Below are 72,089 nucleotides of genomic sequence, written 5' to 3'. Positions count from 1 at the left end.
ATCATGTTGACCACTTCTGGTGTCAATCTCATGAATATTCTAGAAGGAGTATTTAAAAGAACATAGGCGTCAACTGAAAGGCTTAAATATGCCTTTAAAATGAAAGTAAAATCTGACGCGTTGCCATGGGAACAGCGTTCGAGATATCAAAAATCCCTTCGCAATTTATCATCTACAATGTCTCGGCATCTGTTGACCACTTCTTGTGTCAATCGCATGAAAATCCTAGAAGGAGTATTTAAAAGAACATCGCATGGAACTGTCAAAAAAATCCAGCTTTGTGACTGACACACTTCCTGGCGCCTGGTGGTGGCGCTATACCCGGCAGTCACAATAGGCACATCGATGCGATCGGAATCTTCAGACGAACAAACACCCTGCATGGCATCACAATAAGATATTTTTTGCCTTAGATATTAGACACTTCCTGTTTCTCTGAATTCGCCATAAATTCGTTGCCTCGCCATGGCAGAACCGTTCGAGATATCAAAAATCCCTTCGCAATTTATCATCTACAATGTCTCGGCATCATGTTGACCACTTTTGGTGTCAATCTCATGAATATTCTAGAAGGAGTATTTAAAAGAACATCGGCGTCAACTAAAAGGCTTAAATATGCCTTTAAAATGAAAGTAAAGTTTGACGCGTTGCCATCGGAACAGCGTTTGAGATATCAAAAATCCCTTCACAATTTATCATCTACAATGTCTCAGCATCATGTTGACAACTTCTGGTGTGAATCACATTATTTCCTCAGGAGGAGTATTTAAAAGTTTACTGCATGCAGATGTAAGGTTTAAATATGCCTTTAAAATGAAAGTAAAGTTTGACAGGTTGCCATGGGAACAGCGTTCGAGATATCAAAAATCCCTTCGCAATTTATCATCTACAATGTCTCAGCATCATGTTGACAACTTCTGGTGTGAATCGCATTATTTCCCTAGAAGGAGTATTTAAAAGAACATTGCATGCGACTGTCAGGCTAAAATAAGCCTTTAAAATGAAAGTAAAAAGTTTGACGCGTTGCCATGGGAACAGCGTTTGACATATCAAAAATCCCTTCGCAATTTATCATCTACAATGTCTCGGCATCATGTAGACCACTTCTGGAGTCAATCGCATGAATATTCTAGAAGGAGTATTTAAAAGAACATCGGCGTCAACTAAAAGGCTTAAATATGCCTTTAAAATGAAAGTAAAGTTTGACGCGTTGCCATCGGAACAGCGTTTGAGATATCAAAAATCCCTTCGCAATTTATCATCTACAATCTCTCGGCTTCATGTTGACCACTTTTGGTGTCAATTGCATGATTTTTCTAGAAGGAGTATTTAAAAGAACATAGCATGGAACTGTCAAAAAAAATCCAGCTTTGTGACTGACGCACTTCCTGGCGCCTGGTGGTGGCGCTATACCCGGGAGTCACAATAGGCACATCGATGCGATCGGAATCTTCAGACGAACAAACACACCGCGTGTCATCACAATAAGACATTTTTTGCCTTTGATATTAGACACTTCCTGTTTCTCTGATGTCGCCATAAATTTGTCGCCTCGCCATGGCAACACCGTTCGAGATATCAAAAATCCCTTCGCAATTTAGCAAGTCCAATGTCTCGACATGATGTTCACCACGTTTGGTGTCAATCGCATGCATCCTCTAGGAGGAGTATTTAAAAGTTCAACGCATGCATTTTTTAAACAATCCAAAATAGCCGACTTCCTGTTGGGCGGAGCTTAAATGTTAGAGGGCGAAAGTTGTTCGGGTCGATGAGATCTATATGCGTACCAACTCTCGTACATGTGCGCACATTTTTGCCCGATCTGTGCATCAATGTTTTTTTTTGCATTACAGGGGGCGCTATAGAGCCCCCGTGCCACGCCCGTGTTCCAGCCTTTGGATTTCTGCGATGAAGGACGACTCTGACGTCTGTGCCAAATTACAAGAGTTTTCGAGTATGTTAAGGCCCCCAAAAAGTCCAAAAGTGTTAAAAAAAAAAAAAAAATAATAATAATAATAATGATAAAAAATATAGCTGCAAGCAGCGATGGCGGGCCCTCGCACGTTTGTTTACCGCTACCCGGTGCCTCCGAGAAAACGATGCACGGTGGGCATGTGCATCAAGTGGGTATATATCAGTGTACTATTACATGTTGCTACTGACCCATTTAGGTACAGTAGGTTAAAGAAACCCCATATTTTAGACAAACGGGGGCGCTAGTCAGTCACTAAATAGACACGCCTTTATCTGACGTTTTTGTCAACACTTAACAGCCGACAAATCAGATGTGTGTGCCAAATTAAACTTAATCTACGCTGCCAAGAGCCTGAAATATGCCTGAAATAAAAGTAAGTTTGACGCGTTGCCATGGGAACAGCGTTCGATGTGTCAAAAATTCCTTTGCAATTTAACATCTTCAATGTCTCAGCATCATGTTGACCACTTCTGTGGTCAATCGCATGAATCCCATACGAGGAGTATTCAAAAGTTCACAGCATGTAACTGTCAGCCTTAAATATGCTGGAAAATGAAAGCAAAGTTTGACTCGTTGCCATGGGAACAACGTTTGAGATATCAAAAATCCCTTCGCAATTTATCATCTACAATGTCTCAGCATCATGTTGACAACTTCTGGAGTCAATCGCATGAAAATCCTAGAAGGAGTATTTAAAAGAGCATCGCATGGAACTGTAAGGCTTAAATATGCCTTTAAAATGAAAGTAAAGTTTGACAGGTTGCCATGGGAACAGCGTTCGAGATGTCAAAAATCCCTTCGCAATTTATCATCTACAATGTCTCGGCATCATGTTGACCACTTCTTGTGTCAATCGCATGAAAATCCTAGAAGGAGTATTTAAAAGAACATAGCATGGAACTGTCAAAAAAATCCACCTTTGTGATTGACACACTTCCTGGCGCCTGGTGGTGGCGCTATACCCGGGAGTCACAATAGGCACATCGATGCGATCGGAATCTTCAGACGAACAAACACCCCGCGTGGCATCACAATAAGAAATTTTTTGCCTTAGATATTAGACACTTCCTGTTTCTCTGATTTCGCCATAAATTCGTCGCCTCGCCATGGCAGAACCGTTCGAGATATCAAAAATCCCTTCGCAATTTAACAAGTACAATGTCTCGACATCATGTTTACCACGTTTGGTGTCAATCCCATGAATCCACTAGGAGGAGTATTTAAAAGTTCAACGCATTCATTTTTTAAACAATCCAAAATAGCCGACTTCCTGTTGGGCGGAGCTTAATGTTTAGAGTGCGAAAGTTGTTCGGGTCGATGAGATCTATATGCGTACCAACTCTTGTACATGTGCGTACATTTTTGCCCGATCTGTGCATCAAATTTTTTTTTTGCATTACAGGGGGCGCTATAGAGCCCCCTTGGCACGCCCGTGTTCCAGCCTTTGGATTTCTGCGATGACGGACGACTCTGACGTCTGTGCCAATTTTCAAGAGTTTTCGAGTATGTTAAGGCACCCAAAAAGTCCAAAAGTGTTAAAAAAAATAATAAAATAAAAAAAAAAAATAAAAATAATAATCCGAGCAAAAACAATAGGGCTTCGCACCTTTCGGTGCAGGCCATTCTGGCCTGCTCCTCGGTGCTCGGGCCCTAATAATAATCCGAGCAAAAACAATAGGGCTTCGCACCTTTCGGTGCAGGCCATTCTGGCCTGCTCCTCGGTGCTCGAGCCCTAAATATAGCTGCAAGCAGCAATGGCGGGCCCTCGCACGTTTTTTTACCGCTACACGGTGCGTCCGAGAAATCGATGCACGGTGGGCAAGGGCATCAAGTGGGTAAATATCAGTGCGCTATTTAATGTTGTTACTGAGCCATTTGGGGACTGTAGGTAAAAGAAACCCCACATTTTAGACAAACAGGGGCGCTAGTGAGCCACTTAAGAGACACGCCTATATCTGACCTTTTTGTGCACACTTAACAGCCGACAACTCTGATGTGTGTGCCAACTTTAAGGTTAATCTAAGCATGCCAAAGACTTAAATATGCCTGAAATAAAAGTAAAGTTTGCGGCGTTGCCATGGGAACAGCGTTCGAGATATCAAAAATCCCTTCGCAATTCATCATCTACAATGTCTCCGCATCATGTTGACCACTTCTGGTGTCAATCTCATGAATATTCTAGAAGGAGTATTTAAAAGAACATCGGCGTCAACTGAAAGGCTTAAATATGCCTTTAATATGAAAGTAAAGTTTGACGCGTTGCCATGGGAACAGCGTTTGAGATATCAAAAATCCCTTCGCAATTTATCATCTACTATGCCTCAGCATCATGTTGACCACTTTTGGTGTCAATCGCATGAATATATTAGAAGGAGTATTTAAAGGAACATCGGCGTCAACTGAAAGGCTTAAATGTGCCTTTAAAATGAAAGTAAACTTTGACGCGTTGCCATGAAAACAGCGTTTGAGATATCAAAAATCCCTTCGCAATTTATCATCTACAATGTCTCGGCATCATGTTGACCACTTTTGGTGTCAATCGCATGAATATCCTAGAAGGAGTATTTAAAGGAACATTGGCGTCAACTGAAAGGCTTAAAAATGCCTTTAAAATGAAAGTAAAGTTTGACGCGTTGCCATGGGAACAGCGTTCGAGATATCAAAAATCCCTTCGCAATTTATCATCTACAATCTCTCGGCTTCATGTTCACCACTTTTGGTGTCAATTGCATGATTTTTCTAGAAGGAGTATTTAAAAGAACATAACATGGAACTGTCAAAAAAAATCCAACTTTGTGACTGACACACTTCCTGGCGCCTGGTGGTGGCGCTATACCCAGGAGTCACAATAGGCACATCGATGCGATCGGAATCTTCAGACGAACAAACACCCCGCTTGGCATCACAATAAGATATTTTTTGCCTTAGAAATTAGACACTTCCTGTTTCTCTAAATTCGCCATAAATTTGTCGCCTCGCCATGGCAAAACCGTTCTAGATATCAAAAATCCCTTCACAATTTAGCAAGTACAATGTCTCGACTTCATGATCACCACGTTTGGTGTCAATCCCATGAATCCACTAGGAGGAGTATTTAAAAGTTCAACGAATGCATTTTTTAAACAATCCAAAATAGCCGACTTCCTGTTGGGCGGAGCTTAAATGTTAGAGGGCGAAAGTTGTTCGGGTCGATGAGATCTATATGCGTACCAACTCTCATACATGTGCGTACATTTTTGCCCGATCTGTGCATCAATGTTTTTTTTGCATTATAGGGGGCGCTATAGAGCCCCCGTGCCACGCCCGTGTTCCAGCCTTTGAATTTCTGCGATGACGGACGACTCTGACGTCTGTGCCAATTTTCAAGAGTTTTCGAGTATGTTAAGGCACCCAAAACGTCCAAAAGTGTTAAAAAAAAAAAAAAAAAAAAAAAAAAAAAAATAATAAAAATAATAATCCGAGCAAAAACAATAGGGCTTCGCACCTACGGTGCAGGCCATTCTGGCCTGCTCCTCGGTGCTCGGGCCCTAATAATAATCCGAGCAAAAACAATAGGGCTTCGCACCTACGGTGCAGGCCATTCTGGCCTGCTCCTCGGTGCTCGGGCCCTAAATATAGCTGCAAGCAGCAATGGCGGGCCCTCGCACGTTTTTTTACCGCTACACGGTGCGTCCGAGAAATCGATGCACGGTGGGCAAGGGCATCAAGTGGGTAAATATCAGTGCGCTATTTAATGTTGTTACTGAGCCATTTGGGGACTGTAGGTAAAAGAAACCCCACATTTTAGACAAACAGGGGCGCTAGTGAGCCACTTAAGAGACACGCCTATATCTGACCTTTTTGTGCACACTTAACAGCCGACAACTCTGATGTGTGTGCCAACTTTAAGGTTAATCTAAGCATGCCAAAGACTTAAATATGCCTGAAATAAAAGTAAAGTTTGCGGCGTTGCCATGGGAACAGCGTTCGAGATATCAAAAATCCCTTCGCAATTCATCATCTACAATGTCTCCGCATCATGTTGACCACTTCTGGTGTCAATCTCATGAATATTCTAGAAGGAGTATTTAAAAGAACATCGGCGTCAACTGAAAGGCTTAAATATGCCTTTAATATGAAAGTAAAGTTTGACGCGTTGCCATGGGAACAGCGTTTGAGATATCAAAAACCCCTTCGCAATTTATCATCTACTATGCCTCAGCATCATGTTGACCACTTTTGGTGTCAATCGCATGAATATATTAGAAGGAGTATTTAAAGGAACATCGGCGTCAACTGAAAGGCTTAAATGTGCCTTTAAAATGAAAGTAAACTTTGACGCGTTGCCATGAAAACAGCGTTTGAGATATCAAAAATCCCTTCGCAATTTATCATCTACAATGTCTCGGCATCATGTTGACCACTTTTGGTGTCAATCGCATGAATATCCTAGAAGGAGTATTTAAAGGAACATTGGCGTCAACTGAAAGGCTTAAAAATGCCTTTAAAATGAAAGTAAAGTTTGACGCGTTGCCATGGGAACAGCGTTCGAGATATCAAAAATCCCTTCGCAATTTATCATCTACAATCTCTCGGCTTCATGTTCACCACTTTTGGTGTCAATTGCATGATTTTTCTAGAAGGAGTATTTAAAAGAACATAACATGGAACTGTCAAAAAAAATCCAACTTTGTGACTGACACACTTCCTGGCGCCTGGTGGTGGCGCTATACCCAGGAGTCACAATAGGCACATCGATGCGATCGGAATCTTCAGACGAACAAACACCCCGCTTGGCATCACAATAAGATATTTTTTGCCTTAGAAATTAGACACTTCCTGTTTCTCTAAATTCGCCATAAATTTGTCGCCTCGCCATGGCAAAACCGTTCTAGATATCAAAAATCCCTTCGCAATTTAGCAAGTACAATGTCTCGACTTCATGATCACCACGTTTGGTGTCAATCCCATGAATCCACTAGGAGGAGTATTTAAAAGTTCAACGAATGCATTTTTTAAACAATCCAAAATAGCCGACTTCCTGTTGGGCGGAGCTTAAATGTTAGAGGGCGAAAGTTGTTCGGGTCGATGAGATCTATATGCGTACCAACTCTCATACATGTGCGTACATTTTTGCCCGATCTGTGCATCAATGTTTTTTTGCATTACAGGGGGCGCTATAGAGCCCCCGTGCCACGCCCGTGTTCCAGCCTTTGAATTTCTGCGATGACGGACGACTCTGACGTCTGTGCCAATTTTCAAGAGTTTTCGAGTATGTTAAGGCACCCAAAACGTCCAAAAGTGTTAAAAAAAAAAATAAAAAAAAATAAAATAAAATAATAAAAATAATAATCCGAGCAAAAACAATAGGGCTTCGCACCTACGGTGCAGGCCATTCTGGCCTGCTCCTCGGTGCTCGGGCCCTAATAATAATCCGAGCAAAAACAATAGGGCTTCGCACCTACGGTGCAGGCCATTCTGGCCTGCTCCTCGGTGCTCGGGCCCTAAATATAGCTGCAAGCAGCAATGGCGGGCCCTCGCACGTTTTTTTACCGCTACACAGTGCGTCCGAGAAAACGATGCACGGTGGGCAAGGGCATCAAGTGGGTAAATATTAGTGGGCTATTTAATGTTGTTACTGAGACATTTGGGGACTGTAGGTAAAAGAAACCCCACATTTTAGACAAACGGGGGCACTAGTGAGCCACTTAAGAGACACGCCTATGTCTGATCTTTTTGTGCACACTTAAAAGCCGACAACTCTGATGTTTGTGCCAACTTTAAGGTTAATCTAAGCACGTCAAGAGCCTTAAATATGCCTGAAATAAAAGTAAAGTTTGCGGCGTTGCCATGGGAACAGCGTTCGAGATATCAAAAATCCCTTTGCAATTTATCATCTACTATGCCTCAGCATCATGGTGACCACTTTTGGTGTCAATTGCATGAATATTCTAGAAGGAGTATTTAAAAGAACATCGGCGTCAACTTAAAGGCTTAAATAAGCCTTTAAAATGAAAGTAAAATCTGACGCGTTGCCATGGGAACAGCGTTTGAGATATCAAAAATCCCTTCGCAATTTATCATCTACAATGTCTCAGCATTATGTTGACCACTTCTGGAGTCAATCACATTATTTCCCCAGGAGGAGTATTTAAAAGTTTACCGCATGCAGCTGTAAGGTTTAAATATGCCTTAAAAATGAAAGTAAAGTTTGACAGGTTGCCATGGGAACAGCGTTCGAGATATCAAAAATCCCTTCGCAATTTATCATCTACAATGTCTCGGCATCATGTTGACCGCTTTTGGTGTCAATCGCATGAATATTCTAGAAGGAGTATTTAAAAGAACATCGGATGGAACTGTCAAAAAAATCCCCCTTTGTGACTGACACACTTCCTGGCGCCTGGTGGTGGCGCTATACCCGGGAGTCACAATAGGCACATCGATGCGATCGGAATCTTCAGACGAACAAACACCCCGCGTGTCATCACAATAAGACATTTTTTGCCTTAGATATTAGACACTTCCTGTTTCTCTGATTTCGCCATAAATTTGTCGGCTCGCCATGGCAGAACCGTTCGAGATATCAAAAATCCCTTCGCAATTTAGCAAGTCCAATGTCTCGACATCATGTTCACCACGTTTGGTGTCAATCGCATGCATCCTCTAGGAGGAGTATTTAAAAGTTCAACGCATGCATTTTTTAAACAATCCAAAATAGCCGACTTCCTGTTGGGCGGAGCTTAAATGTTAGAGGGCGAAAGTTGTTTGGGTCGATGAGATCTATATGCGTACCAACTCCCGTATATGTGCGTAAATTTTTGTCGAATCTGTGCCCCAATGTTTGTTTTTGCATTACAGGGGGCGCTACAGAGCCCCCGTGCCACGCCCGTGTTCCAGCCTTTGGATTTCTGCGATGACGGACGACTCTGACGTCTGTGCCAATTTTCAAGAGTTTTCGAGTATGTTAAGGCACCCAAAAAGTCCAAAAGTGTTAAAAAAAAAAAAAAAAAATATAGCTGCAAGCAGCAATGGCGGGCCCTCGCACGTTTTTTTACCGCTACACGGTGCGTCCGAGAAATCGATGCACGGTGGGCAAGGGCATCAAGTGGGTAAATATCAGTGGGTTATTTAATGTTGTTACTGAGCCATTTGGGGACTGTAGGTAAAAGAAAAACCCCACATTTTAGACAAATGGGGGCGCTAGTGAGCCACTAAAGAGACACGCCTTTGCCTGACCTATTTGTCCACTCTGAACATCCGACAACTCTGATGTGTGTGCCAACGTTTAGGTTAATCTAAGCACGCCAAGAGTCCTAAATATGCCTGAAATAAAAAGTAAAGTTTGTGGCGTTGCCATGGGAACAGCGTTCAAGATATCAAAAATCCCTTAGCAATTTATCATCTACAATGTCTCGGCATCATGTTGACCACTTCTGGTGTTAATCGCATGAATATTCTAGAAGGAGTATTTAAAGGAACATCGGCGTCAACTGAAAGGCTTAAATATGCCTTTAAAATGAAAGTAAACTTTGACGCGTTGCCATGGGAACAGCGTTTGAGATATCAAAAATCCCTTCGCAATTTATCATCTACAATGTCTCGGCATCATGTTGACCACTTCTGGTGTTAATCGCATGAATATCCTAGAAGGAGTATTTAAAGGAACATCGGCGTCAACTGAAAGGCTTAAATATGGCTTCAAAATGAAAGTAAAAAGTTTGACACGTTGTCATGGGAACAGCGTTTGAGATATCAAAAATCCCTTCGCAATTTATCATCTACAATATCTCGGCTTCATGTTGACCACTTTTGGTGTCAATTGCATGATTATTCTAGAAGGAGTATTTAAAGGAACATCGGCGTCAACTGAAAGGCTTAAATAAGCCTTTAAAATGAAAGTAAAGTTTGACACGTTGCCATGGGAACAGTGTTTGAGATATCAAAAATCCCTTCACAATTTATCATCTACTATGCCTCAGCATCATGTTGACCACTTTTGGTGTTAATCGCATGAATATCCTAGAAGGAGTATTTAAAGGAACATCGGCATCAACTGAAAGGCTTAAAAATGCCTTTAAAATGAAAGTAAAGTTTGACGCGTTGCCATGGGAACAGCGTTTGAGATATCAAAAATCCCTTCGCAATTTATCATCTACAATGTCTTGGCATCATAATCACCACGTTTGGTGTCAATCGCATGAATATCCTAGAAGGAGTATTTTAAAGAACATCGGCATCAACTGAAAGGCTTAAATATGGCTTCAAAATGAAAGTAAAAAGTTTGACACGTTGTCATGGGAACAGCGTTTAAGATATCAAAAATCCCTTCGCAATTTATCATCTACAATGTCTTGGCATCATGTTAACCATTTCTTGTGTCAATCGCATGAAAATCCTAGAAGGAGTATTTAAAAGTTAACTGCATGAAACGGAAAGGCATAAATATGCCTTTAAAATGAAAGTAAAGCTTGACAGGTTGCCATGGGAACAGCGTTCGAGATATCAAAAATCCCTTCGCAATTTATCATCTACAAGGTCTCGGCATCATGTTGACCACTTCTTGTGTCAATCGCATGAAAATCCTAGAAGGAGTATTTAAAAGAACATCGCATGGAACTGTCAAAAAAATCCAGCTTTGTGACTGACACACTTCCTGGCGCCTGGTGGTGGCGCTATACCCGGGAGTCACAATAGGCACATCGATGCGATCGGAATCTTCAGACGAACAAACACCCTGCATGGCATCACAATAAGATATTTTTTGCCTTAGATATTAGACACTTCCTGTTTCTCTGAATTCGCCATAAATTCGTCGCCTCGCCATGGCAGAACCGTTCGAGATATCAAAAATCCCTTCGCAATTTAGCAAGTACAATGTCTCAGCATCATGTTTACCACGTTTGGTGTCAATCGCATGCATCCTCTAGGAGGAGTATTTAAAAGTTCAATGCATGCATTTTTTAAACAATCCAAAATAGCCGACTTCCTGTTGGGCGGAGCTTAAATGTTAGAGGGTGAAAGTTGTTCGGATCGATGAGATCTATATGCGTACCAACTCTCGTACATGTGCGTAAATTTTTGCCCGATCTGTGCCCCAATGTTTGTTTTTGCATTACAGGGGGCGCTACAGAGCTCCCTTACCACGCCCGAATTCCAGCCTTTGCCGGGTCCTAATGGCCGACGACTCTGACATCTCTGCCAATTTTCAAGAGTTTTTGAGTATGTTAAGGCCCCCAAATTGCCCTGAAACGTAAAAAAAAAATAATAAAAAAAAAAAAATAATAATAAATCCGAGCAAAAACAATAGGGCTTCGCACCTTTCGGTGCAGGCCATTCTGGCCTGCTCCTCGGTGCTCGGGCCCTAATAATAATAATAACGGTGGGCAAGGGCATCAAGTGGGTTATATCATTGGGCTATTTAATGTTGTTACTGACCCATTTGGGGACTGTAGGTAAAAGAAACCCCACATGTTAGACAAACGGGGGCGCTAGTGAGCCACTTAAGAGACACGCCTATGTGTGACCTGTTTGTGCACAATTAACAGCCGACAACTCTGATGTGTGTGCCGACTTTTAGGTTAATCTAAGCACGCCAAGAGTCCTAAATATGCCTGAAATAAATGTAAAGTTTGGGGCGTTGCCATGGGAACAGCGTTCGAGATATCAAAAATCCCTTCGCAATTTATCATCTACTATGTCTCGGCATCATGTTGACCACTTCTGGTGTCAATCTCAGGAATATTCTAGAAAGAGTATTTAATAGAACATCGGTGTGAACTTAAAGGCTTAAATAAGCCTTTAAAATGAAAGTAAAGTTTGACACGTTGCCATGGGAACAGCGTTTGACATATCAAAAATCCCTTCGCAATATATCATCTACTATGTCTCGGCATCATGTTGACCACTTCTGGCATCAATCGCATAATTATTCTAGAAGGAGTATTTAAAAGAACATCGGCGTCCACTGAAAGGCTTAAATAAGCCTTTAAAATGAAAGTAAAGTTTGGGGCGTTGCCATGGGAACAGCGTTCGAGATATCAAAAATCCCTTCGCAATTTATCATCTACTATGTCTCTGCATCATGTTGACCACTTATGGTGTCAATCTCATGAATATTCTAGAAGGAGTATTTTAAAGAACATCGGTGTGAACTTAAAGGCTTAAATAAGCCTTTAAAATGAAATTAAAGTTTGACACGTTGCCATGGGAACAGCGTTTGACATATCAAAAATCCCTTCGCAATTTATCATCTACAATGTCTCGGCATCATGTAGACCACTTCTGGAGTCAATCGCATGAATATTCTAGAAGGAGTATTTAAAAGAACATCGGCGTCAACTAAAAGGCTTAAATATGCCTTTAAAATGAAAGTAAAGTTTGATGCGTTGCCATGGGAACAGCGTTTGAGATATCAAAAATCCCTTCGCAATTTATCATCTGCAATCTCTCGGCTTCATGTTGACCACTTTTGGTGTCAATTGCATGATTTTTCTAGAAGGAGTATTTAAAAGAACATAGCATAGAACTGTCAAAAAAAATCCAGCTTTGTGACTGACGCACTTCCTGGCGCCTGGTGGTGGCGCTATACCCGGGAGTCACAATAGGCACATCGATGCGATCGGAATCTTCAGACGAACAAACACCCCGCGTGTCATCACAATAAGATATTTTTTGCCTTAGATATTAGACACTTCCTGTTTCTCTAAATTCGCCATAAATTCGTCGCCTCGCCATGGCAGAACCGTTCGAGATATCAAAAATCCCTTCGCAATTTAGCAAGTACAATGTCTCGACATCATGATCACCACGTTTGGTGTCAATCCCATGAATCCACTAGGAGGAGTATTTAAAAGTTCAACGAATGCATTTTTTAAACAATCCAAAATAGCCGACTTCCTGTTGGGCGGAGCCTAAATGTTAGAGGGCGAAAGTTGTTCGGGTCGATGAGATCTATATGCGTACCAACTCTCGTACATGTGCGTACATTTTTGCCCGATCTGTGCATCAATGTTTTTTTTTGCATTACAGGGGGCGCTATAGAGCCCCCGTGCCACGCCCGTGTTCCAGCCTTTGGATTTCTGCGATGACGGACGACTCTGACGTCTGTGCCAATTTTCAAGAGTTTTCGAGTATGTTAAGGCACCCAAAAAGTCCAAAAGTGTTAAAAAAAAAAAAAAATAAAAAAAATAAAAAAATAATAATAAAAAATATAGCTGCAAGCAGCAATGGCGGGCCCTCGCACGTTTTTTTACCGCTACACGATGCGTCCGAGAAAACGATGCACGGCGGGCAAGGGCATCAAGTGGGTAAACATCAGTGGGCTATTTAATGTTGTTACTGAGCCATTTGGGGACTGTAGGTAAAAGAAAAAACCCACATTTTAGACAAACGGGGGCGCTAGTGAGCCACTTAAGAGACACGCCTTTGCCTGACCTATTTGTCCACTCTGAACAGCCGACAACTCTGATGTGTGTGCCAACGTTTAGGTTAATCTAAGCACGCCAAGAGTCCTAAATATGCCTGAAATAAATGTAAAGTTTGGGGCGTTGCCATGGGAACAGCGTTCGAGATATCAAAAATCCCTTCGCAATTTATCATCTACTATGTCTCGGCATCATGTTGACCGCTTTTGGTGTCAATCTCATGAAAATCCTAGAAGGAGTATTTAAAAGTTTCCTGCATGCAATAGAAAGGCTTAAATATGCCTTTAAAATGAAAGTAAAGTTTAACGCGTTGCCATGGGAACAGCGTTTGAGATATCAAAAATCCCTTCGCAATTTATCATCTACAATGTCTTGGCATCATGTTGACCACTTCTGGTGTCAATCTCATGAAAATCCTAGAAGGAGTATTTAAAAGTTTCCTGCATGCAACAGAAAGCCTTCAATATGCCTTTAAAATGAAAGTAAAGTTTGATGCGTTGCCATGGGAACAGCGTTTGAGATATCAAAAATCCCTTCGCAATTTATCATCTACAATGTCTCGGCATCATGTTGACCACTTCTGGTGTCAATCTCATGAAAATCCTAGAAGGAGTATTTAAAAGAACATTGCATGGAACTGTCAAAAAAATCCAGCTTTGTGACTGACACACTTCCTGGCGCCTGGTGGTGGCGCTATACCCGGGAGTCACAATAGGCACATCGATGCGATCAGAATCTTCAGACGAACAAACACCCCGCGTGTCATCACAATAAGACATTTTTTGCCCTAGATATTAGACACTTCCTGTTTCTCTGATTTCGCCACAACTTTGTTGCCTCGCCATGGCAGAACCGTTCGAGATATCAAAAATCCCTTCGCAATTTAGCAAGTCCAATGTCTCGACATCATGTTCACCACGTTTGGTGTCAATCGCATGAATCCCCTGGGAGGAGTATATAAAAGTTCAACGCATGCATTTTTTAAACAATCCAAAATAGCCGACTTCCTGTTGGGCGGAGCTTAAATGTTAGAGGGCGAAAGTTGTTCGGGTCGATGAGATCTATAAGCGTACCAAGTCTCGTACATGTGCGTAGATTTTTGCCCGATCTGTGCATCAATGTTTTTTTTTGCATTACAGGGGGCGCTACAGAGCCCCTGTGCCACGCCCGTGTTCCAGCCTTTGGATTTCTGCGATGACGGACGACTCTGACGTCTGTGCCAAGTTACAAGAGTTTTCGAGTATGTTAAGGCACCCAAAAACTCCAAAAGTGTTAAAAAAAAAAAAAAAAAAAAAAAAATAATAATAATAATAATAAAAATAATAATCCGAGCAAAAACAATAGGGCTTCGCACCTTTCGGTGCAGGCCATTCTGGCCTGCTCCTCGGTGCTCGAGCCCTAAATATAGCTGCAAGCAGCAATGGCGGGCCCTCGCACGTTTTTTTACCGCTACACGGTGCGTCCGAGAAAACGATGCACGGTGGGCAAGGGCATCAAGTGGGTAAATATCAGTGGGCTATTTAATGTTGTTACTGACCCATTTGGGGACTGTAGGTAAAAGAAACCCCACATTTTAGACAAACGGGGGCACTAGTGAGCCACTTAAGAGACACGCCTATGTCTGACCTTTTTGTGCACACTTAACAGCCGACAACTCTGATGTGTGTGCCAACTTTAAGGTTAATCTAAGCACGTCAAGAGCCTTAATAATGCCTGAAATAAAAGTAAAGTTTGCGGCGTTGCCATGGTAACAGTGTTCGAGATATCAAAAATCCCTTTGCAATTTATCATCTAATATGCCTCAGCATCATGGTGACCACTTTTGGTGTCAATTGCATGATTATTCTAGAAGGAGTATTTAAAAGAACATCGGCGTCAACTTAAAGGCTTAAATAAGCCTTTAAAATGAAAGTAAAATCTGACGCGTTGCCATGGGAACAGCGTTTGAGATATCAAAAATCCCTTCGCAATTTATCATCTACAATGTCTCAGCATTATGTTGACCACTTCTGGAGTCAATCACATTATTTCCCCAGGAGGAGTATTTAAAAGTTTACCGCATGCAGCTGTAAGGTTTAAATATGCCTTAAAAATTAAAGTAAAGTTTGACAGGTTGCCATGGGAACAGCGTTCAAGATATCAAAAATCCCTTCGCAATTTATCATCTACAATGTCTCGGCATCATGTACACCACTTCTGGAGTCAATCGCATGAATATTCTAGAAGGAGTATTTAAAAGAACATCGGTGTCAACTGAAAGGCTTAAATATGCCTTTAAAATGAAAGTAAAGTTTGACGCGTTGCCATGGGAACAGCTTTCCAGATATCAAAAATCCCTTCGCAATTTATCATCTACAATGTCTCGGCATCATGTACACCACTTCTGGAGTCAATCGCATGAATATTCTAGAAGGAGTATTTAAAAGACATCGGCGTCAACTGAAAGGCTTAAATATGCCTTTAAAATGAAAGTAAAGTTTGACGCGTTGCCATGGGAACTGCGTCTGAGATATCAAAAATCCCTTCGCAATTTATCATCTACAATATCTCAGCATCATGTTGACCACTTCTGGGGTGAATCACATTATTTCCCTAGAAGGAGTATTTAAAAGAACATCGCATGGAACTGTAAGGCTTAAATATGCCTTTAAAATGAAAGTAAAGTTTGACAGGTTGCCATGGGAACAGCGTTTGAGATATCAAAAATCCCTTCGCAATTTATCATCGACAATGTCTCGGCATCATGTTGACCACTTCTTGTGTCAATCGCATGAAAATCCTAGAAGGAGTATTTAAAAGAACATCGCATGGAACTGTCAAAAAAATCCAGCTTTGTGACTGACACACTTCCTGGCGCCTGGTGGTGGCGCTATACCCGGGAGTCACAATGGGCACATCGATGCGATCGGAATCTTCAGACGAACAAACACCCTGCATGGCATCACAATAAGATATTTTTTGCCTTAGATATTAGACACTTCCTGTTTCTCTGAATTCGCCATAAATTCGTCGCCTCGCCATGGCAGAACCGTTCGAGATATCAAAAATCCCTTCGCAATTTAGCAAGTACAATGTCTCAGCATCATGTTTACCACGTTTGGTGTCAATCGCATGCATCCTCTAGGAGGAGTATTTAAAAGTTCAATGCATGCATTTTTTAAACAATCCAAAATAGCCGACTTCCTGTTGGGCGGAGCTTAAATGTTAGAGGGTGAAAGTTGTTCGGGTCGATGAGATCTATATGCGTACCAAGTCTCGTACATGTGCGTAAATTTTTGCCCGATCTGTGCCCCAATGTTTGTTTTTGAATTACAGGGGGCGCTACAGAGCTCCCTTACCACGCCCGAATTCCAGCCTTTGCCGGGTCCTAATGGCCGACGACTCTGACATCTCTGCCAATTTTCAAGAGTTTTTGAGTATGTTAAGGCCCCCAAATTGCCCTGAAACGTAAAAAAAAAAAAAAAAAAAAAAAAAAAAAAAATAATAATAAATCCGAGCAAAAACAATAGGGCTTCGCACCTACGGTGCAGGCCATTCTGGCCTGCTCCTCGGTGCTCGGGCCCTAAATATAGCTGCAAGCAGCAATGGCGGGCCCTCGCACGTTTTTTTACCGCTACACGGCGCGTCCGAGAAAACGATGCACGGTGGGCAAGGGCATCAAGTGGGTTATATCATTGGGCTATTTAATGTTGTTACTGACCCATTTGGGGACTGTAGGTAAAAGAAACCCCACATGTTAGACAAACGAGGGCGCTAGTGAGCCACTTAAGAAACACGCCTATGTGTGACCTGTTTGTGCACAATTAACAGCCGACAACTCTGATGTGTGTGCCGACTTTTAGGTTAATCTAAGCACGCCAAGAGTCCTAAATATGCCTGAAATAAATGTAAAGTTTGGGGTTTGCCATGGGAACAGCGTTCGAGATATCAAAAATCCCTTCGCAATTTATCATCTACTATGTCTCGGCATCATGTTGACCACTTCTGGTGTCAATCTCATGAATATTCTAGAAGGAGTATTTAAAAGAACATTGGTGTGAACTTAAAGGCTTAAATAAGCCTTTAAAATGAAAGTAAAGTTTGACACGTTGCCATGGGAACAGCGTTCGAGATATCAAAAATCCCTTCGCAATTTATCATCTACTATGTCTCGGCATCATGTTGACCACTTCTGGTGTCAATCTCATGAATATTCTAGAAGGAGTATTTAAAAGAACATCGGTGTGAACTTAAAGGCTTAAATAAGCCTTTAAAATGAAAGTAAAGTTTGACACGTTGCCATGGGAACAGCGTTTGACATATCAAAAATCCCTTCGCAATTTATCATCTACAATGTCTCGGCATCATGTAGACCACTTCTGGAGTCAATCGCATGAATATTCTAGAAGGAGTATTTAAAAGAACATCGGCGTCAACTAAAAGGCTTAAATATGCCTTTAAAATGAAAGTAAAGTTTGATGCGTTGCCATGGGAACAGCGTTTGAGATATCAAAAATCCCTTCGCAATTTATCATCTGCAATCTCTCGGCTTCATGTTGACCACTTTTGGTGTCAATTGCATGATTTTTCTAGAAGGAGTATTTAAAAGAACATAGCATAGAACTGTCAAAAAAAATCCAGCTTTGTGACTGACGCACTTCCTGGCGCCTGGTGGTGGCGCTATTCCCGGGAGTCACAATAGGCACATCATTGCGATCGGAATCTTCAGACGAACAAACACACCGCGTGTCATCACAATAAGACATTTTTTGCCTTAGATATTAGACACTTCCTGTTTCTCTGAATTCGCCATAAATTCGTCATCTCGCCATGGCAGAACCGTTCGAGATATCAAAAATCCCTTCGCAATTTAGCAAGTACAATGTCTCGACATCATGTTCACCACGTTTGGTGTCAATCCCATGAATCCACTAGGAGGAGTATTTAAAAGTTCAATGCATGCATTTTTTAAACAAACCAAAATAGCCGACTTCCTGTTGGGCGGAGCTTAAATGTTAGAGGGCGAAAGTTGTTCGGGTCGATGAGATCTATATGCGTACCAACTCTCGTACATGTGCGCACATTTTTGCCCGATCTGTGCATCAATGTTTTTTTTTGCATTACAGGGGGCGCTATAGAGCCCCCGTGCCACGCCCGTGTTACAGCCTTTGGATTTCTGCGATGACGGACGACTCTGACGTCTGTGCCAAGTTACAAGAGTTTTCGAGTATGTTAAGGCACCCAAAAAGTCCAAAAGTGTTAAAAAAAATAAAAAAATAAAAAAATAAAAAAATAATAATAATAAAAATAATAATCCGAGCAAAAACAATAGGGCTTCGCACCTTTCGGTGCAGGCCATTCTGGCCTGCTCCTCGGTGCTCGAGCCCTAATAATAATCCGAGCAAAAACAATAGGGCTTCGCACCTACGGTGCAGGCCATTCTGGCCTGCTCCTCGGTGCTCGGGCCCTAATAAATATAGCTGCAAGCAGCAATGGCGGGCCCTCGCACGTTTTTTTACCGCTACACGGTGCCTCCGAGAAAACGATGTGCGGTGGGCAAGGGCATCAATTGGGTAAACATCAGTGGGCTATTTAATGTTGTTACTGAGCCATTTGGGGACTGTAGGTAAAAGAAAAACCCCACATTTTAGACAAACGGGGGCGCTGGTGAGCCACTAAAGAGACACGCCTATGTCTGACCTATTTGTCCACTCTGAACAGCCGAAAACTCTGATGTGTGTGCCAACGTTTAGGTTAATCTAAGCACGCCAAGAGTCCTAAATATGCCTGAAATAAAAGTAAAGTTTGGGGCGTTGCCATGGGAACAGCGTTCAAGATATAAAAAATCCCTTCACAATTTCTCATCTACAATGTCTCGGCATTATGTTGACCACTTCTGGTGTCAATCTCATGAATATTCTAGAAGGAGTATTTAAAAGAACATCGGCGTCAACTTAAAGGCTTAAATAAGCCTTTAAAATGAAAGTAAAGTTTGACGCGTTGCCATGGGAACAGCGTTCGAGATATCAAAAATCCCTTCGCAATTTATCATCTACTATGTCTCGGCATCATGTACGCCACTTCTGGTGTCAATCTCATGAATATTCTAGAAGGAGTATTTAAAAGAACATCGGCGTCAACCCAAAGGCTTAAATAAGCCTTTAAAATGAAAGTAAATTTTGACGCGTTGCCATGGGAACAGCGTTCGAGATATCAAAAATCCCTTCGCAATTTATCATCTACAATGTCTCGGCATCATGTTGACCACTTTTGGTGTCAATCACATGAAAATCCTAGAAGGAGTATTTAAAAGAACATCTGTGTCAACTGAAAGGCTTAAATATGCCTTTAAAATGAAAGTAAAGTTTGACGCGTTGCCATGGGAACAGCGTTCGAGATATCAAAAATCCCTTCGCAATTTATCATCTACAATGTCTCGGCATCATGTTGACCACTTTTGGTGTCAATCGCATGAAAATCCTAGAAGGAGTATTTAAAAGAACATCGGTGTCAACTGAAAGGCTTAAATATGCCTTTAAAATGAAAGTAAAGTTTGACGCGTTGCCATGGGAACAGCGTTCGAGATATCAAAAATCCCTTCGCAATTTATCATCTACAATGTCTCGGCATCATGTTGACCACTTTTGGTGTCAATCGCATGAAAATCCTAGAAGGAGTATTTAAAAGAACATCGCATGGAACTGTCAAAAAAATCCAGCTTTGTGACTGACACACTTCCTGGCGCCTGGTGGTGGCGCTATACCCGGGAGTCACAATAGGCACATCGATGCGATCGGAATCTTCAGACGAACAAACACCCTGCATGGCATCACAATAAGATATTTTTTGCCTTAGATATTAGACACTTCCTGTTTCTCTGAATTCGCCATAAATTCGTTGCCTCGCCATGGCAGAACCGTTCGAGATATCAAAAATCCCTTCGCAATTTAGCAAGTACAATGTCTCAGCATCATGTTTACCACGTTTGGTGTCAATCGCATGCATCCTCTAGGAGGAGTATTTAAAAGTTCAATGCATGCATTTTTTAAACAATCCAAAATAGCCGACTTCCTGTAGGGCGGAGCTTAAATGTTAGAGGGTGAAAGTTGTTCGGGTCGATGAGATCTATATGCGTACCAACTCTCGTACATGTGCGTAAATTTTTGCCCGATCTGTGCCCCAATGTTTGTTTTTGCATTACAGGGGGCGCTACAGAGCTCCCTTACCACGCCCGAATTCCAGCCTTTGCCGGGTCCTAATGGCCGACGACTCTGACATCTCTGCCAATTTTCAAGAGTTTTTGAGTATGTTAAGGCCTCCAAATTGCCCTGAAACGTAAAAAAAAAATAAAAAAAAATAAATAAATAATAAATCCGAGCAAAAACAATAGGGCTTCGCACCATTCGGTGCAGGCCATTCTGGCCTGCTCCTCGGTGCTCGGGCCCTAATAATCCGAGCAAAAACAATAGGGCTTCGCACCTACGGTGCAGGCCATTCTGGCCTGCTCCTCGGTGCTCGAGCCCTAAATATAGCTGCAAGCAGCAATGGCGGGCCCTCGCACGTTTTTTTACCGCTACACGGTGCGTCCGAGAAATTGATGCACGGTGGGCAAGGGCATCAAGTGGGTAAATATCAGTGGGCTATTTAATGTTGTTACTGAGCCATTTGGGGAGTGTAGGTAGAAGAAACCCCACATTTTAGACAAACGGGGGCGCTAGTGAGCCACTTAAGAGACACGCCTATGTGTGACCTGTTTGTGCACACTTAACAGCCGACAACTCTGATGTGTGTGCCGACTTTTAGGTTAATCTAAGCAGGCCAAGAGCCCTAAATATGCCTGAAATAAATGTAAAGTTTGGGGCGTTGCCATGGGAACAGCTTTCGAGATATCGAAAATCCCTTCGCAATTTATCATCTACAATGTCTCGGCATCATGTTGACCACTTCTGGTGTTAATCGCATGAATGTCCTAGAAGGAGTATTTAAAGGAACATCGGCGTCAACTGAAAGGCTTAAATATGACTTTAAAATGAAAGTAAACTTTGACGCATTGCCATGGGAACAGCGTTTGAGATATAAAAAATCCCTTCGCAATTTATCATCTACTATGTCTCGGCATCATGTTGACCACTTTTGGTGTCAATTGCATGATTATTCTAGAAGGAATATATAAAAGTTAACTGCATGCAACTGTAAGGCTTAAATATGCCTTCAAAATAAAAGTAAAGTTTGACACGTTGCCATGGGAACAGCGTTCGAGATATCAAAAATCCCTTCGCAATTTATCATCTACAATGTCTCGGCATCACGTTGACCACTTCTGGTGTTAATCGTATGAATGTCCTAGAAGGAGTATTTAAAAGAACATCGGCGTCAACTGAAAGGCTTAAATATGCCTTTAAAATGAAAGTAAACTTTGACGCATTGCCATGGGAACAGCGTTTGAGATATCAAAAATCCCTTCGCAATTTATCATCTACAATATCTCGGCATCATGTTGACCACTTCTGGGGTGAATCACATTATTTCCCTAGAAGGAGTATATAAAAGAACATCGCATGCAACTGTCAGGTTTAAATAAGCCTTTAAAATGAAAGTAAAATTTGACACGTTGCCATAGAAACAACGTTTGAGATATCAAAAATCCCTTCGCAATTTATCATCTACAATGTCTCGGCATCATGTTGACCACTTTTGGTGTCAATCGCATGAAAATCCTAGAAGGAGTATTTAAAAGAACATCGCATGGAACTGTAAGGCTTAAATATGCCTTTAAAATGAAAGTAAAGTTTGACAGGTTGCCATGGGAACACCGTTCGAGATATCAAAAATCCCTTCGCAATTTATCATCTACAATGTCTCGGCATCATGTTGACCACTTTTGGTGTCAATCGCATGAAAATCCTAGAAGGAGTATTTAAAAGAACATCGGATGGAACTGTAAGGCTTAAATATGCCTTTAAAATGAAAGTAAAGTTTGACAGGTTGCCATGGGAACAGCGTTCGAGATATCAAAAATCCCTTCGCAATTTATCATCTACAATGTCTCGGCATCATGTTGACCACTTCTTGTGTCAATCGCATGAAAATCCTAGAAGGAGTATTTAAAAGAACATCGCATGGAACTGTCAAAAAAATCCAGCTTTGTGACTGACACACTTCCTGGCGCCTGGTGGTGGCGCTATACCCGGGAGTCACAATGGGCACATCGATGCGATCGGAATCTTCAGACGAACAAACACCCTGCATGGCATCACAATAAGATATTTTTTGCCTTAGATATTAGACACTTCCTGTTTCTCTGAATTCGCCATAAATTCGTCGCCTCCCCATGGCAGAACCGTTCGAGATATCAAAAATCCCTTCGCAATTTAGCAAGTACAATGTCTCAGCATCATGTTTACCACGTTTGGTGTCAATCGCATGCATCCTCTAGGAGGAGTATTTAAAAGTTCAATGCATGCATTTTTTAAACAATCCAAAATAGCCGACTTCCTGTTGGGCGGAGCTAAAATGTTAGAGGGTGAAAGTTGTTCGGGTCGATGAGATCTATATGCGTACCAAGTCTCGTACATGTGCGTAAATTTTTGCCCGATCTGTGCCCCAATGTTTGTTTTTGCATTACAGGGGGCGCTACAGAGCTCCCTTACCACGCCCAAGTTCCAGCCTTTGCCGGGTCCTAATGGCCGACGACTCTGACATCTCTGCCAATTTTCAAGAGTTTTTGAGTATGTTAAGGCCCCCAAATTGCCCCGAAACGTAAAAAAAAAAAAAAAAAAAAAAATAATAATAAATCCGAGCAAAAACAATAGGGCTTCGCACCTTTCGGTGCAGGCCATTCTGGCCTGCTCCTCGGTGCTCGGGCCCTAAAAAAATATAGCTGCAAGCAGCGATAGCGGGCCCTCGCACGTTTGTTTACCGCTACCCGGTGCCTCCGAGAAAACGATGCACGGTGGGCATGTGCATCAAGTGGGTATATATCAGTGTACTATTTCATGTTGCTACTGACCCATTTAGGTACAGTAGGTTAAAGAAACCCCATATTTTAGACAAACGGGGGCGCTAGTCAGTCACTAAATAGACACGCCTTTATCTGACGTTTTTGTCAACACTTAACAGCAGACAAATCAGATGTGTGTACCAAATTTAAACTTAATCTACGCTGCCAAGAGCCTGAAATATGCCTGAAATAAAAGTAAGTTTGACGCGTTGCCATAGGAACAGCGTTCGATGTGTCAAAAATTCCTTTGCAATTTAACATCTTCAATGTCTCAGCATCATGTTGACCACTTCTGGTGTCAATCGCATGAATCCCATACGAGGAGTATTCAAAAGTTTACAGCATGTAACTGTCAGCCTTAAATATGCTGGAAAATGAAAGCAAAGTTTGACGCGTTGCCATGGGAACAACGTTTGAGATATCAAAAATCCCTTCGCAATTTATCATCTACAATGTCTCAGCATCATCTTGACAATTTCTGGAGTCAATTGCATGAAAATCCTAGAAGGAGTATTTAAAAGAGCATCGCATGGAACTGTAAGGCTTAAATATGCCTTTAAAATGAAAGTAAAGTTTGACAGGTTGCCATGGGAACAGCGTTCGAGATATCAAAAATCCCTTCGCAATTTATCATCTACAATGTCTCTGCATCATGTTGACCACTTCTTGTGTCAATCGCATGAAAATCCTAGAAGGAGTATTTAAAAGAACATTGCATGGAACTGTCAAAAAAATCCAGCTTTGTGACTGACACACTTCCTGGCGCCTGGTGGTGGCGCTATACCCGGGAGTCACAATAGGCACATCGATGCGATCGGAATCTTCAGACGAACAAACACCCTGCATGGCATCACAATAAGATATTTTTTGCCTTAGAAATTAGACACTTCCTGTTTCTCTAAATTCGCCATAAATTCGTCGCCTCGCCATGGCAGAACCGTTCGAGATATCAAAAATCCCTTCGCAATTTAGCAAGTACAATGTCTCGACATCATGATCACCATGTTTGGTGTCAATCCCATGAATCCACTAGGAGGAGTATTTAAAAGTTCAACGAATGCATTTTTTAAACAATCCAAAATAGCCGACTTCCTGTTGGGCGGATGTAACCCGGGTTATCAGGTTACTAGTTAAGATTAAGAATTATAAAATAATAATAAAGTGAAATATAATAAAATAGTTAAGTGAAGAAAAGTGAAAAAGTAAGAAAGGAGGAAAGCTCTAGAAGGAAAACTGTTTTGCCCAATCACAGCCCTTATTTCAGTGACTGACTTTCCAAAGAGCCAAAGTTAGCAGCACTTTCATAAGCCCCGCCCACAACCTTCAGCGGCGCTGCTAGACTGTCAGTTTGGGAGACAGAGCGGGAGAGTGAAATGGAGCAGCTACACAGAGCGATATTCAGAGATCCTCTGTTATAAAGTTTTAAAATAGATCGCGAATAACTTTGAATGCAGTAAATAGTCATATTTCTGAACGGATTCGATTACGTGAAGTTGTCATTGGAGTGAGAGGACGACAAAGCGAAGATTTGTGAACTGAAAGTGGATGAAATCCAACGGAGAATTGGAGTGTTGCAAATGAGCTTATTTGAATATATATGAAGTTATTGCCTTGGTGAGTCACATTTTACGTAATACATTATCTGAGAAAAGTGCCATTAACTAAATAAGCTATTGATATGCAGTGTTTACATGGGCCACGTGAGCACAGCGTGAGCTGTAGTATTAGCACGAGGGCTAAAGCTAATTTCACGTGCAAAGATGCTGATGAAATGTGATTGTGAAATTTAAATGTTAAAAAGTTAAATAAGTGTTGAAACATGATTTAATACTTTAATCGAAGTGTATACATGATTTTTGCTGTTAAGATTTTTGCTGTTAAAAAAAGTTGAAATTGATATTGATTGTCTTTCTGCCTTGTATTTTTTCAAGGCTGGGTTTTTTTTGTCTATGATTTATTCTACGTGATTTCCTGTGAGAGATTCCTGTTTGTGCCATATTTAATCCTTCTGGAGAGGAATCTGTGTATCTGACGTGATTAAATATGCACAATGGCGAGCCACCAACGAACCTGTTTCCACTTTGAACTTTGCTAAAATTCACCAACTGGTAGGAAAATTCCATTTTTTTCCTTGCTTTTGGACACAAAAGACTTTCGTTCTTGGAACTTTCGATATTTTTGCTACCAAAAAGGAGAGATGGTCTTTTGAACTTGAAAGAGCTTATTGAAAGAGTTTAATAACTCTTGTTACTGAACTGAATCATTTGATTCACGAACTGTGTTCAACTGAGTCGTTTGATCCTTATTTGAACTGAATTGAATCAATTTGATGCATTTGTGTATTTTCAACTCATATTGTTGAGTATTCTGTTGAGTCTGAAAAGAAAAGTGATCTGTTCTGAGAAATTTGAATCACATACAGTGTTCTGAGTTAAATTGAATGTACAACAATATTTTTTTGGGTTTATTGAATGTAATATTTTGTTGAAGGTTATATTATTTGCAAAATATTTTGGCTGAAGTGAAAGAATCACACACTACTGTTTTATTTTGAGAGTTTTATTTATTTTTACATTTTGCGAAGAGTGTGAAACTTCAAATTGAATTGAATCTGTCAAAGTGTTGAATTTTTTGGTCCTATAAGAAATGGAAGAAGATCTTTGTTAATTGTTGATCTTCACTGTTAACAACTGATTTCATATCTGTGAACTATTCATTGAAACAAATAACAAAATAGAAATTTTCTATAATAATACAATTCACTGAATCAGAACAAAACTTTGTCAGTCACTTACTCACCTGCTGTACTGCCTCCACTCTCCAGTAGACGTTCCTTGCTTCTGATATACATTGGCCCATACTGAAAATTATTACTAGCTGTAGCGCATCAGTCACGTTGCACGCTACATGTTACACGGAGCTTAAATGTTAGAGGGCGAAAGTTGTTCGGGTCGATGAGATCTATATGCGTACCAACTCTCGTACATGTGCGTAAATTTTTGCCCGATCTGTGCATCAATGTTTTTTTTTTGCATTACAGGGGGCGCTATAGAGCCCCCGTGCTACGCCCGTGTTCCAGCCTTTGGATTTCTGCGATGACGGACGACTCTGACGTCTGTGCCAATTTTCAAGAGTTTTCGAGTATGTTAAGGCCCCCAAAAAGTCCAAAAGTGTTAAAAAAAAAATAATAATAATAATAATAATCCGAGCAAAAACAATAGGGCTTCGCACCTACGGTGCAGGCCATTCTGGCCTGCTCCTCGGTGCTCGGGCCCTAAATATAGCTGCAAGCAGCAATGGCGGGCCCTCGCACGTTTTTTTACTGCTACACGGTGCGTCCGAGAAAACGATGAGATATCAAAAATCCCTTCGCAATTTTTCATCTACAATGTTTTGGCATCATGTTGACCACTTCTGGAGTCAATCGCATGAATATCCTAGAAGGAGTATTTAAAAGAACATCGGCGTCAACTGAAAGGCTTAAATATGCCTTTAAAATAAAAGTAAAGTTTGACGCGTTGCCATGGGAACAGCGTTTGAGATGTCCAAAATTCCTTCGCAATTTAGCGTCTACAATCTCTCAGCATCATGTGGACCACTTCTGGTGTGAATCACATTATTTCCCTAGAAGGAGTATTTAAAAGAACATTGCATGCAACTGTCAGGATTAAATAAGCCTTTAAAATGAAAGTAAAATTTGACGCGTTGCCATGGCAACAGCGTTCGAGATATCAAAAATCCCTTCGCAATTTATCATCTGCAATGTCTCAGCATCATGTTGACCACTTTTGGTGTCAATCGCAAGAATATCCTAGAAGGAGTATTTAAAAGAACATCGGATGGAACTGTCAAAAAAATCCACCTTTGTGACCGACAGACTTCCTGGCGCCTGGTGGTGGCGCTATACCCGAGACTCACAATAGGCACATCGTTGCGATCGGAATCTTCAGGCGAACAAACACCCCGCATGGCATCACAATAAGAATTTTTTTGCCTTATATATTAAACACTTCCTGTTTCTCTGAATTCGCCACAACTTTGTCGACTCGCCACGGCAGCACCGTTCGAGATATCAAAAATCCCTTCGCAATTTAGCAAGTACATTGTCTCGACATCATGATCACCACATTTGGTGTCATTCGCATGAATCCTCTAGGAGGAGTATTTAAAAGTTCACCGCATGCATTTTTTAAACAATCAAAAATAGCCGACTTCCTGTTGGGAGGAGCTTAAATGTTAGAGGGTGAAAGTTGTTCATGTCGATGAGTTCTATATGCGTACCAACTCTCGTACATGTGGGTACATGTTTGTCCGATCTGTGCACCATTGTTTTCTGTTGCATTACAGGGGGCGCTACAGAGCCCCTTTGCCACGCCCGTGTTCCAGCCTTTGCCTGTTCGCAATGACAGACGACTCTGACGTCTGTGCCAAATTTCAAGAGTTTTCGAGTATGTTAAGGCACCCAAAGTGCCCAAAACTGTTAAAAAAAATAAAAATAAAAAATATAGCTGCAAGCAGCAATGGCGGGCCCTCGCACGTTTTTTTACTGCTACACGGTGCGTCCGAGAAAACGATGAGATATCAAAAATCCCTTCGCAATTTATCATCTACAATGTCTCGGCATCATGTTGACCACTTCTGGTGTCAATCTCATGAATATTCTAGAAGGAGTATTTAAAAGAACATTGGCGTCAACTGAAAGGCTTAAATATGCCTTTAAAATGAAAGTATAATCTGACGCGTTGCCATGGGAACAGCGTTCGAGATATCAAACATTCCTTCGCAATTTATCATCTACAATGTCTCAGCATTATGTTGACCACTTCTGGATTCAATCACATTATTTCCTCAGGAGGAGTATTTAAGTTTACCGAATGCAGCTGTAAGGTTTAAATATGCCTTAAAAATGAAAGTAAAGTTTGACAGATTGCCATGGGAACAGCATTCGAGATATCAAAAATCCCTTCACAATTTATCATCTACTATGCCTCAGCATCATGTTGACCACTTTTGGTGTTAATCGCATGAATATCCTAGAAGGAGTATTTAAAAGAACATCGCATGGAACTGTCAAAAAAATCCAGCTTTGTGACTGACACACACTTCCTGGCGCCTGGTGGTGGCGCTATACCCGGGAGTCACAATAGGCACATCGATGCGATCAGAATCTTCAGACGAACAAACACCCCGTGTGTCATCACAATAAGACATTTTTTGCCCTAGATATTAGACACTTCCTGTTTCTCTGATTTCGCCACAACTTTGTCGCCTCGCCATGGCAGAACCGTTCGAGATATCAAAAATCCCTTCGCAATTTAGCAAGTCCAATGTCTCGGCATCATGATCACCACGTTTGGTGTCATTCGCATGAATCCCCTAGGAGGAGTATTTAAAAGTTCAACGAATGCATTTTTGAAAGCCTGGTTTAGGTCATATCTAACCAATCGCTATCACTTTGTTTATGTAAATGAGGAAGAGTCATATCACTCCCTGGTTAAATACGGTGTACCGCAGGGATCAGTTTTAGGTCCTATCCTGTTCTCGTTATACATGTTACCCCTAGGAGACATTATCAGGAAACATAACATAAGTTTTCACTGCTATGCGGATGATACCCAGCTTTACATCTCCTCGCATCCCAGCGAAACACACACGTTTTCTAAGCTAAAAGACTGCATTAGCGATGTTAGTGACTGGATGGCACATAACTTTCTTAAGCTCAACTCCAATAAGACAGAGGTACTTATTATTGAACCAAATCGCTACAAACATAATATGTCAGATTACAAATTGCACATAGATGGCTGTACTGTGGTGCCATCTTCCACGGTTAGGAACTTAGGTGTGATGTTCGACAGCAACTTATCCTTTGATAGTCATATCGCCAACGTCTGCCGCACAGCATTCTTCCATCTTAGAAATATCTCAAAAATACGCCATATGCTGTCTACATCTGACGCGGAGAAGCTTATTCATGCTTTTATGACCTCTAGAATAGACTATTGTAACTCGCTACTCGGGGGATGCCATTCAAATCAGATCAACAAGCTTCAGCTAGTTCAAAACGCTTCTGCAAGGGTACTTACTCGATCTAAGAAGTATGACCACATAAGCCCAATTCTGGCATCTTTACACTGGCTACCAGTTAAATATCGCATCCAATTTAAAATATCACTAATCACCTACAAAGCTTTAAATGGCTTAGCACCCTCATATCTTAGAGAATTACTATCAGAATACAATCCATCACGCACACTACGGTCGCAAAATTCTGGCCTATTGATTATCCCTAGACTATCAAAAGTGTCTAAAAGTGGAAGATCCTTTTCCTACTTAGCCCCTAAGCTCTGGAATGATTTACCAACCGATGTCCGAGAATCAGACACAGTCGATCATTTTAAATCTAGACTTAAAACTTTTCTCTTCAACAAAGCATTCGCATAATTTGTCTAGTAAAGGTTCTTAACTCGCAATAGTTATTTTCACGGAACAAAGCACTCACGGTCATAACACAGACCAACCAAATAAATAAATAAAAACCTTTTCTGCATGAACACTTAAAATGAATTGCATTAAATAGTTTGCCACCGTTTGCCACTGAACCTGCATTAACGACGACAGTGGGGCTTCCGGCCTTAGTCAAACGGTTTGGCACGTATGGTCGGGTTGCGATTTTGGTGCTTTCGTGTGTCTTGTGAATAGTATGCCATACAGACCCGTTTGCCACTGAACCTGCATTAACGACGACAGTGGGGCCTCCAGCCTTAGTCAAACGGGTTGGTATGTATGGTCGGGTTGCGTTTTTCGCGCTTTCGTGTGTCTTGTGAATAGTATGCCATACATACCCGTTTGCCACTGAACCTGCATTAACGACGACAGTGGGGCCTCCAGCCTTAGTCAAACGGGTTGGCACGTATGGTCGGGTTGCGATTTTGGCGCTATCGTAAGTCTTATGAATAGTATGCCATACAGACCCGTTTGCCACTGAACCTGCATTAACGACGACAGTGGGGCCTCCAGCCTTAGTCAAACGGGTTGGTATGTATGGTCGGGTTGCGTTTTTCGCGCTTTCGTGTGTCTTGTGAATAGTATGCCATACAGACCCGTTTGCCACTGAACCTGCATTAACGACGACAGTGGGGCCTCTCAGCCTTAGTCAAACGGGTTGGCACGTATGGTCGGGTTGCGATTTTGGCGCTATCGTAAGTCTTATGAATAGTATGCCATACAGACCCGTTTGCCACTGAACCTGCATTAACGACGACAGTGGGGCTTCCGGCCTTAGTCAAACGGGTTAACACGTATGGTCGGGTTGCGATGTTTTTGGCGTTTTCTCCTGGTCCTGTAAATGGTATACAATATAGACCCGTTTGCCACTGAACCTGTATTAACGAAGACAGTGGGGCTTTAGGCCTTAGTCAACCGGGTCGTCAGGTTTCATTTTCTCTTAAAGATTGGAAGGTGACCCTTATTTACCATATATACCCTCTAGGGGTGGCACGGTCCATGAAAAAAATCCGAACCGTTCGGTTCGCTTGTCTCGGTTCGGAGCGCGTGTGTACCGCACGGTTCAACGGTTCATGGCATGCGCAATGTAGTCTCATGCCCTGTATGTGACCTCAGATAGCGTGTTTCCCTTTCGCGCGAAAGAAGAGGTGACTGGTTTGGAGTATAAGTACTGCGGGTTATGTTACGTGTAGAAATGGCAAGTGGGAGAGAAAAGGAAGTCTGCCCGCAGTTGGAGGATGCGCCAGCGTCGTATAAGTTTGGTGTGTGGAAACATATTTTTATTTCATGTTACTTATGATGACAGCGGAAATAAAACAATAGATAGAACTGCAGTCTATGGGTTGAATATGCTCCAACAGCCACAGGAGATCGCCTTCTCTCCGACCATTTATCTAATCTGAGGTACTGACAACAATGTTTTACGTCTTTTCATATTCAGCGCTATTTTTAGCCTTTCATTGATAAAATTAAAGCGGCTGATTTCCGCGTAGTTTCATTTTGCTAGCGTGTGAAAGTTGCGCGATCTTATTTCAGAAATTGCCCCTCAAAGTAATCAGAAGTGGTCAAAAGTGGACAAAAGAGACTTAAAGAGATTTTAATAAATATTACAGGTGCAAAGGTTATGTTTCTCTCTCGTCCACATAAACTCTCAGTATTAAAGCAGCCTCTCAGTGATAAATCTAAGAGCTACACTGAAGTTGGCATTTTAATAAATGCAAGTTATCTTTGTGTGCTAAAAATGCACATAAAGTTTATGTAGATGGCAATACACATTCTCTTTTTTGCCAATTAAATGAAAAGCATGTTGAAATCATCAATGTCTTCCCTCTTGCTGTATCAAAATCTCACCTGGCTTTCCTCAGAGATGGTCCAATGTGCTTAAAGTCAAATTCAGTTTGTGCATGATTACATGATATAACTTTTTTTAATACTGTATACTAAATTATGGATAATTAATACATTAATAAGATAATACATTTCTGGAGTGTTAAAAATTTAAAGAAAAAATAACAACAAGAACCGTACTGAACCGTGAACCGTGACCATAGAACCGTGATACGAACCGAACCGAGGGTTTTGTGAACCGTGCCACCCCTAATACCCTCGCATTGGGCCCCCAATTTGCTAAATCCTCAACTGTGGATAACATAATTATGCCGCAATATTTAGTCTGTCTGGAACTAAGCTGAGTTAAACCACATCACTGTGTGACACTTCAATACATATGAACGGCCGCTACGCTAATACGATTTTGTTTTTCTCTCCCTGTCTCGTCCTCGACCTGAGGACGAGACAAACAGACCCAGTCCCGGTAGATGTGAAAGTCGGCACACCTCTGATCTACTGGCTGTCCTTCAACGTTATGCCCAGCTGATACCTGACCAACGATCACCGGCAGAACCGCTTAATCTCCGCTAAATCTCCATTTCCGTTCTCCCAAGGGTTTTTCCCTCCTAGGACTTATTTTTCCTCGGATAAAAGCACAGGGTTTTTTTTCTCCTAGGGGGTTTTTCACCCCGGGGAGGCAGCCTTTTTGGGCTTTACCTAGCTTCCTCTTCTATACGTTGCTTTAGTAATACGTGCAATTATAATATTGAGTCATAGCCGCAGCAAATTTAACTGCTCATGCTTTCATGTATTTTGTTGTGCTATCTGTCGTTTTCTGTGCTTTTCACTGCTTCTATTTATGTAAAGCTGCTTTGAAACAATTGACTTTTGTGAAAAGCGCTATATAAATAAAATTGAATTGAATTGAAAAAAAAATGTGTGAGAGCGTTTCATTTGTGTGTGTGAGAGCGTTTCATTTGTGTGTGTGAGAGCTTTTCAGTTGTGTGTGTGAGAGCTTTTCAGTTGTGTGTGTGAGAGCTTTTCAGTTGTGTGTGTGAGAGCTTTTCAGTTGTGTGTGTGAGAGCTTTTCAGTTGTGTGTGTGAGAGCGTTTCAGTTGTGTGTGTGAGAGCGTTTCAGTTGTGTGTGTGAGAGCGTTTCAGTTGTGTGTGTGAGAGCGTTTCAGTTGTGTGTGTGAGAGCGTTTCAGTTGTGTGTGTGAGAGCGTTTCAGTTGTGTGTGTGTGTGAGAGCGTTTCAGTTGTGTGTGTGTGTGAGAGCGTTTCAGTTGTGTGTGTGTGTGAGAGCGTTTCAGTTGTATGTGTGAGAGTGTTTCAGTTGTGTGTGTGAGAGTGTTTCAGTTGTGTGTGTGAGAGCGTTTCAGTTGTATGTGTGAGAGCGTTTCAGTTGTGTGTGTGTGAGTGTTATATTTTCAATTGTATGTATGAGAGCATCTCAATTGTGTGTGTGTGTGTGTGTGTGTGAGCATTTCAGTTGTGTTTTTGAATGTTATATTTTCAGTTGTATGTGTGAGAACATTTCAGTTGTGTGTGTGAGAGCGTTTTAGTTGTGTTTGTGAGAGCGTTTCAGTTGTGTGTGTGAGAGCGTTTCAGTTGTGTGTGTGAGAGCGTTTCAGTTGTGTGTGTGAGAGCGTTTCAGTTGTGTGTGTGAGAGCGTTTCTTTTGTGTGTGTGAGAGCGTTTCATTTGTGTGTGTGAGAGCGTTTCAGTTGTGTGTGTGAGAGCGTTTCAGTTGTGTGTGTGAGAGCGTTTCAGTTGTGTGTGTGAGAGCTTTTCAGTTGTGTGTGTGAGAGCTTTTCAGTTGTGTGTGTGAGAGCGTTTCAGTTGTGTGTGTGAGAGCGTTTCAGTTGTGTGTGTGAGAGCGTTTCAGTTGTGTGTGTGAGAGCGTTTCAGTTGTGTGTGTGTGTGAGAGCGTTTCAGTTGTGTGTGTGTGTGAGAGCGTTTCAGTTGTGTGTGTGTGTGAGAGCGTTTCAGTTGTGTGTGTGAGAGCGTTTCAGTTGTGTTTGTGAGAGCGTTTCAGTTGTGTGTGTGTGAGCGTTATATTTTCAATTGCATGTATGAGAGCATCTCAGTTGTGTGTGTGTGAGCATTTCAGTTGTGTTTTTGAATGTAATATTTTCAGTTGTATGTGTGAGAGCGTTTCAGTTGTGTTTGTAAAAGCATTTCACTTGTATGTGTGTGAGCATTTCATTATAGTATGTGAATGAATTTGGTTTCATATGTGTATGTGAGAGGAAAAGTACATGTATATGCATGGTAATTCTGAAAAAAGTCCCTAGGGGCACCTCATACTTGCTCGTGCACCTAAGATCCTCTCCCTTTTACGGACACGACTCTTCATGGCAGTCGCTGTTGAAGATAAACACATTTCCACTAAATGCTGCACAAAATGCTTCCATACATGAGAAAAGCTGTAGCCGCGCGGCGATTCCGACCGGGAAGATGCAGCATTCTGGCTCCAAATGTAAATGAAAAGTCCAAAATAAATCCCGTGCATCACTTTCAGGTCAGTGCAAAAAGCCTGTTAAAATCTATAGCTTTGATTGCTGACAACACCAGTATAACAATGTACAAATTTATATCATGTAACAGTTGTTTAAATGACATTGTGCTGCGTTGCGTTTTGAAACATTGTAAATATATCTATGCTAAAGACATTCGTTGTTTTGTATATGCTTAATAACTAAACTTATTTATTATTTAAATAAACAAAACATAACGTTACTGCGCTGAATATTAAATCAATCAAACACCTGTACTGTTGAGAACATAACCATACATACCAACTTTGCTTTTCTTAATAGACATCTGATGTTTTCTTAAAGCTGACTTTTAATTTACTTACAAGAAAAACATTTAGTAATTCTCCAAAATTGCTTGGATTTAATTTTATACTGACATTTAAGATCAGCTTTGTCACATTAGATTAAGCCAAAGTCCATTAGGTACACTGGTGGTAACGTACAGATGCAGAAATATAAACTATAATAATATATAATTACATATGTATGATTGTAGTTTGTGCTGCTGTCAAAATACAATTATAAATGTTAACAATAGCATATTTCTATTCTCACACATACTATAGTTGTGTGTGACCCATTTGACCTTGTGTGTGTGTGTGTGTGTGTGTGTGTGTGTGTGTGTTTGCTTAGACTACTTTTGTTTTGATTATGTAGACTTTTATGTAGACTCTTACGAACAGTCAAGTCACTCACTCAGAGGATAGTAAAATAAATATCTATTCAAATCAGAGCATCTTCCATGTCTGGAATGGATGTATTCTTGGGTCTATAAGGTAACAATAATATAACTTTTGTTTGAAATGGGTTTGGCTAAAAGAAAATATTGTTTTGTCTATAATACTATTAGGTCATTATACTATATGGGTTAAATAGAATTGCATTACTAAAAAGAGACTAAATACAATTTCACTGACTAAAACTAGACTAAAATGTCATCAGTTTTCGTCGACTAAAACTAGACTAAAATAGTAATGGATAAGTCTGACTAAAATAAGACTAAAATGGCAAGAATTTTAGTCGACTAAAACTTGACTAGACTAAAAAGAGTATGACATGACTAAAACTAATAAAAACTAAAATGACAGCTTGACACAAAGACTAGACTAAAACTAAAATGAAAACAGGCTGCCAAAAACAACACTAGTATAGGGAGGGTGCTAAGTTAAGCCAATGTCAGCTGACTCTCCAAATGAGATGAATTTATTGCATTAAATCATAACTATATAAGCTACCAATTACTAGACTTTACAACTACAGCAGCTTCTGCCTTTTATTAGCTAAAGTACTATGTAAACAAACCAACAAATCAGATTATATCAAATAAAAAACAAAAAAAGTACACAACTGTATAATAAATAACTGAAGTCCATATGTGACTTATTTAATGGCTTCATTAGGGCTCGAGCACCGAGGAGCAGGCCAGAATGGCCTGCACCGAATGGTGCGAAGCCCTATTGGTTTTGTTAGAATTTATTATTAGGGCTCGAGCACCGAGGAGCAGGCCAGAATGGCCTGCACCGAAAGGTGCGAAGCCCTATTGTTTTTGCTCGGATTATTATTTTTATTAGGGCCCGAGCACCGAGGAGCAGGCCAGAATGGCCTGCACCGAAAGGTGCGAAGCCCTATTGTTTTTGCTCGGATTTATTATTAGGGCTCGAGCACCGAGGAGCAGGCCAGAATGGCCTGCATCGTAGGTGCGAAGCCCTATTGTTTTTGCTCGGATTATTATTTTTATTATTTTTTTATTTTTATTTTTTATTTTTTTTAACACTTTTGGACTTTTTGGGGGCCTTAACATACTCGAAAACTCTTGAAAATTGGCACAGACGTCAGAGTCGTCCGTCATCGCAGAAATCCAAAGGCTGGAACACGGGCGTGGCACGGGGGCTCTATAGCGCCCCCTGTAATGCAAAAAAAAACATTGATGCACAGATCGGGCAAAAATTTACGCACATGTACGAGAGTTGGTACGCATATAGATCTCATCGACCCGAACAACTTTCGCCCTCTAACATTTAAGCTCCGCCCAACAGGAAGTCGGCTATTTTGGATTGTTTAAAAAATGCATTCGTTGAACTTTTAAATACTCCTCCTAGTGGATTCATGGGATTGACACCAAACGTGGTGATCATGATGTCGAGACATTGGACTTGCTAAATTGCGAAGGGATTTTTGATATCTCGAACGGTTCTGCCATGGCGAGGCGACGAATTTATGGCGAATTTAGAGAAACAGGAAGTGTCTAATTTCTAAGGCAAAAAATATCTTATTGTGATGCCATGCAGGGTGTTTGTTCGTCTGAAGATTCCGATCGCATCGATGTGCCTATTGTGACTCCCGGGTATAGCGCCACCACCAGGCGCCAGGAAGTGTATCAGTCACAAAGCTGGATTTTTTTTGACAATTCCAAGCTATGTTCTTTTAAATACTCCTTCTAGAAAAATCATGCAATTGACACCAAAAGTGGTGAACATGAAGCCGAGAGATTGTAGATGATAAATTGCGAAGGGATTTTTGATATCTCAAACGCTGTTCCCATGGCAACGCGTCAAAGTTTACTTTCATTTTAAAGGCATATTTAAGCCTTTCAGTTGACGCCGATGTTCCTTTAAATACTCCTTCTAGGATATTCATGCAATTGACACCAAAAGTGGTCAACATGATGCCGAGACATTGTAGATGATAAATTGCGAAGGGATTTTTGATATCTCGAACGCTATTCCCATGGCAACGTGTCAAACTTTACTTTCATTTTAAAGGCATATTTAAGCCTTACAGTTGCATGCAGTGAACTTTTATATACTCCTTCTAGAATAATCATGCAATTGACACCAAAAGCGGTCAACATGAAGCCGAGATATTGTAGATGATAAATTGCGAAGGGATTCTTGATATTTCAAACGCTGTTCCCATGACAACCTGTCAAACTTTACTTTCATTTTTAAGGCATATTTAAACCTTACAGCTGCATGCGGTAAATTTTTAAATACTCCTCCTGAGGAAATAATGTGATTGACTCCAGAAGTGGTCAACACAATGCTGAGACATTGTAGTTGATAAATTGCGAAGGGATTTTTGATATCTCAAACGCTGTTCCCATGGCAACGCGTCAGATTTTACTTTCATTTTAAAGGCATATTTAAGCCTTTCAGTTGACGCCGATGTTCCTTTAAATACTCCTTCTAGGATATTCATGCGATTGACACCAAAAGGGGTCAACATGATGCCGAGACATTGTAAATGATAAGTTGCGAAGGGATTTCTGATATCTCAAACGCTGTTCCCATGGCAACGCGTCAAACTTTACTTTCATTTTAAAGGCATTTTTAAGCCTTTCAGTTGATGCCGATGTTCCTTTAAATACTCCTTCTAGGATATTCATGCGATTAACACCAGAAGGGGTCAACATGATGGCGAGACATTGTAGATGATAAATTGCGAAGGGATTTTTGATATCTCGAACGCTGTTCCCATGGCAACCCCCCAAACTTTACATTTATTTCAGGCATATTTAGGACTCTTGGCGTGCTTAGATTAACCTAAAAGTCAGCACAAACATCAGAGTTGTTGGCTGTTCAGAGTGGACAAATAGGTCAGACAAAGGCGTGTCTCTTTAGTGGCTCACTAGCGCCCCCGTTTGTCTAAAATGTGGGGTTTTTCTTTTACCTACAGTCCCCAAATGGCTCAGTAACAACATTAAATAGCCCACTGATATTTACCCACTTGATGCCCTTGCCCACCGTGCATCGTTTTCTCGGACGCACCGTGTAGCAGTAAAAAAACGTGCGAGGGCCCGCCATTGCTGCTTGCAGCTATATTTTTTTTTTTTTTTTTTTTTTTTTACGTTTCGGGGCAATTTGGGGGCCTTAACATACTCAAAAACTCTTGAAAATTGGCAGAGATGTCAGAGTCGTCGGCCATTAGGACCCGGCAAAGGCTGGAACTTGGGCGTGGTAAGGGAGCTCTGTAGCGCCCCCTGTAATGCAAAAACAAACATTGGGGCACAGATCGGGCAAAAATTTACGCACATGTACGAGACTTGGTACGCATATAGATCTCATCGACCCGAACAACTTTCACCCTCTAACATTTTAGCTCCGCCCAACAGGAAGTCGGCTATTTTGGATTGTTTAAAAAATGCATGCATTGAACTTTTAAATACTCCTCCTAGAGGATGCATGCGATTGACACCAAACGTGGTAAACATGATGCTGAGACATTGTACTTGCTAAATTGCGAAGGGATTTTTGATATCTCGAACGGTTCTGCCATGGGGAGGCGACGAATTTATGGCGAATTCAGAGAAACAGGAAGTGTCTAATATCTAAGGCAAAAAATATCTTATTGTGATGCCATGCAGGGTGTTTGTTCGTCTGAAGATTCCGATCGCATCGATGTGCCCATTGTGACTCCCGGGTATAGCGCCACCACCAGGCGCCAGGAAGTGTGTCAGTCACAAAGCTGGATTTTTTTGACAGTTCCATGCGATGTTCTTTTAAATACTCCTCCTAGGATTTTCATGCGATTGACACCAAAAGTGGTCAACATGATGCCGAGGCATAGTAGATGATAAATTGCGAAGGGATTTTTTATATCTCGAACGCTGTTCCCATGGCAACGTGTCAAACTTTACTTTCATTTTTAAGGCATATTTAAGCCTTACAGTTGCATGCAGTGAACTTTTATATACTCCTTCTAGAATAATCATGCAATTGACACCAAAAGTGGTCAACATGAAGCCGAGATATTGTAGATGATAAATTGTGAAGGGATTTTTGATATCTCAAACGCTGTTCCCATGGCAATGCGTCAAAGTTTACTTTCATTTTAAAGGCATATTTAAGCCTTTCAGTTGACGCCGATGTTCCTTTAAATACTCCTTCTAGGATATTCATGCGATTAACACCAGAAGTGGTCAACATGATGCTGAGACATTGTAGATGATAAACTGCGAAGGGATTTTTGATATCTCGAACGTTGTTCCCATGGCAACGCCACAAACTTTCCTTTTATTTCAGGCATATTTAAGGCTCTTGGCGTGAGTAGATTAACCTTAAAGTTGGCACACACATCAGAGTTGTCGGCTGTTAAGTGTGCACAAAAATGTCAGACATAGGCGTGTCTCTTAAGTGGCTCACTAGTGCCCCCGTTTGTCTAAAATGTGGGGTTTCTTTTACCTACAGTCCCCAAATGGCTCTGTAACAACATTAAATAGCCCACTGATATTTACCCACTTGATGCGCTTGCCCACCGTGCATCGTTTTCTCGGACGCACCGTGTAGCGGTAAAAAAACGTGCGAGGGCCCGCCATTGCTGCTTGCAGCTATATTTATTATTATTAGAGCCCGAGCACCGAGGAGCAGGCCAGAATGGCCTGCACCGAAAGGTGCGAAGCCCTATTGTTTTTGCTCGGATTTATTATTTTTTTTTTTTTTTTTTTATTTTTTTTTTACGTTTCGGGGCAATTTGGGGGCCTTAACATACTCAAAAACTCTTGAAAATTGGCAGAGATGTCAGAGTCGTCGGCCATTAGGACCCGGCAAAGGCTGGAACTCGGGCGTGGCAAGGGAGCTCTGTAGCGCCCCCTGTAATGCAAAAACAAACATTGTTGCACAGATCGGGCAAACATGTACGCACATGTACGAGAGTTGGTACGCATATAGTTCTCATCAACCCGAACAACTTTCGCCCTCTAACATTTAAGCTCCGCCCAACAGGAAGTCGGCTATTTTGGATTGTTTAAAAAATGCATGCGGTGAACTTTTGAATACTCCTCCTAGAGGATGCATGCGATTGACACCAAACGTGGTGAACATGATGTCGAGACATTGGACTTGCTAAATTGCGAAGGGATTTTTGATATCTCGAACGGTTCTGCCATGGCGAGCCGACAAATTTATGGCGAAATCAGAGAAACAGGAAGTGTCTAATATCTAAGGCAAAAAATATCTTATTGTGATGCCATGCGGGGTGTTTGTTCGTCTGAAGATTCCGATCGCATCGATGTGTCCATTGTGACTCCCGGGTATAGCGCCACCACCAGGCGCCAGGAAGTGTGTCAGTCACAAAGCTGGATTTTTTTGACAGTTCCATGCGATGTTCTTTTAAATACTCCTTCTAGGATTTTCATGCGATTGACACAAGAAGTGGTCAACATGATGCCGAGACATTGTAGATGATAAATTGCGAAGGGATTTTTGATATCTCGAACGCTGTTCCCATGGCAACCTGTCAAACTTTACTTTCATTTTAAAGGCATATTTAAGCCTTACAGTTCCATGCAGTTAACTTTTAAATACTCCTTCTAGAATAATCATGCAATTGACACCAAAAGTGGTCAACATGATGCCAAGACATAGTAGATGATAAATTGCGAAGGGATTTTTGATATCTCGAACGCTGTTCCCATGGCAACGTGTCAAACTTTACTTTTATTTTGAAGGCATATTTAAGCCTTACAGTTGCATGCAGTTAACTTTTAAATACTCCTTCTAGAATAATCATGCAATTGACACCAAAAGTGGTCAAAATGATGCCAAGACATAGTAGATGATAAATTGCGAAGGGATTTTTGATATCTCAAACGCTGTACCCATGGCAACGCGTCAAACTTTACTTTCATTTTAAAGGCATATTTAAGCCTTTCAGTTGACGCCGATGTTCTTTTAAATACTCCTTCTAGAATATTCATGCGATTGACACCAAAAGTGGTCAACATGATGCCGAGACATAGTAGATGATAAATTGCGAAGGGATTTTTTATCTCTCAAACGCTGTTCCCATGGCAATGCGTCAAAGTTTACTTTCATTTTAAAGTCATATTTAAGCCTTTCAGTTGACGCCGATGTTCCTTTAAATACTCCTTCTAGGACATTCATGCGATTAACACCAGAAGTGGTCAACATGATGCTGAGGCATAGTAGATGATAAATTGCGAAGGGATTTTTGATATCTCAAACGCTGTTCCCATGGCAACGCCCCAAACTTTACATTTATTTCAGGCATATTTAGGACTCTTGGCGTGCTTAGATTAACCTAAAAGTCGGCACACACATCAGAGTTGTCGGCTGTTAAGTGTGCACAAACAGGTCACACATAGGCGTGTCTCTTAAGTGGCTCACTAGCGCCCCCGTTTGTCTAAAATGTGGGGTTTCTTTTACCTACAGTCCCCAAATGGGTCAATATCAACATTAAATAGCCCACTGATATTTACCCAATTGATGCTCTTGCCCACCGTGCATCGTTTTCTCGGACGCACCGTGTAGCGGTAAAAAAACGTGCGAGGGCCCGCCATTGCTGCTTGCAGCTATATTTATTATTATTTTTATTTTTTTTTAACACTTTTGGACTTTTTGGGGGCCTTAACATACTCGAAAACTCTTGAAAATTGGCACAGACGTCAGAGTCGTCCGTCATCGCAGAAATCCAAAGGCTGGAACACGGGCGTGGCACAGGGGCTCTGTAGCGCCCCCTGTAATGCAAAAAAAAACATTGATGCACAGATCGGGCAAAAATGTACGCACATGTACGAGACTTGGTATGCTTATAGATCTCATCGACCCGAACAACTTTCGCCCTCTAACATTTAAGCTCCGCCCAACAGGAAGTCGGCTATTTTGGATTGTTTAAAAAATGCATGCGTTGAACTTTTATATACTCCTCCCAGGGGATTCATGCGATTGACACCAAACGTGGTGAACATGATGTCGAGACATTGGACTTGCTAAATTGCGAAGGGATTTTTGATATCTCGAACGGTTCTGCCATGGCGAGGCGACAAAGTTGTGGCGAAATCAGAGAAACAGGAAGTGTCTAATATCTAGGGCAAAAAATGTCTTATTGTGATGACACGCGGGGTGTTTGTTCGTCTGAAGATTCCGATCGCATCGATGTGCCTATTGTGACTCCCGGGTATAGCGCCACCACCAGGCGCCAGGAAGTGTGTCAGTCACAAAGCTGGATTTTTTTGACAGTTCCATGCAATGTTCTTTTAAATACTCCTTCTAGGATTTTCATGAGATTGACACCAGAAGTGGTCAACATGATGCCGAGACATTGTAGATGATAAATTGCGAAGGGATTTTTGATATCTCAAACGCTGTTCCCATGGCAACGCGTCAAACTTTACTTTCATTTTAAAGGCATATTTAAGCCTTTCTGTTGCATGCAGGAAACTTTTAAATACTCCTTCTAGGATTTTCATGAGATTGACACCAGAAGTGGTCAACATGATGCCAAGACATTGTAGATGATAAATTGCGAAGGGATTTTTGATATCTCAATGTGTTCCCATGGCAACGCGTCAAACTTTACTTTCATTTTAAAGGCATATTTAAGCCTTTCAGTTGACGCCAATGTTCTTTTAAATACTCCTTCTAGAATATTCATGAGATTGACACCAGAAGTGTTCAACATGATGTCGAGACATTGTAGATGATAAATTGCGAAGGGATTTTTGATATCTCAAACGCTGTTCCCATGGCAACGCGTCAAACTTTACTTTCATTTTAAAGGCTTATTTAAGCCTTTAAGTTGACGCCGATGTTCTTTTAAATACTCCTTCTAGAATATTCATGAGATTGACACCAGAAGTGTTCAACATGATGTCGAGACATTGTAGATGATAAATTGCGAAGGGATTTTTGATATCTCGAACGCTGTTCCCATGACAACGCGTCAAATTTTACTTTCATTTTAAAGGTTTAATTAAGCCTGACAGTTGCATGCGATGTTCTTTTAAATACTCCTTCTAGGGAAATAATGTGATTGACTCCAGAAGTGGTCAACATAATGCTGAGACATTGTAGATGATAAATTGCGAAGGGATTTTTGATATCTCGAACGCTGTTCCCATGGCAACCCCCCAAACTTTACATTTATTTCAGGCATATTTAGGACTCTTGGCGTGCTTAGATTAACCTAAAAGTCGGCACAAACATCAGAGTTGTCGGCTGTTAAGTGTGCACAAACAGGTCACACATAGGCGTGTCTTTTAAGTGGCTCACAAGCGCCCCCGTTTGTCTAAAATGTGGGGTTTCTTTTACCTACAGTCCCCAAATGGCTCAGTAACAACATTAAATAGCCCACTGATGTTTACCCACTTGATGCACTTGCCCACCGTGCATTGTTTTCTCGGAGGCACCGTGTAGCGGTAAAGAAACGTGCGAGGGCCCGCCATCGCTGCTTGCAGCTATATTTTTTTTTTTTTTTTTTTTTTTTAACACTTTTGGACTTTTTGGGGGCCTTAACATACTCGAAAACTCTTGAAAATTGGCACAGACGTCAGAGTCGTCCGTCATCGCAGAAATCCAAAGGCTGGAACACGGGCGTGGCACAGGGGCTCTGTAGCGCCCCCTGTAATGCAAAAAAAAACATTGATGCACAGATCGGGCAAAAATGTACGCACATGTACGAGACTTGGTACGCTTATAGATCTCATCGACCCGAACAACTTTCGCCCTCTAACATTTAAGCTCCGCCCAACAGGAAGTCGGCTATTTTGGACTGTTTAAAAAATGCATGCGTTAAACTTTTAAATACTCCTCCTAGGGGATTCGTGCGAATGACACCAAATGTGGTGATCATGATGTCGAGACATTGTACTGAGGCGACAAAGTTGTGGCGAAATCAGAGAAACAGGAAGTGTTTAATATCTAAGGTAAAAAATGTCTTATTGGGATGCCATGCGGGGTGTTTGTTCGTCTGAAGATTCCGATCGCATCGATGTGCCTATTGTGACTCCCGGGTATAGCGCCACCACCAGGTGCCAGGAAGTGTGTCAGTCATGAACTTTTAAATACTTCTCCTAGGGAATTCATACGATTGACACCAAACGTGGTGAACATGATGCTGAGACATTGGACTTGCTAAATTGCGAAGGGATTTTTGATATCTCAAACGGTGTTGCCATGACGAGGCGACAAATTTATGGCGAATTCAATGAAACAGGAAGTGTCTAATATCTAAAGCAAAAAATGTCTTATTGGGATGAAACGCAGTGTGTATGTTCGGCCAAGGATTCCGATCGCATCGATGTGCCTATTTTGAGTCTCGGGTATAGCGCCACCAACAGGCACCAGGAAGTGTGGCAGTCACAAAAGGTGGATTTCTTGACAGTTGCATATGGTGAACTTTTAAATACTCCTCCTAGGATTTTCATGCGATTGACACCAAAAGCGGTCAACACCATGCAGAGACATTGTAGATGATAAATTGCGAAGGGATTTTTGATATCTCGAACGCTGTTCCCATGGCAACACGTCAAACTTTACTTTCATTTTCAGGCATATTTAAGCTCTTGGCGTGCACTTTGGGTGCCTTAACATGCTCGAAAACAACGGAAATTTGGCCCAGATGTCAAAGTCACGTGCCACTAGGCTCATGCAAAGGCTAGAATATAGGCGTGGCAAGGGAGCTCTGTAGCGCCCCCTGTAATGCAAAAAAATAACATTGATGCACAGATCGGGCAAAAATGTACGCACATGTACGGGAGTTGGTACGCATATAGATCTCATCGACCCGAACAACTTTCGCACTTTAAGATTTAAGCTCCGCCCAACAGGAAGTCGGCTATTTTGGATTGTTTAAAAAATGAATGCGTTGAACTTTTAAATACTCCTCCTAGTGGATTCATGGGATTGACACCAAACGTGGTGAACATGATGTCGAGACATTGGACTTGCTAAATTGTGAAGGGATTTTTGATATCTCGAACGGTTCTGCCATGGCGAGCCGACAAATTTATGGCGACATCAGAGAAACAGGAAGTGTCTAATATCTAAGGCAAAAAATATCTTCTTGTGATGCCATGCGGGGTGTTTGTTCGTCTGAAGATTCCGATCGCATCGACGTGCCTATTGTGACTCCCGGGTATAGCGCCACCACCAGGCGCCAGGAAGTGTGTCAGTCACAAAGCTAGATTTTTTTGACAGTTCCATGCGATGTTCTTTTAAATACTCCTTCTAGGATTTTCATGCGATTGACTCCAGAAGTTGTCAACATGATGCTGAGACATTGTAGATGATAAATTGTGAAGGGATATTTGATATCTCAAACGTTGTTCCCATGGCAACGAGTCAAACTTTGCTTTCATTTTCCAGCATATTTAAGGCTGACATTTACATGCTGTGAACTTTTGAATACTCCTCGTATGGGATTCATGCGATTGACACCAGAAGTGGTCAACATGATGCTGAGACATTGAAGATGTTAAATTGCAAAGGAATTTTTGACACATCGAACGCTGTTCCCATGGCAACGCGTCAAACGTACTTTTATTTCAGGCATATTTTAGGCTCTTGGCAGCGTAGATTAAGTTTAAATTTGGCACACACATCTGATTTGTCGGCTGTTAAGTGTTGACAAAAACGTCAGATAAAGGCGTGTCTATTTAGTGACTGACTAGCGCCCCCGTTTGTCTAAAATATGGGGTTTCTTTTACCTACTGTACCTAAATGGGTCAGTAGCAACATGAAAGAGTACACTGATATATACCCACTTGATGCACATGCCCACCGTGCATCGTTTTCTCGGAGGCACCGTGTAGCGGTAAACAAACGTGCGAGGGCCCGCCATCGCTGCTTGCAGCTATATTTTAACATTGGAATGCTCTAATTATCTGGGTGAAACTGAAGTGGTCGGCTCTCTTTATTCTGAAGTTTGTGGAATGTGTCATACTATAGATAGAAACAATGTGCAGTGTGTGTGTCAAAGGGTGTGCAAGAATAATAAAACCAAATACTAACACTAATTCTATTTTTTCTGAATTACAGCTCAAACACCAAAGCAGGTTGTGGCCCGATATGAAAGAGTTCTTCGACACTTCAGCAGAGGAGGGACCATGTCGGCTGCATTCAAGCAGGTTGGGGTGGACCGGAACACCATCATAGTCAATGCACCGATTGCTGAATTGTACATCGCTGCTCCCTCCAAATTTAAGGAACTCCTTAAAACCCACAGCAGTGAAGTTAAACTCAGTATTTTTGCCACACAATGTGCTGCTGTGATTCATGAGGATCCAGCTATAGAAGATACTATCAAAGCCTTTAAGGCTTCCGGTAAGCTGCTGCCTCTAAAAGGAAAGTGAACTGATCTAGGATCTGTATTCAAGTTTTCACAAAAAGTTGTGTAATGGACTGAAACACGTCCACAATCTGCACTGCTGTTTTGAAGTGTTTAAAACGTTCTGTAATGTTAATACTGAGGTAGTTTTTACACGGTAAAATATTTTATTATAATATTTATTTTATTTGTTGTATTTTATATGGTATATTTTTTTTTTTTTTATGTTGCATTAGCACTCCTGTAGCACTTTAAAAAAACATTTTATACCATATTGCGGAGGCTTATGTTTACTGGAGGTGTACAAGGATTTTTTTTGTGATATTGCAAAAGTTTATTTTTCATTTTATATGAAGTGTACAGTTGTACAGTTTAATTTTTGCATCTGGAAATAAATATTTCTATGTTCTGTATTACTCTTTGTTGTGATTGTTTTCTTTTTCTGTTTAAAAGTTAACTGAGCCTTTAAATCTACTTTATAAAAGCTTTACAAAGCATAAATAGTCCTCACTTTAGATGAGCTCACAAAAATAGTTAACTGACCACTTCTAAATGTTTTATAACTAGCTGAATTAATCATGAATTACAGTAGGAATATGTGTTAATGAAGCATTTATTAACACACTGACTAACTTATTACTATATGTATAAATAATAAAATGTATAAATGAATGTTTAAATAGTTTATTAATCATTTACTTACACTTCCTAAATGATCTTAAGAACCACTGAAAATTCCTTAATAACTGGTTTGTAAATAATGTAAAACTTATTTTAGAAATTATGAATTAATCATTAATAAAGAATGAAAAGACAATTATTAAACACATTATATATATGCTTATAAATCAAGAATAAAGCATTTATAAACTACTTACTAATGTCTATTAATGTTTAATAAATGAAGAGTTGACTATTTAGTAATGCTTAACTAATGCTTTACTAATGCTTCATAGTGTGCAGTTATTATAAAGTGTTACCAAAACATGTTCAAAAGTATTAACAGATTAAAAAAGGTTTCTCAAAGCGGCAGATGAAATACAATCTAAAAGAATAATGAACAATGATTTCGGTCAAGATTAACATTTTGAAAGGATTTTCTCCAGAGAGTAAAAATGTATGTGTAATTTTTAAATGTCCTATTCTGCATTTTGTATAGATGACCTGATTTTCAAAACAGAAATTTTTTCAAATAAACTGTTCAATACAAAGATATGGTCTTCTGCCACTTACACAGATCGTAGTCCTTAAAGTTGCATTTCTGAGAGATGCTTCCACTCCGAATCGTAAACCGTTTTGGCAGTGCCCGTGTGAGGACCGGGATATTTTGTTTTTTAACTCGTAAAGCATGTCCAGTCCTCCTGCGATAGCAGGACAGTGTTTATACAAGGGGCCTGCATTAATGCAGCATGCATTGCTTTTTCATCACACTAATAAGTACAGCATATTTAAATACAAAAAGGCACATATTACAAAACATTACCTGTCTAAAAACTGAGACTTTTAACTTTAGGTTATCAGTATATTGGGTTTAGTATAGTTTTCAGACTTTCAGAAAGAACTCATCAACTTAAAGAATAAAGCACTTACCAATTACATTTATTTTAATCTCAAAAACACTCCTTAGCCAAAACTCCAAAACTTTTAGTACTTTTGTATTTAATATAATATTTAATAACATGAGACAAATTACCCCATACAAGACAAACAAAATTAGATACATTCAATGAACACATCATACACAATCTTACTTCATTACATGCTTTGATGACCTAATGTTTCCGTCTCTGCTGTTCTCAGTTAATAATGTCTATAAGACAGGAGTTAAAAATCAAATTCCTTACGCATTTGTTGGCTATGTAAACTGTTAAGTTTTTTTTTTATAAAGTGTATAAAAATCACACTACTCTTTACCCAGAATAACATCTACTTCTTCGGTGCTGACAAAGCGATGTGCATGATTTCTTCAATGTATAGAAACACAAGTAAACTTTTTATTGTAAAATGGTCAAATAAAAGAGTAAGACAATCACTAAAGACATACCGTAGGCTAACTGTTGATACGAAACACCCTCACAAAATCATCTAGGTATATTCTTAAAGCGACGTTGGTTTTATTACACCATAATATAAGAAAAATAAATCAGTATATAGTATAATGATTTAATATGCTATTGTCACAGGAGTGACGATCTTTTAGGCGGAACCAAAAGTTGGGAAAGTTTTGGTTCCGCCCGGATGTTTCCGCCCGGACCGGTAAGAGAAAACACCGGACATCCGGTAGCGTCGCGAACCCTGTAATCAGCCAAACTACACACAGCTGGGAGTTATTAAGAGGAGCGCCGGGTGATTGGAGGAGAGCAACACCTAGGAGAGTTTTTAAGAACAGTTTAAACCACGGTTGTGGCTGTTGTTATCCCTGTTGTGTTGGTGTGTATCGTAGCGCCGAGTTGGGCTCGCCGGATACGCTATTTGGATTGCTGTACTTGCTCTCTCTCTCGTTTTGGATCGTAGATCTACCTTGCTAAGGATATCGAAGACCTTATAGGTTAAACCTTAGACGGATACTGAAGCTGGATGAGAGAAACGAAGGAAGAGGAAACTTACCATTGTGAGTATACACCTGTGGAGAAGTCATGTTGATGGCTGGAAAATGCCCTGTCTATGCATCTGGAGCTATTGCAGTGTGAAGTCAACCTAGGACGAAGGAAGTACAGTAGATGTGAGTAACAAAATCCCGTGAAGGAGGTGTGTTGCATGTACATTGACTTGCAGATCGTTTGAGAGTTTTCAAGAGAGAAAGTGAGTGGCCCTACCCCTGAACCAGCGTGGTGGGTGAGCCGAAGGGTCCTTGTGTGAAGCAGCTACAGTGGCGAAAAACAAACACTAGGCCGTGTTACCATCTCCATATCCTCGCCCAGAGCGAAGTGAAGGAAGACGGGTGTCTATCGTGTGCACTGAGCGTGGTGGGTAAGTCTTTGGATGTAGAAATTTTCACTTGAAGTGGTGCTGTGTAATGTTGTGTATTGCAGTGAGATTGCTGTGTCTTGTGACGTAAACCCGCCTCCAGTCACTCGTCCCGGGACGACGAAGAGGAAAGCCGCCCTAGATAAAACCTGTATGTGATTATGCTGTAGTGTGTTTCAGTCTTCTAAATTACGGAGTGGTATCTCAAAGTACCTCTCGCAGCCAACGCCTTGCGGACTTGTGTTTTGGAGTGGCGGCGAAGAACTGTGCGGTTGGCGGTGTGTGTGAGTAACACATGTAATATTGTTACCTTACCTGTGTCTTTTTCATCATCACAGAGTAGAGGCGAGAGAGATCCGCTGCCCCGAGGTCTCGACGAAAGGGCGCCCCGGTCCAGTTTTCGATTGACCAACGGGTCTCGAGGAATGGGCAGCGCTCGACCCGGTGTGCCGGCGTGACGTTCTCGCCCCTCTGTAAACCAACGAGCTCGCCGAGAGGGTCTTGGTCCCCGGCGTCCCATTGAAACCACCGTCCGGTCGACGTATTGTGTAGCCAGCCAGCGTAAGCCCGCCACCCTGTAAAAATACCATACGAATTGTTATGTCTGCTGATTGACAGGGAAGAGGAGTGTGTCAGGAGAGCTGCGGAGAGAGTTATACTTATCCAGAAGCTGTAGCCAGCGCAGAGGTGAGAGAAAACCTTAAAACCGATTTACTGTGTTCCTGTGTCCCAGCAGTCATCTGTAGAGAGAAAGAGAGCCAGTGTGAACGCCGAGATACTGAGCTGTGAAGAGAGCCATACTTACCCAGAAGCTGTAACCAGCGCAGAGGTGAGAGAAAACCTTGAAAACGATTCACTGTGTCCCTGTGTCCCAGCAGTCGTATGTGGAGAGAAAGAGAGCCAGCGTGTACGCTGAGATACTGAGCTGTGAAGAGAGCCATACCTACCCAGTAGCTGTAACCAGCGCAGAGGTGAGCGAAAACCTTGACAAACGATACACTGTGTCCCTGTGTCCCAGCAGCCGTCTGTGGAGAGAAAGAGAGCCAGCGTGTACGCTGAGATACTGAGCTGTGAAGAGAGCCATACCTACCCAGTAGCTGTAACCAGCGCAGAGGTGAGCGAAAACCTTGAAAAATGATTCACTGTGTCCCTGTGTCCCAGCAGTCGTTGTGGAGAGAAAGAGAGCCAGCGTGTACGCTGAGATACTGAGCTGTGAAGAGAGCCATACCTACCCAGTAGCTGTAACCAGCGCAGAGGTGAGCGAAAACCTTGAAAAACGATACACTGTGTCCCTGTGTCCCAGCAGCCGTCTGTGGAGAGAAAGAGAGCCAGCGTGTACGCTGAGATACTGAGCTGTGAAGAGAGCCATACCTACCCAGTAGCTGTAACCAGCGCAGAGGTGAGAGAAAACCTTGAAACCGATTTACTGTGTCCCTGTGTCCCAGCAGTCGTCTGTGGAGAGAAAGAGAGCTAGTGTGAACGCTAAGATACTGAGCTGTGAAGAGAGTCATACCTATCCAGAAGCTGTAGTCAGCGACGAGGTGAGAGAACCCTTGAAAGTCGATTCACTGTGCCTTTTCTGTCCCAGCTGTCACCTGCGAAGGAATAGAGAGAACAAGTGTGAGTGCTAAAGGAACGAGCTCGGAAGGAGAACCATACGTACTAAGAAGCTGCAGTCGGTGAAGAGGTGAGCGAGCCCGTGGAGACCGATCCACCGTGCCTCCGTGTCCCCGCTGTAGTCTGTGGAGAGAGAGAAAACAGGGAAGGAGAGTGAGTCAACGAGCAAGGAGCTGTGGGAAATAGGCGGCGAACCGCCGTGCGCTGTATACAGGTACACGGACAAGAAAAGTCTATACCAACACTGATTGTGATTTATTCTGCCTCCAGGAAGGAAGAGGAGCGCGCCACGGGCAGAGGGAACCAGAGGCGGGAGCCAGTTCCCCGACGCAAACCCCCCCCCCCCCCCTTACCCTCTGTCATTTATTCGGCCGTGGCCTCCTGGAGGGCAGAGCCTGATTTTAGTTTTAATTCCCCTTTCCCCAAGTCCCCGTACATTTTAACTATTTAAATAAATAAAGAATATTTTTATACTTACCTGTCCTCGTTGTTGTCTGGTCATTGGGTTGGTTTTGGGGACCTCCTCGAGGTGGAAGTTGAGAAGGGGCGTGGCTTAACCACTAGCAGCCAGCCCCTGGCTTGTGACAGATTTTGGCGTAGTCGGCAGGACTCCACCTCGAGTTGAGTAACCAGACTAGCCCAATGACCGACAACACGGGGCCCGCAGCCCAACCCCGTGCGGTGCCTGTCTTTATGGGCAGCCCTTGGGTCCAAAAGTATGGAGGGACAGAGTCGGGAGTACGACTAACGGAATGGAAGGCCCAGTTAGAGTACCTAGCCGATCTGCAAGGCCTTAGTGTAGCCCAGCGGCTCCAGTTCGTATTGATCTCCCTAGAGGGAGAAGCACGGCGAGAAGTACAGGCCGCCCCTGAAGCTGTTCGAACCGACGCCCAGACTATATTCCAGTTTCTCACCGAGCAATATGGTGATCACACCCCCGTAGCCGTCCTCCGTTCCCAATTTTTTAATAGTAAACAAGGCCCCCGACAACCCATTAGAGCTTTTGCCCTGAGACTGCGAGAGCAGTTCACCCGGCTACAGACCCGCCGCGATCATGGGTTAGGAGATGGAGAGACTTTGCTGCGCGACCAATTCCTTCTGGGGATGAAAGAGGGCCCCGTGAGACAGAGTCTGAGGGTCCAGTTTCGGAGAGACCCCGACCTCACATTTGAAGAGCTAAAGAAGGAGGCGCTAGCGTTGGAGGGCGATGAGGTCGAGGTGAGTGAGGCCCCAGTATGTGCAGCTGTAAACGAAAGCGTGCCACCACAACCAGAGCGCACGGATTGGAAGCAGGCTCTGAAAGTAGAACTGTTGAAGGATGTCCGGGAGCAGATGTCAGAATTATCTAAAACTCTTCTGGGAGAGCTGCGCCAAGGTAGGGCGTGGGAGGAGCCAAGGCCGGCACCCCGAGAGCGAGTATACTCGGAGAGGAGCCGAGAGCCACCTGGACGCCCAAACCGCTATAATCGGCCCCGTTTCGAATGGGATGACCAGGGGCGACCGATTTGCAACCGTTGTGGTGAGCCAGGACATTATAGCCGTCAGTGTGGGCATCCGAAGGAGGTTTTTAGGACGACCGGCCACAGTGGTCGTGTGGCCGGGACCCCTCGAGAAGACCCGGGAAGAAGGGACAGCCCAAGGCAACAGATGATCGGGCATAGCCCGGTGGCAGAAGTAAAAGTGTGTGGCAAGTGGATTCAGTGCCTGGTGGATACGGGCTCACAGGTAACGATGTTTGCAGAAAGCCTCTCCAAGGAGATATTTGGACAAGAAGGAACACAAGGAACGGAGGCCCCCTGGCTGACGTTGAAAGGCGCTAATGGCTTGAAAATCCCCTACATAGGCTATCGCCTGACGGATCTGGAAGTACATGGGGTAGTTGTCCCCCAAAAAGGGGTGATTATTGTTGAAGATAGGTGTTTAGGCGCCCACAGAGCCCTATTGGGCATGAATGTCCTCTCTGAGTGCTGGGAGGAGATATTCCAGGCTAGGCCTGGTCCAAGGATCTCACCTACCGAGAGGCCCAAGTGGGAGCGCGTAGTGGCCGACTGCCGCCGGGTCCAAATGAACCAGGTTCGTAGAGATCGGGAGGAAGTGGGAAGAGTAATGTGTCGTTTTGCTTTGTCTATTCCCCCTAGGAGTGAGGCTATCGTATGGGCAAGAGCGCCCCTTCGGGAGGCGAACCCAGAGGAGTGGGTGTTGGTAGAGCCACACACGGATTGTCCACAAGTGGAGGTGGCACGGGGACTAGCGGCGGTCTACCGGGGAAGGATCCCTGTGAGAGTGCGAAATGAGCACCCTTATGCAGTCCAATTATACCGACATCAACGACTGGCCCGGCTGACGATGGTCACGCCTCACCAGGTGAAAGAAGAAAGGGACCTCAGTTTTCGTCAGGTGTGCCCCACTGTGATCGAGGTGGCCCTGACTCAAATGGATGCCCCGGCGAGTAACCAGGGGGGAGGTGTGCCAAAACATCTGGCGGGTGAGTCACTGCAAGGGGATGACCTGGGACAGGTACAGACACAGAAACTGCAGGCACTCCTTCGGAAGTGGCAACATGTGTTCGCAAGGCACGATGAGGACTATGGGTGCACCCGGGTGGTGGAACACCACATCCCCACTGGGGATGCAGGGCCAAGTAGGGAGAGGTATCGACCGATCCCACCTACCTTGTATGCGGAAGTACGTACACTTCTGCAGGGCATGTTGGGCCGGGGCATCGTCAGAGAGAGTAGTAGCCCCTGGGCGGCCCCCATCGTGCTCGTACAAAAGAAGACGGGAGCCTGGAGGTTCTGTGTGGACTATCGCAAGCTGAACCTGGTAACAAAGAAAGATGCTTTCCCTTTATCACGAATTGAAGACTCCCTCGCTAGCCTCACGCAGTCAGCCTGGTATTCCACCCTAGATCTGGCCAGTGGATATTGGCAGGTGCAAGTAGCCGAGGTAGACCGGGAGAAGACTGCCTTCACGACCCCGTTCGGACTGTTTGAATGGGACCGGATGCCTTTCGGGCTCTGCAACGCTCCGACCACCTTCCAACGCTTGATGCAACGCTGTCTTGGATGTCAGTTGATGGAGTCGGTATTGGTATATTTGGATGATGTGATTGTGTATTCCCCAAATTTCGATTCCCACCTCCGGCACCTAGAGGAAGTCTTTCGAGCCATGGAAAGATACGGGCTGAATCTGCAGCCGGACAAATGCCACCTGCTGCGGCGAGAAGTGAAGTTCCTGGGCCATGTGGTCAGCGCAGCGGGGGTGGCCGTGGACCCCGAGAAAGTCTCTGCAGTAAAGGAGTGGAACGCGCCTAAGACTGTGAGGCAAGTACGATCCTTTCTGGGGTTCGTGGGATATTACAGGCGGTTTATTAAGGATTTCTCCAAGATTGCCAAGCCTCTTAACCAGTTGCTGGTTGGCACGGGACGAAGCCGGGGCCGTGGATCGCCCTCTATTAACTGGGATGAGGATTGTGAGATGGCTTTTCGGAGGCTGAAGCAGGAATTGTTACAGGCCCCCATCTTGGCGTACGCTGACTTCTCTAAACCTTTTGTCTTATATACAGACGCGAGCAACCTGGGACTGGGGGCGGTATTGGCCCAACGACAAGAAGGAACTGAGCGGGTGAACGCTTATGTGAGCCGAAGCCTCCATCCGGCAGAGAGGAACGACGCCAATTACAGCTCCTTTAAACTGGAACTGCTGGCCCTGAAGTGGGACCTGAGCGAAAAGTTCAAGGACTACCTTTGGGGAGCTGAGGTAACGGTCATCACAGATAACAACCCTCTAGTGCACTTACAGACGGCGAAGCTGGGGGCCGTGGAACAGCGATGGGTGGCTCAGCTGGCCAACTTCAACTACAAATTGCAGTATCGGCCCGGACGAGAGCATACGAACGCGGACGTCCTCTCCAGATTGCCGGAGGCAAAGAGCCCCAGACACCAGGGGTATCGAAGGGAGGATAGCCACGAGGAGGGCTACATGATAAGGGCAGTGGAAGCGCCAGGAGGCCAGCAGGAGGCCGTGCCAGGGAACTGGGGGTGGGACCCCCGCCGATGGATAGAGAGGCAGGCCCAGGACCGGGACGTGTGCCAGGTGAAGGTGTGGGTGGAACAGGGCCAACGGCCCACACCGGCGGAAAGACTAGCCCAGACGGAGACTGGGAGAAGGTTACTGGGACAGTGGGAGAAGCTGGAGCTACAGGAAGGGGTGCTTTGCAGGAAAACCCGCGACCCGAAATTGGGTGAGGAAGTGTGCCAGATCGTGGTGCCCGCCGACCAGGTAAACGCATTGGTCTCAGCCTATCATGACCAGTTGGGACACCAGGGACAGGAGAGAACCATATCCCTACTACGTAGATTCTTCTACTGGCCGGGGTTGGAGGCGTCTGTGCACAACTTAATTCAAGCTTGCCCCCGGTGCATGTTGTTTAAATCTAGACGAGAGGCCCGAGCACCGATGGTACCCATCCACGCGAAAGCCCCCCTCCACATAATGGCAATGGACTTCCTGACGCTGGGCCGCCCTCAGGACTGTTATCAAAACATTCTGGTAATCACCGACCTGTTTACCAAATACGCCTGGGCAGTCCCGACGCTTGATCAGACAGCCAACACCACCGCCACAGCTTTATGGCGAAATGTTTTCCAGACATTTGGATGCCCCGAGTTTCTGCACTCCGACCAAGGGGCGAATTTTGAATCCAAGGTAATCCGTGAGTTATGCCAGTTGTATGGATGCACTAAAACCCACACGACGTCGTATCATCCCCAGGGGAATGGAAGCTGTGAGAGGTTTAATCAGACCCTATTGGGGCTACTGGGGACCTTAGACCAACAGCAGCAGAGCGATTGGGTGAGTGCTTTACCAAACCTTTTGCAAGCATATAATAACAGTGTTCATAGCACAACGGGGTATGCCCCTACGTACCTGATGTTCGGCAGGCACGTGCGAATGCCCACTGACCTGGTCTTGGGAGTAGCAGCAGACCGGGAAGAAGTGAGTGTGACAGAGTGGGTGGGGCGCCATCACCAGCGCTTGCACTTTGCGTATGAACAGGTGTCGAGGAAAATACAGACGGCAGGAGAAAGGAACAAACGGCTATATGATCGGACTGCCCGAGATGCCCCCCTGTTACCAGGTGAGAGGGTCCTGGCGAGAGATAACCGGCGGCAGGGAAAGGGCAAGCTAAGCGACCGCTGGGAGGCTATCCCGTATGTGGTCTGCAAGCAGCAGAGGCCGGGACAACCGGTGTACACCATCCGGCCCGAGGGAAAACCTGGCCCCGAACGTGTGGTACATCGGAACATGCTTCGCCCCTGTCCGAACTACCCTGAGGCCGTGATGGAGGGACCCACAGAGCCAGTGCCGGAGGCCCCCTGGATGGAAGGATGGGCTGTGGTACCAGGTCGACCTGTGGTGGCGCTACCCCCGGCCGCCCAGAGGCAGCCAGAAATAGCACCCGAGCCAGCTAAACCCCTGGTGGCCCAGATACAGCCTGAGCTGGCACCTGAGCCGGTTGAACCCCCGGCTGCCCTAATGCAACCAGAGGTAGTACCCGAGCCAGCCGAACCCGATTCACCCGTGAGACGCTCCCAACGGGAGAACCGAGGACGCCCCCCTGCCCGGTACGGTGAGTGGACAACGCCGAGGCATTCCAGGGACTAGAATGCATTGGCGGGGGAGGATGTCACAGGAGTGACGATCTTGTAGGCGGAACCAAAAGTTGGGATGTTTCCGCCCGGACCGGTAAGAGAAAACACCGGACATTCGGTAGCGTCGCGAACGCTGTAATCAGCCAAACTACACACAGCTGGGAGTTAATAAGAGGAGCGCCGGGTGATTGGAGGAGAGCAACACCTAGGAGAGTATTTAAGAACAGTTTAAACCACGGTTGTGGCTGTTGTTATCCCTGTTGTGTTGGTGTGTATCGTAGCGCCGAGTTGGGCTCGCCGGATACGCTATTTGGATTGCTGTACTTGCTCTCTCTCTCGTTTTGGATCGTAGATCTACCTTGCTAAGGATATCGAAGACCTTATAGGTTAAACCTTAGACGGATACTGAAGCTGGATGAGAGAAACGAAGGAAGAGGAAACTTACCATTGTGAGTATACACCTGTGGAGAAGTGGTGTTGATGGCTGGAAAATGCCCTGTCTATGCATCTGGAGCTATTGCAGTGTGAAGTCAACCTAGGACGAAGGAAGTACAGTAGATGTGAGTAACAAAATCCCGTGAAGGAGGTGTGTTGCATGTACATTGACTTGCAGATCGTTTGAGTGTTTTCAAGAGAGAAAGTGAGTGGCCCTACCCCTGAACCAGCGTGGTGGGTGAGCCGAAGGGTCGTTGTGTGAAGCAGCTACAGTGGCAAAAAACAAACACTAGGCCGTGTTACCATCTCCATATCCTCGCCCAGAGCGAAGTGAAGGAAGACGGGTGTCTATCGTGTGCACTGAGCGTGGTGGGTGAGTCTTTGGATGTAGAAATTTTCACTTGAAGTGGTGCTGTGTAATGCTGTGTATTGCAGTGAGATTGCTGTGTCTTGTGACGTAAACCCGCCTCCAGTCACTCGTCCCGGGACAACGAAGAGGAAAGCGGCCCTAGATAAAACCTGTATGTGATTATGCTGTAGTGTGTTTCAGTCTTCTAAATTACGGAGTGGTATCTCGAAGTACCTCTCGCAGCCAACGCCTGGCGGACTTGTGTTTTGGAGTGGCGGCGAAGAACTGTGCGGTTGGCGGTGTGTGTGAGTAACACATGTAATATTGTTACCTTACCTGTGTCTTTTTCATCATCACAGAGTAGAGGCGAGAGAGATCCGCTGCCCCGAGGTCTCGACGAAAGGGCGCCCCGGTCCAGTTTTCGATTGACCAACGGGTCTCGAGGAATGGGCAGCGCTCGACCCGGTGTGCCGGCGTGACGTTCTCGCCCCTCTGTAAACCAACGAGCTCGCCGAGAGGGTCTTGGTCCCCGGCGTCCCATTGAAACCACCGTCCAGTCGACGTATTGTGTAGCCAGCCAGCGTAAGCCCGCCACCCTGTAAAAATACCATACGAATTGTTATGTCTGCTGATTGACAGGGAAGAGGAGTGTGTCAGGAGAGCTGCGGAGAGAGTTATACTTATCCAGAAGCTGTAGCCAGCGCAGAGGTGAGAGAAAACCTTGAAACCGATTTACTGTGTTCCTGTGTCCCAGCAGTCATCTGTAGAGAGAAAGAGAGCCAGTGTGAACGCCGAGATACTGAGCTGTGAAGAGAGCCATACTTACCCAGAAGCTGTAACCAGCGCAGAGGTGAGAGAAAACCTTGAAAACGATTCACTGTGTCCCTGTGTCCCAGCAGTCGTTTGTGGAGAGAAAGAGAGCCAGCGTGTACGCTGAGATACTGAGCTGTGAAGAGAGCCATACCTACCCAGTAGCTGTAACCAGCGCAGAGGTGAGCGAAAACCTTGACAAACGATACACTGTGTCCCTGTGTCCCAGCAGCCGTCTGTGGAGAGAAAGAGAGCCAGCGTGTACGCTGAGATACTGAGCTGTGAAGAGAGCCATACCTACCCAGTAGCTGTAACCAGCGCAGAGGTGAGCGAAAACCTTGAAAAATGATTCACTGTGTCCCTGTGTCCCAGCAGTCGTTGTGGAGAGAAAGAGAGCCAGCGTGTACGCTGAGATACTGAGCTGTGAAGAGAGCCATACCTACCCAGTAGCTGTAACCAGCGCAGAGGTGAGCGAAAACCTTGAAAAACGATACACTGTGTCCCTGTGTCCCAGCAGCCGTCTGTGGAGAGAAAGAGAGCCAGCGTGTACGCTGAGATACTGAGCTGTGAAGAGAGCCATACCTACCCAGTAGCTGTAACCAGCGCAGAGGTGAGAGAAAACCTTGAAACCGATTTACTGTGTCCCTGTGTCCCAGCAGTCGTCTGTGGAGAGAAAGAGAGCTAGTGTGAACGCTAAGATACTGAGCTGTGAAGAGAGTCATACCTATCCAGAAGCTGTAGTCAGCGACGAGGTGAGAGAACCCTTGAAAGTCGATTCACTGTGACTTTTGTTTCCCAGCTGTCACCTGCGAAGGAATAGAGAGAACAAGTGTGAGTGCTAAAGGAACGAGCTCGGAAGGAGAACCATACGTACTAAGAAGCTGCAGTCGGTGAAGAGGTGAGCGAGCCCGTGGAGACCGATCCACCGTGCCTCCGTGTCCCCGCTGTAGTCTGTGGAGAGAGAGAAAACAGGGAAGGAGAGTGAGTCAACGAGCAAGGAGCTGTGGGAAATAGGCGGCGAACCGCCGTGCGCTGTATACAGGTACACGGACAAGAAAAGTCTATACCAACACTGATTGTGATTTATTCTGCCTCCAGGAAGGAAGAGGAGCGCGCCACGGGCAAAGGGAACCAGAGGCGGGAGCCAGTTCCCCGACGCAAACCCCCCCCCTACCCTCTGTCATTTATTCGGCCGTGGCCTCCTGGAGGGCAGAGCCTGATTTTAGTTTCAATTCCCCTTTCCCCAAGTCCCCGTACATTTTAACTATTTAAATAAATAAAGAATATTTTTATACTTACCTGTCCTCGTTGTTGTCTGGTCATTGGGTTGGTTTTGGGGACCTCCTCGAGGTGGAAGTTGAGAAGGGGCGTGGCTTAACCACTAGCAGCCAGCCCCTGGCTTGTGACACTATCATTATCAACTAATGTTGATTTATTGTGGTGTACACAAAACATCTGAACTTACTTATTTACTTTTTAAAGATTCCGACATATAGTTGATTTTTAAAGATTCCGACATCTATTTGATTTTTAAACCTTACCTATACATGTTGCCTGGCTCACTGTAAACCCGGCATGCTTATTGTTATGTTTACCTTTAAATGACAACAGAGATTGTAATACTACTTACCCCATAAAAAAAATGACATCGCAGAAAACAGTAACAAACAATCTGGTAAATCGTGCCATGCAGAACAACGAATGAAATCTAAGTGTTAGTTCAGATAAAAAATACCTCGCTGTATTATATACAGCTCCACAAGACAAAACAAAGATCTCATGTAGTCCATCATGTTACACCGGCAGTTTAATTATTGTGACTTCCGTGTCCTTTAGTGCACTAGGGGCATTATGGGCAATGTAGTCATTTCATTTTCACAAGGCGAATCAAACACTGTATATGTTAAAGGTGCATTGTGTTACTTTTAAAAGGATCCTTGACAAAAATGCTAAATAATATAAATAACTATATTATCAGTGGTGTATAAGGAACTTTATTGTATTTAAGAACAAGCCATTTTCATCTCCATACACCGCGGGTAAATCCGCATTCATGACCTGATACAAATTCTGTGATTTTGTTAGTTAGTGATTTTTACATAGACACGTCAGTAACTTTGCATAACCTATATAACTCTATGAAACCTGTGCTTTAATAACTAAATCATGGCAACATTTTTACTCAAGAATTGTAACTTATCATGACCATTTTAAGAACAGTACAATCAGAGGTGGGTTGTAACGAATTACATTTACTTAGTTACATTTACTTGAGTAAATTTTTTGGGTAACTAGTACTTTTAGAGTACATTTAAGGATTGGTACTTTTTACTCTTACTCAAGTACATTTCTAGTGAAAAAACTTTACTTTTACTTCGCTACATTTGGCGGCGTTACTTCGCTACTTTCAAATGGTAATAATTAATGAATATAAATATATATATATATATATATATATATATATATATATATATATATATATATATATATATATATATATATATATATATATTTAAACTTTATAGGGAGTGTTCGAAAGTTTCGCGAGACAGGCTAAGCCACCCTTTAGAGCGCAACCGCGTGGTCACCCTTTAGCGTGCGTGACCACGTGTAGATGATAGGAGAAGCAGATGAGGACGCGTGTGCGTTGTGCGATATATCGGAGGCAGATCATGCGTGGCTTCAAGTTCGGTCTATGTTTTCGCTCCAAGAGGTCAAAAAGAATAGTTTCATAATGCGATGCATGCTTTGTTCAATAAACGAGCTGACATCTCAACGTACAGGAATTCAAGATCCAACCTGAAGTGGTATGTGTTGGTAATGTCTATTTGAACACTGTTTACTTGTATATAAGCAGAACAATGAGACTTTTAAGGAGAGGTTTGTGAAAACCCTCCAAGTAGTTTGAAATTCAGTGCTTTTGCGCTACTTCTATATCAGATCGGAAGTAACGAGTAACTAACCACTCTATTAGTTTTTTCATCTAATACTTTTTACCTCTTACTCAAGTAAATAATTAGATTTGATACTTTTACTTTTACTGGAGTACATTTTTGTATAAGTACTTGTACTTTTACTTGAGTACAGATTCTGGGTACGCTACCCACCTCTGATTACAATATACCTTCATTTATTTACCCTTCGTAAAACATGCGTAGTTGCAACACTACCAATCAGTTAGACTTTACATTTCTAGACTGTGTTTTTTCTCAAAGGTTGCTTATATTTACAGAAAACACACTACACCTAAGTGTATCTTAACAATGCAAGCAGGAATACCAACGTTTGCAAACTATGGAAGCATATGGGTAGCATAATTCAATTTAGAATGTAATATGCAATATGACAATGCAATATGTAAAATGGCAATGCATTTCTGTATTTAAGTTTACATTTTCCATGCTTGTATGTGCAATGCTTGGTGCAAAATAAAAATGAAAATGTAATACTTTAATTTACATTTTCCATTTTCTACAGCCCTGTTTTAAATACATATTTTAATGCTTTAGAAGTTGCAAAATTAAAATGGAAATGTATTACCCGAACTGATATAATGTGTTTCACATGGTCAAGCAAAAACTGTAGCAAAATTATAATTTAAATGTAATTCTCCCTAAATGCATTTACATTTACAGGTGGGAAACTTGGGATTGCATTTTCATTTACATAGAGCGCAACGGATGTAGCAAAATTAAATTGGAAATGTATTAGCTGGATTGATTAGATGTGCTTTACATGGTCAAGCAAAAACTGTAGCAAAATGATCATTTAAATGTAATTTTCCCTGAATGCATTTACATTTACGGGTGGGAAACTTGGGATTGCATTTTCATTTACATAGAGAGCAACGGATGTAGCAAAATTCAATTGAAAATGCATTCCGAGTCGACCACGCCCCCGCCCCGTGAATCACTGCGTCAAGGCGGGCCAACAACTCCCATTGCCTGGCCTCTCACGTGGGAAACATGGCGGCAGCAGGGCTGATTGAGAGTGTTATATTCGCTGACCGATTAAGTGAAGCATAAACAGAGAAATATTAGTGTTTATGGAGATTATTACGTGTCTGTAGGTGACAGAACTACAGCGTTGTTTGATCCTCTCACCGAATTGTCTGCTATATCAGACGATAGTTCACCCCGCACTGTCCTGTGGCTGCCTTCGCATGCAAGTAGCCTACGGATGTTTCTACAGCGAACATTTCATCACAGTTCAAATAAACACTGACTGTTACATATATGTGAATGTATTTTTACGTTGAAAACATTGTAAATTTTTTAAAATGATTTTAAAATAAAGATAATGGCGTTAAAACCTCACACGGTGCGAATGATAAAAGGTTTATAAGCTATAACCCAGCAAACAGGGGACGTCCTCCGGACGTTGCGAACGTCCTCTTAGGTCCGCATAAGGTCCGCATTGTAACGTTCGCTGGCGGACCTTCCGGGGACGTCCGCATATGATCCGCTAAATAACGTTCGCTGGCGGACCTTCCGGGGACGTCCGCATATGGTCCGCTAAATAACGTTCGCTGGCGGACCTTCCGGGGACGTCCGCATATGGTCCGCTAAATAACGTTCGCTGGCGGACCTTCCGAGGACGTTAGCATATGGTCCGCTAGACAACGTTCACAGGCGGACCTTCCGGGGACGTAAAACCACTCAGTTTTAATATAAACCCATACTGCACATTTAACCATAAGGCAGGGTTACCCTTTCATGCAGACATCAAAGTAAAAATGCTGTTTTTGCTATTACTTTACTAATGAAAATCGTAGTTTATAGTATCTAATATTATTTTATAATTATTATTATTTTTTTCTTAATTTTTAAACTAGTATGCTAAAACATGGCCTTTATATCAACCCTTTACTGATTTTATTACATAGATCCCATTAAAGCAACTTACAATTTTACAATAATTTTACATTTAACGTGAATGAAAAGATCTGGCACCATGTCTTTTTTAGTTAATGATTTTCCATACTATTCCTAAGACATAACTATTGTCAATAAATCGAAATCACAATGCACATATTCATGTAATAGTTAAAGAATCCACCATTGTGAAGTTACACATCACCCAATTAAATATAAATGAAGTGCAAGTACTTGTTTATTCTGATTAATATGATACGGTGTTGTGTGGTTCAAGCGTTGTCTTTCTCATATATGAAGCACTGCATGATATATAATTGTCACACAGCAAAAATCTATACAAATACATTATATCAAGGAAAAACAAACTTGAATCTACAACTACAGCTCAAATGTAAAACTTTTATTATTGCAAAGGATTCAAATGCAAGCAAAGCAATGCAAACAGAAATGCAGAATGACATTCACTCAATCTGTTGCAAGCAATGACTTTCAAACAGCAAGTGTTAAAGAGGCCAAACACGCGGAACACAAGTCCAACGCTGAAAATTCTGGAAAAGAACAATTGAAAAAAGATACAGGTAAGACATACATCCTCATATAAACTTGAACTATATCTCAAATTCTACACCCATCATTTAAACTGTCAGAAAGTGTTGATTAGACTGCAAAATAAGGTGTACTTTGTAATTTCATAATTTTCCTTTTTTTCTATTATTTTTCTTTTTTCTATACGGTTTCTTACTAAAATGTCTTTAGTGTTGCCAGCTCTCGTGAGACAAAAAAGCAACCGCAGCTTCAAAAACAAGCCCAATATTATTATATTGTTTACTGTCAACAAATGAGCTCAAAACATTTTAACCTTCAACCCCTCTGAAATTACACATTTTAAGTTTAGTATTAAATTGCAAAGATAACACTTTACAATAAGCTTGTATTTGTTAGCATTTGCCACCATGAACTAACAATAAACAATACTTCTACAATATTTATTAATCTTAGTTCATGTTAATTTCAGCATTTGGTAAACCATATTTCAAAGTAATATCTGTTACAGGTGTATTATATTTTGTTGTGGCATCTAGCAGTGAAATTGCGAATAGCAATCAACCTAAATTTCGAAGCGCAATGTGATTCTATGGTAGCTGCCACAGGACAAAAATGTCATTGTCACTCTGAAGCCCATTTTATAGTTGTGCGTAAGGTCTACACCGTAGGTTATCCATAGCCTGAGCGTAGCCTGATTTTTAACAGCGTGTCAGTTCTACGTGGACCACAAGCGCTGTTATTGGTTCACTAGAACCCCTCCCATCAGGTAAAAAACTGCGTCATAGCCATTTCCATTTGCGACGGTGAGAACAAAAATAGGCCAAGTTGAGGAATGACTTAACTCAAACTGCTGCAACGAGTCGCTGTTTATTTACTTCGATCACTGCTGGTCAGTGGCGCTCGTGACTCCTCATTCGAGGGGCGCTAATTCAAAATAAGTGTTCGGAGTATCATGTGTGTGGTCCCCTTTTCCAAAATATGTGTCCTGCGTGTCGAGAGATCCTATGTGCATCACATATTTTGTCAAAATAAGTGCCTGCTGCACATGCGTCAAAACCGTTTATGATAAAAGAGACGCTCACGTTCACAAAATACACACAAGACACTCCCTTAACACTAAACTCTGATTACACATGGGATTATGCGAGTATCTGGCAAAAGCGAGCGTCTCTTTTATCATAAACCCTTTAGACGCATCTGCAGCAGGCACTTACAGGATCTCTCATAGCGCAGAACACATATTTTGAAAAAAGGAACCACACACATGACAAGCTACATACATGTTGTGATGAACTTTGCATCGAGCGCCCTCAAAAAAAGAAGTCACCGGCCGCCACTGCTGCTGGTCTTCTCAAAACATACGCAACAATCTGCTGTTTCTTCATTTGTGAGTTAAACTGACCAAGCTGCTTCTGTGGTTACATGCGTGGATACTGCCTATCAGCGGTCTACATGTATGTTTGCTATATTGAGCCCTTGAGACAACGTATGGACGAAACACGCTCTGTAGAACAGTTTGTCCATTTAGGGCTACTGTAGAAACATGATGGTGACTTTCATGTATGCTGGCCCGCAGTGTATGGACATAAAAACGGCTCACTTAAATGTATGTCTTCATCTGTAAAAGATAAAAATCTCCATATCTCATTAAATGTGAATAAATATCAAGATCAAAATGCCGTGTTAACACTGCAAGAAAGAATTAAAACGTTTTAGGTTTTGGTGTATCAGATAAATTTGCTTACCTAAATCATTCAAGCCAGGAAGTAGGACACTTTTGGCGCTTTTCCATTGCATAGTATGACCCAGTTCAGCACAGCTCACTTTTGGGGAAGGGGTAATGGGTTTCGGATGCGAAGCCATGTGCAAAGTTACAAAAATGCAGAGCACACCACCGCGCCCATGTCTGGATGGCAGTTTTGTAACTTTGCGCATGGCTCCGCATTCAAAACGCACCAAAAGTATAGGCGTAAATGTTCTGTCAGCGGAGTACAGGTACTGATGACACGGGTGTTTGTATAGAACCTGTCATGTGAGAGAGGTAGTGGAAAATCTACTTGTGGCTGTCAATTTTGATTTTGTGGCTGCATTCCATTAATATGCTCTGTTGCTCCATGTTGTGTGTGTGTGTGTGTTTGTATCACATTTACGATGATGTTACGGCAGTAGAGAGGATGCAACTTTAACAATAAGGCTATAATCAGGGGTGCACATAACTTTTTTTGTCCTGGTTCTCAAAGAAGTACCTGGAGATGTTACTTGGTACTCACACTATTCATAGCACAGACATCCTACATGCTGACATCATCACTTTTCTCCTGACTACTCTCTTCGCCATATCGCTTTTGTTTAAACATGGTAGACAATGATGTACATAAAATAACCCTGGTTATTGTTTTTTACTTATCTAATCTTTATAAATAACTACTAGCCTAACTCATATAAATGTATACTTGTACTAGCAAGCTGTCTGAAGCATTGAGATGCGGATCACTGCTAACAACACACATTAATTATCTTACCACTGATGCACGAAGAAATCTCTTATGTCAAAGTAAATTAGCTAACTATGTAACAAAATTCCAGCAACGTTGGTACACTAGAATTGTTTCTATTTGAGCATACGCACCAGTTATGTGCACCCCTGCCTATAATCTCACCCACTCTGAAGCGACACTAAACTGTACTGGAAAAGCAACGAAAGCGAGCTGAGCTGCATCGTGCCGAGCCAAGTTGTACCCTACATTGGAAAAGCGCCATATCATGACATCGGACCCTGGAACACAGAAAAGCATGAGACAGTAAAAAGCATCAGATGTTAGGTTGTGTTTGAATGCTTCCTATGAACAATTTCCCCCTGAACTATGCATGTAAATGAAATTAAACTACCTATTCTTTCTTTCCCCTTCTTAAACATCCTTTAAAACCATAGCCAAAAAACTCAAGATCTTAGCTTGTTATTAACAATATCCTTATTTGTTCCAACAAATATAACTTGCTATACAAGTTAATTATACAAATATAACTCATTAATAATCTTATTAACAAATATTACCAAATTCAATTATTTTAGCCAGGAAAACTTAAATGTCACTACATTGAAATGTCATATATGGTTATAAAAGTATATATTTTGACTCACATCTCAATATGGTGGCCTCCAGGTCTTCATTCTTGATGGGATTCAGAAACTGTGAACTGTCTTCACAGACAAATAATACAAAGTCAGCCTAAGAGTGTGGAGTAAACAGCATCAAGCCTTTCTTTAATAAGGAACTCATCTACAAAAAACAAACAAATACTTGTTATACTTTTATGAATTGTCAAGTTGTACAACACACAGCAATTAAGATTAAGACAAACAAAAAATCACTGATTTTATTAATTCCATTGTTGTGTCTAATATATAGAAACAACTTGTGTTGTAAAAGGAAAGATGACAGCCAGATGACGTCAAAGTATCGCGAGAGCGAGACGAAATTTGATTTCTTGAATCCTTCTCGCGGTACTCTGACGTCATCCGGCTGTCAGTCTTGCGGCGCCGCATGAAGTCAAATAAGCCTCCTGACTGCGTGCGAGAACATTTTGAATTATCTGGCACGAGGCATCACACGTCAAACTTCAACTGACACAACGGTCTCGGTGAAGGGAATAAGCAAAAGCTCCTTTAAAGTTCGTCATTTTTTATACAAATCCCGTTTATTTGAGTTAATTGTTAGATAAGTAAGTAATTTCGTCAAGTTTTCGTTACAGAGTAAGATTTCGTTATCATCATTACCATATACAGTATTTATATTGGTTCAAGAGCGCAGTTTGATAACTCATTCAAGGTTTGTAGCCATATTTAAGTTACTCTCTTACTTTGTTTAAGTGTTAGAGTAAATGTATATGGTTTTAAAGTAGTATTAATATAAGTAACTGCGCCTCAATCCGAAGGCTAACCACTGGAAGTAGCATTTGTAACTTAGGCTGTATACCTTTTACGTCATCAAGACTGTCATATTTAAGAATATTAACAATTATAAAGTTAACTATTATTCTCAGTTAATCGTAAATTGTTGTAATATGCTTATGACTTGCGAATGTAATGTTTATTTAACTGAAATAAACCAGGCTTGATGACGTATGCAGCCTGCATATTCGACCTCCGGAGGATGTAGCCTTCCGTTTGAGAAAGGGCCTACAAGTTGAGCGTGCGCGAGATTCTGCCGAATTGATTCTTCAATAATGGCAAAGCAAAAAGTAACTGTCGTGATGATAACCCACATTTTAAGGTTTAAATTAAAACTCCTACCTTACCTTTCCAGGGGGTTCTGTTCCTGCAGTCTTCCAGCAATACTGGCGCGTATGACGATGCGGACACGAACTGCACACTACAGTATACCGCCGCCTACTGTACTGTAGTAAAATAACGTGTAGGATTGAATACTGTGGCAAACGCAGTAAAAAAAGCCATTTAATTCATTGTAAAAACAATGGGCATGCCAGTTTAAGTAACTTGTGGGCTAAATCACCAAAATAAGTTTGTAGATGTGGTTCAATTATTTTTAAAATGTGTAGCATAATGGACCAGCCTGAATGTATGTAGCCTATAAATATATTGTTTAGACTTTATTTTTAAACCTTTATTTGGTGGTATATGGTTAAACCTTTTTAATGGTAGCAATAGGCTTTATACCCAGCTGCACTACTTCCTGAACTTCAGCCAGCTCCTTGTTTCCTGTCTGCCATTATTGGTCAAAACTGATTAATCCAGGGGTGTATTCCAGAAAGCAGGGTTAACTTACCATCAGATTAACCCCGAACTTTGGGTTGATCAACCCCAAACTTGCTTACTCGGGGTATGTCGGTTCCAAAACACAGTTTAAGAGTTAGGTCAATCAACTCGCTGAAAGTAACCCAGAGTTAACGCGCGCTCACGGTAACAACATAAAGGCATTGTCAATGGATCGCAGATTTCACGAGTCACCATGGAAACGTCAGAGAACTTAAAAGTTTTTAAATGAGAAATAACATTATAAACTAATATTTTCTGGCAAAATCAACGTTTTATAATCGGCTTAGAAGTGCGTGATTACAAAACAGATCAAATTAATTAATTAAATAATTAATACGAACCCATTTTACCCCATTTAAGTCCAATATTATATGTGTCTCAACGAAAATACACACAATTTTATTTAAAATAATCTAAAACAATCTAAAATAATTAATATAGTCAAAATAATCATAGATTTTATATATGATTGTAAACATATGAATTATGAATATATTTTCCCCTGTGAAAAGTAACAATGGTTTTACTACAGTAAAAAACATGGTTACAGTAAAACCATGGTAACCACAAAATAACCATGGTTTTCAAAAAAACATAGTTAAACGATGGTTAGTATAGTAAAACCATGGTTCTGCTGATAGTAATCAATGCACAAAAAAAACATGGTTACTACAACTATACACCAATAAAACCATGGTTAATTTCATAAGAGTTGTGGCACATAAAGTGCAAATACATCATAAGGCTTATTTAAAGTTTTTTTTTTTTTTTAGATATGATTGTATTGTGTAGGCATAAAATGCACTATGATAATATTCACTATATTGTACTTATTTTACTTCTGCTCCTTTGGGTGACCCTGTTTAGTTTTAGGACTTTCCTTGTATGACACTGTGTCACCATCTTTTTTAACATTTACTGATAGCTGATAGATTAATGCACCCTCTTTTAATTGTAAAGCTTCCTTACAGTCCTTACAGATTTTCAATAATGTTGTGTAATGCTTTTCATTACACTACACTAAGAATGATCATTCATTTGCATTGGACGATTAGGATCTGCTGTGACAGAATTGGAGAATAGAAATGTTACATTAGTGTCAATAGTAACATGTTGTAATATATGTCCTGTCTCATCTAATATATGCAAATATCTCAATTTCCCTTTGCTCAAAAATGATAGCTCAGGAAAGCAGCTACAAAAGGTCAATTTTAAAGAAATAAAGGTGATTTAGAAAAACACCAACTATAGATCAAATGTAGAGAGAGTGCTAAGGATCTGAAGTGCATGTTTAAGAAATAAATATTATACTATGAAAAATTATAATTTCATTTCATTGTGTACATGATTCTAACTGATATAATAGAAAATCTCTGACCACTATGCCATGTCTGTGATTCAATGGTGTTTCACCTAATGAAGTCTGTGCTTCACCTGTGTCACTATGTGGGTCAGTGTTAAATCATGCCTGTGCTTCATGGGTGTCATTCTGTGGGCCAGGTCAGATGCACATGCCTATCAGAGACTGCAGGCAGGGGTAACTTCTATCCCTCAGTAATTATTCTTATGATAGGCATCATGTGTTTCTATTTGTTATATCCATTTACTGTAACATTGCCACATTGTCACTTAAGTAACATAGGTTAAGATTCATTAATGACAATGTATTTGCACACACATTTATTATAACTTTAGATTCATCTCAAATTATCTAGTAAGTGAAAGATGAGGTTATTTATGAATTGACAAAATTGATATGGAAATGTACTTTATTGTTAACATTAATTAACTGATGGAATTATGTTTCATACATCCACTGATATTTGGAGATATATTACTAATGAACATGATTAAATGTATAGTATTTAGTCCGAACACAAATATGAATAAATTTTTAATTAAATTTAATTAATAATAAAATTTATAGTAATTAGTCCAATCACCAATAACAATCCATGTTATTAAAAAAATAGTTTCTTTAAAAAAATTTCATATCACACATTTTTTAAGACAGCAATAAATATTCGCGACTGTAAATATAATAAAATAAAATAAATGCTTTAACATTGTAATATTATGCAAAATATATGCTTCCACGCCCGCTGTACGCTCGTCATAAGTGCACGCATGCGCAGACTTCCTCCGAAGCCTCGTTTTATTAACTAAAATGAACTTACCCTGCAACATAACCTGCTCCGGAGCAGGTTATCTTCAGAGAGTCAGTTGCTATGGTTACTTACATAACCCGAAAGTTACCTCCGTTTTTGGAACCGAAAGCAGAGGTTATCCGCTTACTTACTCCTAAACTTACCCGGGTAAGCCACATAACCAGCTTTCTGGAATACACCCCAGGTGTGCCTGACCTCAGTAGTCACAACAACAATAATCAGACAGACCTGGATTTATCAGTTTGTCCAATAATGGCAGACAGGAAACAATGGGCTGGCTGAAGTTCAGGAAGTAGTGCAGCTGGGCATAAAGCCTATTAAATAAAAATCTTAAATTGAATCAAATCTCTTATAATAATACATAAAAGGTCTGGGAGGGTTGGGGGTACATCTGGGTAACATTTTAACATTTAATATATTTTGATGTGTGTGTATATATATATTAACTTTCTTTATTTTGTTTTCTCAGCCTTTAAACATCTAAACATGTCCTCCAAAAAGGTAAGTTCAGCAGATCAGCTTATCTTATTCTGTAATATTGATACTGGTTTGAGAATAACTAAGATTAAACAATGTACATGTTTCCAGGAAAAAGGGAAAAACACTGGAAAACAATTTCAGCCTAAGGTTTGAGATGGCTAACTGTGTACATTGCCTTTGTGTACTGCAAGCTGAACTTACAGATTTATATGGACTTTACTTACAGGTTTCCTGTGCTGTTTTGCTCCATTTTACAGAACAAAATAAGGCTGAGGTAGCACCATCCTTGTGGTTAGAGTGAAAGAATGTGGTAAGATTTGGTTAATGTTTTATAAAATACAAATGATAAACATGAAGGTCAGCTACATATAAAAAATAATCAAACATGCTTGTTTCCATCTGAAGGGTATTGAGACCAAAATAAATAATGTGCCATTCTGGACAAACAGCTGTGGACAATACAAGCAGTCAGAGTAGCCCATTTTCTCACACAGGTAAAGTATGCAAAGTAATACCAAACTTCTTTTTAACCTTAACAAATACTGGCAATCCAAATATACAATGTTTATGTGAGGTACTGTGCAAATGTCTTAGGCCACCATGCTACCATTAGATTTGTTATTTTTGCAATTGTATAGTGATCATATATAATTATTTCTCAGTCTCTTTATTAGAATACAACCAGAAAATACAGGAAATGTGTATGTAGTATTAAAAACAATATACCGGTAAACGTATAAGCTGAGGTGTCAAGTGTTTAGGGTAAACTCTCCTTCCACTTGAGCAATAGCAGGCAACTGCAGGATCTCTTAAACCTAAATGAAATTAAATCCTAATTTCTAATTCTAATCGAATTACTTCAGGACTTCAGTCTCCTCAAAAAAGCTCAAGATGTGTTTAGTGCCAAGAGAGGTCACACTAAATACTGACTGATGTCTGAAGAAGACATTTAGTTCTGAAAATTGATTTGTTTTTAATTTTGTGTACATTTTTCCTGTATTTACAGTTGGTATCTTAATAAAAAGAGTGAAAAATAAATATGGATGGACATTAAAACTTTGCTAAAACAACAAAGCTGGTGATAGTGTCCCAAGACTTTTGCACAGTAATGTA

The 72,089-nt window shown here is 41.9% G+C and overlaps 3 long non-coding RNA genes across 10 annotated transcripts in view; 2 read left to right on the top strand and 1 right to left on the bottom strand.

Annotated features, from left to right (window-relative positions):
- The first annotated feature begins 24,469 nt into the window (after positions 1-24,469).
- Positions 24,470-46,596, top strand: LOC135774502 (uncharacterized). Its single transcript, XR_010543712.2, has 3 exons — positions 24,470-24,973; positions 25,291-25,467; positions 46,008-46,596. It is a non-coding gene; the product is annotated as an uncharacterized lncRNA (long non-coding RNA).
- A 16,822-nt stretch (positions 46,597-63,418) lies between these two features.
- Positions 63,419-68,268, bottom strand: LOC135774501 (uncharacterized). Its single transcript, XR_010543710.2, has 4 exons — positions 67,851-68,268; positions 66,694-66,832; positions 65,297-66,327; positions 63,419-63,553 (listed from the first exon to the last, which is right to left on the bottom strand). It is a non-coding gene; the product is annotated as an uncharacterized lncRNA (long non-coding RNA).
- LOC135774499 (uncharacterized) overlaps positions 63,456-72,089 on the top strand; it is an 11,546-nt gene continuing 2,912 nt past the window's right edge. Inside the window, exons 1-5 of one of the 8 annotated variants that reach the window (XR_010543709.2) lie at positions 63,456-63,583; positions 70,966-70,997; positions 71,085-71,123; positions 71,234-71,286; positions 71,382-71,470. This is a non-coding gene — a long non-coding RNA (uncharacterized lncRNA). Of the gene's footprint in view, positions 63,584-67,338; positions 67,382-70,883; positions 70,998-71,019; positions 71,287-71,381; positions 71,471-72,089 lie in introns of those variants that run through there. The other 7 variants (XR_010543706.2, XR_010543703.2, XR_010543707.2 and 4 more) reach the window with 7 other exon arrangements.

This window comes from Paramisgurnus dabryanus, chromosome 5 (assembly GCF_030506205.2).
Source record: "Paramisgurnus dabryanus chromosome 5, PD_genome_1.1, whole genome shotgun sequence".
Classification (NCBI taxonomy): domain Eukaryota; kingdom Metazoa; phylum Chordata; class Actinopteri; order Cypriniformes; family Cobitidae; genus Paramisgurnus; species Paramisgurnus dabryanus.
This window is presented reverse-complemented; position numbering and strand designations above follow the sequence as displayed.